At 44.4% G+C, this 60,948-nt stretch overlaps 1 pseudogene across 1 annotated transcript; it reads left to right on the top strand.

Moving 5' to 3' along the window:
• Positions 1 to 1,364: 1,364 nt before the first annotated feature.
• On the top strand, positions 1,365 to 36,657 carry LOC311606780 (ATP-dependent RNA helicase DDX18-like; annotated as a pseudogene). Its single transcript has 4 exons — positions 1,365 to 1,716; positions 1,816 to 3,325; positions 33,847 to 33,912; positions 36,445 to 36,657. The product of its transcript is annotated as an ATP-dependent RNA helicase DDX18-like (transcript).
• The last annotated feature ends 24,291 nt before the right edge of the window (positions 36,658 to 60,948 follow it).

Raw genomic sequence — 60,948 nt, 5'->3', positions numbered from 1 at the left:
ATTATCCACACATCAGTCAACACACACCTATGCTCTTTCCGTTTCCTGGCTTTGTGAACAGAGCAGTAATGAGCATGGCTCAATGTGCATGTCTAGTGGGATATAGAGTCACTTATGCCTAAGAATGGTATAGCTGGGTTCTATGGAGGATTTATTTTCAGCTTTTTTGAGGAACCTCCACACTGGTTTGTATAGTAGTTACACTGTTCACATGCTCACCAAAAGTGTTCTCCTTTCCTATGGCATCTGTTGCTATTTGCTGTTGTTTGTTTTTTGATGTTCACCATTCTCACCTGGATAAGATTAAATTTTAAAATAGTTTTAATTGTTATTTCCATGGTATCCAAGGTTTCAAAACGTTGTACCAAAAGTGTTTCTCAGTAGTTCATGTTTTGTCTTTTGAGAACTCTCTGTTTAGTACCATTGTCCCATTTTTTTAAGTTGGATTGCTTATTTTCTGGATGTTTAGGGTTTTGAGATCTTTGTATTTTCTAGATACTAACCTTATGGCAGATGTACAGCTGGTGAAGATTTTTTATTCTGTAGTATGCCTTCTTCACTCAAGTAGTGGTGTTCATGGCTGGGCAGAAGCTTTTTAGTTCCATGACACCCTGTTTGTCAGTTGTTGGTCTTACTGTCTGTGGTACCAAGGTCCTGTTCAGAAAGTCCTTTACTGTGCCCCTAAGTTCCAGCATATTATCTGTTTCCTTTTCCACAGCATTCAAGGAATTTGGTCTTTTGTTGAGGTCCTTGACCCATTTGGAGTTGAGTTTTGAGCACAGTGGTAGATACGGATCTTTTTACATTCTTCTGTATACAGCCATCCAGTCTGACCAGTGCCATTTGTTGAAGAGTCTGTCTTTTCTCCAACATGTATATTTGGCCTCTTTGTCAACAACCAGGTGTCTATTAGTTGTGTGGACTGTCTCTGTATCCTCCTTTCTGCTCCACTGTTTAATGTGTCTATTTTTATGCTGGTACTATAACTGTTTTATTACTATGGCTCTGTAGCACAACTTAAAGTCAGGGATGGTGATACTTGCAGCGCTTGTGTTGCTCAGGACTATTCTAGGTATCTGGGGAGCTTGTGCTTCCACATGAAAGTTAAGATTATCTTTCCAATTACTGTAAAGAATTGCATTGGGATTTTTCTAGGAACCTCTCTCAATCTGTAGACTGCTTTTGGTAGGCTGACTACTTCTCCAACACTAATCACACAGATTAATGAGCATAAGATATCCTTCCGATCTTCTGGTGTCTTCTTCAATGTCTTAAAATTTTTGTTGTACACACTTCCGAGTTCCAACTGTGCGTGTGCACCTGCTGCTCCGTGCAGACGGGCGGTGCGGCCCGGCAACAAGTTGGTGCACTTACAGGTGAAACTCCTGCACAAGACGATGGAGAAACAGAATTTGGCCAAGCTGCGGCAGCAGAACCTAACGCTGCAAGAAGCATCAGACACAGGCCTGTCACAGTCTCAAAATGGAGCTGTGTCTGAAGAAACAGTAAAAGTTAGGAAAGTTAAAAAAAAAAAAAAGAGTCCCTGAAGCATTCCGTGAACGTGGATTCAGCAGAAGCGCAAAGTGGAGGCATTTCTGAAGAGACAGTGCAAAACGCAAAAGTTAAAATACCACCCCCAAAACTTACCACTTTAACCAATGGAGAAGCAGCGTTGATGCCATCTCCTGATTCAGAACCAAAAAAGAAAAAGAAGAAGAGGAGGAGGAGGAGGAGGACAAGGAGGAGGAAGAGGAGGAAGAGAAGGAGGAAGAGAAGGACGAGGAGGAGGAAGAGGAGGAAGGGGAGGGGGAGGAGGAAAATGGTAGATGATGCTGGGCCTGGCATCAAAAAAGCAAAAACAGAAGAAAACACTAAGGCTCATGAAGAACCAGAAGATGGTATGGAGAGGCCAAATGACAGTGAGGTGCCCAGCCTGGCTCTCGGACTGATAGGTGGTTTTGAGGACACTTCATTTGCTTGCTTCCTTGTCTGATCCCATCAGTGAAAACACTCTGAAGGCTGCAGAAGAAATAGGCTTCAAGCCCGTGACTGAGATCAGGCATAAAATTATCAGGCCACTTCTGGAAGGCAGGGATCACCTGGCAGCTGCAAAGACAGGCAGCAGCAAGACCGTCGCCTTTCTCATCTCTGTGATCGAGTTCCTTATCATGGCCAGGAATGGAACAGGAAGCCCTGATTCTCTCTCTTACCCAGAGAGCTGGCCGTGCAGACGTTTGGTGTTCTCGAGGAACTGATGACGCACCACGTTCATACATATGAGCTGATCATGGGTGGCGGTAATAGGTCTACGGAAGCAAGCACAGACACTCATCAATGGGATCAACATAATCCTGACCGCCCCAGGCCGGCTGCTTGACCACATGCAGAATACTCCACGGTTTATGTACAAGAACCTACAGCATCTGGTTATTGATGAGGTTGATCGTATCTCGGATGTTGGGTTTGGAGAACAATTAAAGCAAATTATTAAACCTTTGCCAGCCCGCAGGCAAACCATGCTCTTTTCTGCCTCACAAACTCAAAAAGTCGAAGACTTGGCAAAAATTTCTCTGAAAGAAGAGCCATTGTGTGTAAGTGTTGATGACGATAAAGAGGTTGCCACTGTGGACCACCTTGAGCAAGGATATGTTGTTTGTCCCTCTGAGAGAAGATTCCTTCTGCTTTTCACATTCCTTAAGAAGAACCGGAAGAAGAAGAAAGTGATGGTTTTCTTTTCATCATGTATGTCTGTGAAATACCACTATGAGCTACTGAACTACACTGACCTGCCTGCCTTGGCCATCCATGGAAACCAAAAGTAAAGTAAGCGAACAATCCCTTTCTTTCAGTTCTGCAATGCAGATTCGGTAATATGCTGTGCACTGATACAGCAGCCAGAGGGCTGGACATCCCTGAAGTGGACGGGATAGTTCAATACGACCCTCCTGAGGACCCGACCTTGTCAGTAGAACGGCCAGGGGCCTGAATGGAAGAGGACACGCCCTGCTCATCCTGCGCCCTTGGGAGTTGGGTTTCCAACGTTTCTTGAAGCAATCCAAGGTTCTTTGAATCAGTTTGGCTTTTCCTGGACTGAAGTTTCTGATATTCAGTCTCAGCTGGAAAAGATGATTTAAAAAGAACCACTTCCTCCACAAGTCGGCCCAGGAAACGTACAAGTCCTACATCCGAGCCTCTGACTCGTACTCTCTCAAGCAGATGTTTAATGTGAACAACCTAAATTTGCCTCGGGGCGCTCAGTCTTTTGGTTTTTAAAGATGGTCCTTTCGTTGATCTAAACGTAAGCAGCCATGATGGCAAGCTTACAGTGGGCTGGAGAGATGGCTCAATGGTTAAGAGCACTGTCTGCTCATCCAAGGGGCGCGAGTTCAGTTCCCAGCAACCACATGGTGGCTCACAACCATCTATAATGAGATCTGGTGTCCTCTTCTGGTGTGCAGGTGTACATGAAGGCAGAACGCTATATACATAATAAATAAATCTTTAAGAAAAAAAAAAAAAGAGAGGCAGCAGCAGTGGAATAGGCTACCAGAAAACAGAAGATCTTTAAACACATCAGAAAAAAAAAATCAGCAAGAAGCCAGCAGCCTGCAGGCAGTTCTCTCACTGAGGGGAATAAATAGCCTTTCACCAGGACTGACTTTGCCCTAATTCCATCCCTCCCCCTTTAAAAAAGGAACTTTTATCACCTTTAAGATCTTTTTGTCTTTACTATGATGGTGATATTTTATTTTAAAATATTCTTATAAAACCAATTATCTCGTTGTTAAAAATGTTTTTAATTTTATGAGTCTTTCTCTTCCTTAGATTTTATTCTGTTATTTTTTGAGACTATAGTAAAATGTATTGTTTCCCTGGTTTGTTTATCAGCGTATTTTTTATTTGTATATAGGAAGGCTATAAAGTTCTTTGTGTTATTTTGTGGCCTTCTACTTTGCTGAAAGTGTTTTATTAGCTGTGGAAGTTTTCTGGTGGAGTCCTTAGAGTCTCTTATATGAAACCATATCATCTGTAAATAAGGAGACTTTGGCTTCTTCCTTTCCTACTTGTATTCCCTTGATCTCTTCCACTTATCCTATTGCTCCAGCTAAGACATGCAGCTAACTTGAATAGATATGAAGAGCGGAAATATCCTTGTCTTATTCCTGGTTTTAGTAAAAATGCTTTGAATTTCTCTCCATTTAGCATTGTGTTGGCTCATTGTAACTTGTCTTTATTATATTATGAGTTGTTCCTCACATTTTGAGATTCTCTGGGACTTTCATCATGAAAGGATATTGGAGTTTGTCAAAATAATCATGTGGTTTATGACCTCAAGTCTGTTTATGTGGTGGATTATGTTTATTGGTTAATAAATGTAATGGTTCAAGTGTGTGGAACCATCCCTGAATCTCTGGGATGGAGTCAATTTGCTCACAGTAGGTAATCTTTTTGTGTCCTTCAATTTAGTTTACAAGTCCTTTGTTGTAAACTTTTGTGTCTATATCCATCAGAGTTATGGGCCTATAGCTTTCTTTTCTTTTTGTTGGATCTTTGTTGCATTTGGTACTGATCCAGTTCTTCTTTGGAGGCCTGGTAGGATGCTGCATTCTATCCCTCTGTTCCTAGTTATTTGGGACATTTCAGGTTATTGTGTCTATTATAGCTCCATTTAGAGCACTAACCTCACCTTGATTTAATTTTGGTAGATCATATATATTTAGGAACCAATCCATTTCTCTTACGTCTTCTAGTTTAAGAGAATACCGATTTTTTTTTAGAATACTGATTTTTTTTTTTAGAATACCGATTTTTTTTATAGTATGTCCTTATAGTATGTCCTATAGTATGTCTGCTGAGCTTCTTTAGCATCTGTTGTAATGTTTTCCATTTTGTCTCTGATTTTAATAATTTGGATTCCTTCTCTCTTTCTTTTGGTTAGTTTGCTCTTAAGTTTGTCCATCTTGTTAATCCTTTCAAAGAACCACCTCTTCTTTTCATTGATTCTTTGTATTAGTTTTCATTTCTAATTAATTAAATTCAGTTCTGACTTTTATTATCTCTTCTCATGTAATCTTTTTGCCTGTTGTTAGTTCTTGTTTTTTCCAAGATCTTCAGGTATAATATTAAGTTATTATTGTGAGATCCTTCCAGGTTTTTAATGGAAGCATAAAGTGCTATAAATATAACCCTCATGGCCCCACAGTTAGTTTCTGTACAATCTCCAGAATTTGTGTAAGAAATCGTGCTTTGTTTTGTTTTAAGGTACCGTAATTTGAATGTACCCAGTTAAATTTAATCCTCTTTGTATTAAGACACTGGCATCTTAATATATATTATTTGGGCTTGGGGCGTCTTAGAGGCAATTAAGGTTAGCTGAAGCTAGGAGAAGGGAGAGAGGCTAATCCAATGGGCCTGTGGCTATAAGGACACCCTGCCTCACCTTGTGATAACCTGTTCTCCCTGTCCACCCTGGGCTACCCTCACTAACCTTGACCTTTTCAGCCTTCAGCATCTTGAGCAGATAAACCTTTCTTATTTATAAATTACTCAATCTGCAGTATATCAGTTATAGCTACAGTAATCATCCTAAGACAGTGAATACAACTATAAGAAGAAAAACAATAGAACTTCCCCTATACCCCTCAACCCCCCACCCCCCACCCCCTCACCCCCCCCCCCCCCGCAGTGCTGCTTCCCTTTTAGAGAAGTGAGCTATTTTAAACCCAAGCACCCACTTGGGGATTGGTGCTTTTAGGAAGCTGTCATCTCCCCTCACTGAGTGCTGCTGAAAGGAAATGTGAGAGAAGCCACCCCTCCCGTGCAGTGAGCTCTGGAGCTGAATGAATGAAAGAGCTGCTGTTCTGCCCTATACCTCCCATCCTGCAGTTAAGAAAAATGCCCCCCCCCCACCTTGAGTGTCTAACTAGACTGATTTAATAAAACAAGATAATTCTGGATACGAGTCTGTGCAAAACAGCAGAATATAAAAGAGCTAATGAGAGGCCCTTGAATGCATGTCATTGTCTTTCACAAAGCGCTGTTTTGTCTCACTGTTTTCATCTAGGACTTCTTGCAAAACAAGAGGCTTTGCCTGCTGCAGCACGGGCTGCTTAGCTCTTGGAGAACTGACAGATATCACACCTTCTCTTGCAGGGCTGGGCTAGCCTTCAATCACTCTTTTCCCCCCAGTTGCTGTGCAGTAAGTGTGACAATTAGAACAATTATTTGACTGTCCTACAGTGGGATTCAGTAGCAATCAAACGAATGAAAACTACATTGTAGCCAACAACAGAGTCTCCTGCCTCTAATGACCTTGGACTGAGCGTGGCAAGGAGAGGTCCTAGAATCTATCAAAATAGCGAGGCTGCATAAACCTGGGTGTGGTTTCCCTCATCTGGAAGCTCTTCTGAGGATACTGTGCATGAGACAAAACATGAGTCTAGTCTAAATATAGTTGGCGCACAAAAGCTACTTAATCGCATTTTTGCCTCATGAAAATATCATAATACATCTTGGAAGATACTTTCATCCTGTTACTGATTTGTATGCTCCCCACACTTTCTCATATTTAAAGCTCTGGTGATATAGACATTAAAGGGCATAACTATAAAAGTGGGGGATTCTTCCTGGATAATGTAGCTAGACAATGGAGGTCCCGGATCATGGTAGTTCCAAGTCCCTGCTTCCTGTCAATCTTCTTTATAGTTATTTTTTTTTTGGAGATCCCAAAATAGTAAAAAAACAAGGTGATGATGCTCTAATACATATGTGTGTGTTATATGATGCATTTTATACATGTATACACATATTAATACGAATGATGTAAGAGATTGGGAAGGAAGCCAAGTAGTCCTCAAATAGCTGTTTTCAGCATGTTATCATTTCAGAGTAGGTGAGTAGGTGAATGCTCAGAAACTGTTAGGTATCTATGATGCTCAATATTGATTGTCAACCTGATGGGATTTAGACTCACCATAGAAACAACCCTTTGGGCATGTCTGTGCAAAAGTGCCTATAGTGAGTTAACTGAAGTGAGAAGACCCACTCTAAACATACACAATACCATTCCACGGGCTAGGGCCCTTGTGCTGTGAGGTGTCCACGGAGGAGAATACTTGTATATTGGGTTTAAACCAATAGATAGTCTTTATTAGCTGTCTGGTGGCACAGTGGGTGTTCTGGATTCCAGTGCAGCCCCAGGCCTTTCTCAAGATGAGCTTTTAAGCACAAAATCACATTCTGGGTTGACAAGCTTTAGTTAACAAGAACAGCTAACCAGAAGCAGAACTACAGGAGCCAAGAAGCAAGGTGAGTTCAATCGGAGACTTTCCCAGAACTGTGGGCTTTGATGGAGCAGGTCTTTGTTTTTGTATTGACTGCTGGTGCCATCTGCGTGCTGTATGGCCTGAGTGGCAATTCCATCATGGAGTCATTCTTGCCAAGGCCTCTGAGCCCATTACGCTTGACTGAATAAACAGAGAGGGCTAGCAGATGCCAGCACTCATCCCTCTTTCCTTCTTACTGTGGATGCAATGTGGCCAGCCATCCTGAGTCCCTGACACCACGACTTGCCTGATGTGACAGATCATGTCTTTGAACTGTGAGCCAAAGCAAACCTTTTCTTAAGTTGTTTGTCAAGCATCACATGTCCTGGCAACAACAACAACAACAACAACAACAACAACAACAAAAGGCAGTGGGAGTGCACCTGCTGCTGTGAAAAGCCTGACCATGTGGTTCTCAGACCTTTGGGGCTGGTGTTACAGAGGATGTGGAGGGGAGATCCAACATGGTGGTGCCAATCCTGCATGTATTGGATCAGCAGAATAGCAGTGATTCCAGAACAACCACCAGGCCATGGCTTTCCACCCCAAAACTCCAGTCTGTGTTCCCAAGATGAAGGGAAAGCCCATGGTCAAGGAAACAGCAGGTCCAACCTCATGTCACCCAGCTAATCCTGGGGAAAGACCCTGGGTTCCACCAGAGTTTTTCTGAGTCTGGGTTACCTCAATCAGGATGATATTTCCATTTGCCTGTAAATTGCATGATATCTTTGTTTTTGATAACTGAGTAATACTCCACTGGGTAAATGTACACATTTTCTCTACCCAGTCTTCGGTTGAGGGACATCTAGATGGTTTCTGGCTATTATGAATAAAGCTGCTATGAACACAGTTGAACAAGTGTCATTGCGGTATGGTGGAGTATCTTTTGGGTAAACCGGGAGTGATATTGAGGTAGAATGATTCTTAATTTTCTGAGAAATTTCTAGATTGATTTCCAAAGTGGCTGTACAAGTTTTCACCCCTGCCAACAATGGAGGGGTATTCCTCTTGATCCACACCCTCACCAGCAGGTGCTGTCACTTAAGTTTTTGATCTTAGGCATTCTGATGGGTGTAAGATGGAATCTCAGAATCATTTTGATTTGCACTTCCCTACTGACTAAGGTCAAGATTCCTCAGTTGAGAATTCTCTGTTTAGCTCTGTACCCCATTTTAATTGGATTATTTGTTTGCTCATCTTCAATTTCTTGAATTCGTTATATATTTTGGATATTAGGCCTCTATCGGATGTACAGTTGATGAAGATCTTTTCCCATTCTGTAGGTTGCTGTTTTGTCCTCCTGATGGTGTCCTTTGCCTTGCAGAAGCTTTTCAGTTTCATGAGGTCCCACTTATTTTTTTGCTGATCTTAGTGCGTGAGCTGTTGGTGTGCTGTTCAGGACGTTGTCTCCTGTGCCAATGCATTCAAAGCTATTCCCCACTTTCTCTTCTAGCAGATTTAGTGTATCTGGTTTTATGTTGAAGTCTTCGATCCACTTGGACTTGAGTTTTGCACATGGTGACAGATATTGTATATATTTGCATTCTTCCTTTTGAAGTTGGATTGAATATATTTGCATTATGAAATGGCTTTGTACCTATGAAGACCAGGGTGGAAGATTATGGATTAAAAGTGATATTTCATTATCAAGTTAACAGGAGTTGGAGTGCTGATTGGTTAATCTTGATTGTCAACTTGGTGAGATTTAGAGCCACTGTGGGAAACAAATCGGAGCACGTCTGTGACAGAGATCCTAGGCTGGCCTGGAGGAAATGAGAGGATTCATCCTAACTGTGGGCAGCACCATGCTACCAGTTGACTTCCTGGACTGAATAAAACGAAGAGAGCAAGCTGACTGTGAGAATGCATCTCACTCTGACTCCTGACTATGGATGCAGTGTGACCAGCCACCTCAAGCGCCTGCCACCATGATTCACTCACCACGATGAACTGTCCCCCTTAAATGAGCCAGAAGAAGCCTTTCCTTCCTGTGGCTGCTGCTTGTCCAGTTATACTAAGTAACCAAGAGCCTTTCCTTATCATCATTGCTAATTGTAAGTAAGATGTATGGCTATTTTGTGTGTATATATATATATACACTTAGTGCTGTGTAAATGTGCACACTTGGTGCCCATATACATGTGTACACTCAGTGCCTGTGCACATGTGTACAGACTGTGCCATGGCACACAGACCTGACCTTAAGTGTTGAATCCTTGTCATTATTAGTAATTGTGCATACTGTTTTTACTTTTTAATAATATAATTATATGTTATAATATATTTATTGTACCATTTCCCCCTTTCCTCCCTTCAACCCCACTTATGTACCCCTCTTTCTTTCTTTCAAGTTCACGGCTTCTCTTTTCTTTTTCTTTCTTTTTAAAAACCGTTAATAGAAAATTCACACAGTATATTCTGATCATGGTTTCTTTTGCTCCATTTCCTCCCAGATCCTGTGCACCTCCTCACCCATCCAACTTCACAACTTCCCTCTCCTCTCTCTCTCTCTCTCTCTCTCTCTCTCTCTCTCTGAGTAGATGTTAGAAAACAGACCGATTAAAACAATAACAATGAAAAAGCACAAAGAACACGCACACACACAAGCATAAAAACACAAAATTGGAAGCCATAATATACAAGCAAAAGACTAGTAAGATTTTTTTTAAAGCCTAAACAAAGTACTGTAAGACAAAGCAATCTACAAAACCACCATTGAGTTCACTTTGTGTTGGCCATCTACTGCTGGTCTTGGGACCTGCCCTTAAGTGTGGTTTATATACCCAGTGAGATCACATTGGGGAAAATTATTTTTTCCTTTGTAGGCTATGGCCTCTTTTTTGGTTAATTGTTGTGTCATGCTTATATATATTGTGTGACCTGAACTAAGAGGCCTCATTATTACTATTTGTGTGTAGCACACACAACTGTTTCTTTTACACATGTACACTTGTGTTGCAACATGGTCCTGAATGAAGATTCTTAGGTGTCAAAATGTCTGGTCAAACTTATAGTTGAACCAATCTAAATTAAAGGAAAGGTTTTTTTTTTTCATTGTGGGGATATTCATTCAACATAAAAAATCTCTCTCTCTCTCTCTCTGTGTGTGTGTGTGTGTGCACGCGCGCGCGCGCGCTCGTGCGCCATGGTGTAAGTGGGATCAGAGGACAGGAAGGGTCTGGATCCCCTGGAGGTGGGTTACAGGAAGTTGTAAAGTGCCCGATGTGGGTTCTGGGAACTGAACTTAGTCCTCTGGAAGAGCAGCAACTGCTCTTAACCACAGACCCCCTCCCAGCCCCACTTGAACCACCTATTTCAGTGCCGTTAAGTGCATTCATATTGTTGGGCAACCTTTGGCGCTAAGGGTCTGCAGAACCCTCTCATTTTCATCTGAATCTTTGTACCCATTAGGCACTAATTCCTCCCTCCCTCCTTCCCTAGCCATTTGATGACCAGTTTAGCTTCTGTCTGTGAATCTGACTTCCTCCTGAATGTGGAATATTACATTTGGTCATACATTTGACCTATTTTGCCAAGCGTTTCTCTAAGGTTCATTTATGTGGCGGCAAGTGTCAGAATTGTAGTCCTTTTCAAGGCTGAATACAAAGCTTCATTAAAAGTAAGGTTTATGGGAGGGACCCTTGGCTGCAGCTCACAGACCCTCTCTTTGCCCTCCCTTGTCTTAATAAAATGTATGAATGTTTAATGAGACGTGTGGTCATGGCTCCCCAGTGCAGACCTTCTGGGATCATTTGCCCTTGAATTGAGGCATCAGGCAGCTGCATTAGTGCTTGTGTCTGCATTCTGCCACTCAGGAAGTTTACCATGGGCACACAGTCAAGCTAAACCATATGACACAGCCTGTATACGGCCTGGTTTGTTTTTTTTTTTAATGTACCCAAAGTGCAGTTTGATGTAGCTTCAGCTAGTTCTTTGCAGGTCTTCTCAGGTTTGTAAAATGTAGGCCAGTCACTGCCGAGGGCATGGGAAGCCAAACACAATGGATACCAGTCCCTGTTGTCGCACAGTCAGTGTCTGAGGCGAACAGTTGGCAAATGTGGGAGGGAAGTGCATGGCATGTTGGAAGATCAAAATGAAGACACTTTAGAGAAGAGACTGGGTGCCCCAACTCTAATAGCAAAAAAATTCAGTTCAACGTTGGAAGTCGCCATGGTCTTCAACTGCCCCAGCACTGCTGGCAAGTGTACCTTGCAGGTAGGAGAGTCAGGCAATCTCCTAACCTGAAGCAGAGCAAGGCTCCCTGAGCCCTTCCAGGCCCTCTCCACACCATCTCACCCTTCTCTTCTTCTCCCTGTCCCTCCACAGAGAGTCCTTTCCCTGTCACTACTGCCTTACCCCGTTGAATTAGCTTGTGTATATGTCTCTTCCAAGCTTCAGTAAGCCCAGGTCTCTCCTCAGAAATTGTCCTCACCCTGCTCACTGTGACAGCGCCTTCCTCTCACACTGCCGCTGTCTCTCTCATTCCCTTCGTCCCGCTTTTGAGATTTTCCACTTGATGTTGTATTGCTCGCTTATTCACTTGCTTGTTATTTATCCTCCTGGGCAGACCTTCCCTAACTTTAATGGACAGAGGAGCCCATGTACAGGAGGTTGGTTGAGCTTGTAAAAGACAGACTGTTTCTTTAGGTCTGCCGGGATCTGAGCAGGTGACAGTAAATTGCTGATACAAGAAACGCATTGCAAACCCAGTTTTTGAAAGCAGGCTGTATGAAAATGGCCATTTTACCTCCCTCATCGTCATTGAACGCCCTCCTTTGGTTTATACATGAGGTCATTTTATAATTAATTTCAAAGGGAGGACAGTCTCGTAGATGTTAATACAGGGTACATAGACTGCTTGAAGTGAAAGGAACATAAATACATCATAACCCAAAAGAAAGCCTTTTTAGGGTGGGTGGCTGCCAGTGCAGACCTCAGGTTGGGAGTTCCAGATAAAAATAATCCTGTTCAGTCCAGGGTCTCAGCCTGTGCTACCAATCCTGCTATCTTGGGCTTTACCAGTAGCTCACTCTCTGCTCTTCCAGGCACAGAGCTATAAGACCAAAGCATCGGCAAAACTGAGTACATAGTCATCTGAGCCAGGCCCGATGCAGCAGAAGACAGTGGAAACGTGCGGCTTGCTCAGCCTGTTTACTTATTCAGCCCAGGGTCAGTATTCCTAGGGGTGGCACTGCCCACAGTGGGAGGTGTCCTTCCACACCAGTCACTAATCAAGAAACTGCCACACAGACTTCTCTACAGGCCGATCAGATGGGGTCATTTCATCAATTGAGGTTCCCTGGTTCCAGATGATCCTAGCTTGAGTCAATTAGACAAAAAAAAAAACAAATAAATAAATAAATAAATCTAACCATCATAGAATGTTTTTCCTTTTGAATCAGAAATACTAGGCAGTATAAAAATTGGTGTTTTAAAATTTCACAATCTTGGGAAAGTAAGGCTTATATAAGCGGACAACATGACCAGTCCATGGTATGGTGAAGGGAATATTCATGCCTGAGACTGACAACTGGTCAAAAGCCCATAGCTGAGGCGGTCCCAGGCCCTAGGAAAGACCTGCTGTTGTTGTTTCCCTGAGTAGACACACACGTTGTCACACTGCCTCTAAATGCTTATGGCCATAGATTAGTGCTGTCTCTTAACACTGACTAAAGAAAATCTTTTTGCAGTAAGCAGCAGTTAATTCAAAGGTTGTTACTGGTCAAAGTGTTGAAGATAAGCGACTGTCAAGTGCCTAGCCCTAAACATGACACCTATGCAACCCTTTCAAGGAAGAGCAGGAAGAGAGACTGTCAGAGCTCCAAGAGTTGAAGAGGTGCTGGGAACCACTGTCTGGGGGACATGCCATGGCTTTTTACTCATGAACTCACAGCAGCTGTGGTTACCCACAGAAGAACTGCACAGCCCTGAGCCCATCACCATCCCGTCACGGGGCAGCCCTCGCCCTCCCTGGGGAGCTGTTGACAGCTGATGACTTCTGGGAGAAGAAAGAAAGAGCCATTTCTCTTTAGTTGTGTACCTGCTTATATGTTTTCATGCTTCAGTAAATAACCCCGTAGTCATGCTCATGTAAGCAATTAAACTAAGTGGAACACACATACATACACACTCATACATACACACACATACATACATACACACATACACACACATACATACACATACACACACACACACACCATAGAAGTTAGAGAGAGACTTCTTGGAAAGGAGGGTGGGTTCAGAGGGAGTGGGAGGGAGATGAAAGAAAGCAATGGGAGTGAATGTAATCAAAATACATCATATATATGTAATAAACTTGTTAAAAATTGGTCTTTTCCAAAGCCCTGATAACACTTGAGGGACTGTTATTTGGGGTTTCTTTTCTCAAACCTCATAAAAGGGAGAGTTAGGTTGACAAATTAGGCCATATTATCTCGTTCCCGCTGTGCTTGTCCCATCCCATGATACATGGGATTTAAATCAATGTACATCCAATTGTCCACAGGGATTCTCCCAAAATTTTGACTTGAGTACAATTTCTTCTTCATGTATACCCATCCCAAACAGTTCAGGCCAGATTGGCCTTTTTATTCTTTGTACCTGGATATATTGGGACTATGTTTAAACAGGACCTGTCTACATGTGAGTGTTGCCGGGAGGAGAGAGGAGAGCACTTGCAGGGGAGGGTGGCGGCAGGTCCTGAGGTTGCTTGGTGACAGGTGTGTGTGTGTGTAGTACGTGCAGATGAAGAAGCTGGGCTGCCATGAGCATTATTGGAAGAGGAAAGTGTGAGTAACCCAAACCAAGTGAAGGCCCAGACTGCTAAGGTCCCCCCAGTGCTTGCCTGCCTTAGCTCCGGCCTAGAGCGTCATGCATGTTAGACAAATGCTCTGCCTACTGAGCTACACTCCAGCCATCAGGGACAGATGCTCTATGTCTAGGCTTTTCTTTGAAGAGTGGAGCTGAATTAAATGTTTGTTTATGTTATAAAAATAAAAGAATGTTGAAGATTGAATATGCTAACCCTTAATTTTAGTGCTCAGGTTATTTTATAAAATGTTGGTGTCTATAGTTAGGGTTATCTGGTCCTGAAATCATTTTACCTGGGAGTTTCCTATCCGCTTCTTATTCCAAAAAACCAAAAATGACAACAGGTAATACCAAAGCTTTCTAGGCCATTTAAAATGTCTATCCTTAGCAGGACCTATAATCCTAGCCACTTGAGATGCTGAAGCAGGAAAATTAGGAGTTCAAGGCCAGCCTGGGCTACAAGATAAGTTCAAAGCTCCCCTGGGTCACTTACCAAGATACTGTATCAAAAATATTTTTTAAAGGGGAGGTGTGGCAGAGAACAGCAGTAGAACGTTTGCCTGGCAAGTGTAAGGCCTAGGTGGGGGTTCAAAAGAGAAGCCCAGGAGGCAGAGTGGAGGTGCCTTACAGTTTCAGAGGAAGAGAGTCTGTGCCACATGGTTGATGCACAATCCATACCACGCACTGGTAGCCTGCTGTCTGGTTCCTGGGCAACAGGGGAAGGGGACAGTGTGCTGGAAGCAAGGAGGAGAGGCCCATTTTGTTGATGGGTATCTATCATGTGTGGGCCACGTCACCGTCACCAGTATCTCTGGAGTCTGTTAGCCTGGGAGCTGCACAGAAAACCACTACTGAGGGCGGGGTGCTGGAGGCCGGTCTGATGTATTTGGATGCTAATTACTGCTTGCAGTCTTTGTGCCCCAAGTATTGCTATGTAACCTTGCTTTAAAACTTAATCCTATTTGATCAATAAAAAGCCGACACACCTGGGCAGGCAAATGGGATGGGTGTGGCTAAGGTTCCCCGGCTCTAGAAGACGAAGGGAATCTTGGGAAAGAGAAAGGAGACAGGGATGGAACAGAGGAAGAGGAAGGAGGAGAACGGCTGCCATGAGCTAGAAGAAGACACACATGGGTCCAGACAGGGAGCCCTGAAGCCAAAATGAAAAACAATAGCACGTATTTGGGGGTTATGGATGGGAAGTAGCACAAATAGAAATTATTAGAAGCAGATGGAATGGGATGGAGACTGGGAATTTAGGAGGGTAGCTTAGGAGGTAATATCTGCCTTGCCCCGTTATTCTAATATACATCAGGTTTCTGTGTTTTCATTGATTGATAGTGGGTTAGAAAATACCAATGTAATCATAACTAGCCTAATAATAAATATTTATAAGGCATACTTATAATTAACTGCAACGGGGTGGGTGGGGGTGGGGGTAGAAATGTAGATATGGGTGGGTAGGACCTTAACAGGTCTGGTTTAGGTTCTAACATGTCCAGCCCCTTGTGTTCTATAAAAACAAGTGAGGGGTGACTTTATGGGAGATGAGCCAGAGGGGGACGCTTACTTTGGATACTGGCATTATATTTTGATGTCTGGCTTCTTCCTGCTGAAAATTCGATGCAGTGGGGTCAGGAGGCCTCCAAATCCTGGGGCACCTGGGTCAGAAGCTAGTATCCATACTCGACGATTTGCAAGACGCTAACCTGCACTTCCTGTTTACTCAGGTAGCTAATTTTATTCCTTCTCAAGTCCCTGATGGGGTTGAAGACCAGATAGTTTAGTTTCACAATTAAGCTTAGTTGTTTAGGGGTTAAGATGTTTTCAGGTCTAGATACATGTTTTAAGTTGATAGAGATGAGATATGATAGATACTGATTTACATTCAGAATTTTAGACTCATCAACATAGGAAAGATATTTTCTTCAAGGCTGCCAAATACAAATAGCCAAAACACTATGAGTGTAACATTTATATAATTCCTGATTGTTTCATGGTTCTTGCTCTATATAGTTTATGTTATATATGTGTAATGATATAAATGTATATGTAAAAAATAAAAATATTATTTAAAAAAAAAAGAGGATGGCATCCTCGTGAGTCTCTGTGGCATGCTACATGGTGAATTAATAGATCAACTAGAGGAAGGCCTATGGCGAGACTTGAGATGGTTATTAACAGAATGATGTAAGGTGTGTCAAGAGGTCCGGGAAGAGTTTTGAAATTGTTTTGAGTTGGATGTGTTGACAAGAGGGTGGAGTTTGTAATAAAAGAGTTAATGACAAAGCAGGGACCATCATCAGATGTTACAGGAGGTTGTGGGGAAGACGTCAGAGAGTAAAGGTAAGCTTCGTGAGGGTTCTGGTAAGTGTCCTTTAACTAATTCCATTACATTCTTTCTGCATTTTGGTCACACAGTGTTGAAGAAGCTGCATGCAACAGACTGGCTATCATTTTTTAAAGGCTAAGCTACAGTTTGAGATACACTTCTGACTTTAGACCTGCAGCGTTCTAGCTTGCTGCACTCATTCTCTGCAGCTTTGGCGGCAGAGGTGCGGCTTGCTGATCTTCTGCAGCACAGGTGCAGGTCCCCTCCCGCCCCCACCCCCACCCTCACTCCCATCCCTGCCCCCCCACCCTCCCCACCCCACCCCACCCCCTGGGGACCTGCCCCTAGAGCTCCCCTGTGGGCCAAGCATCACATTTCATGCATGTGGCAAATACCATCTCATGTCCCATGTTGCTAGGAAATGTAATCCGAGGATCTGATAAAGATGAGGCTAGGTGGGTAGAAAAGCAGGGCTTCAGGAGAGACAAAGGACTAGCCAGGGGACTCCTGAATCACAGTAATTGATTAGCCATCATGATCTGGCTTGCTTTAAAAAAAATCTTCTGTATGTAACATAACATCTACATGTGACATGTGATAGGAGTATTCTACTTAAAATAATCTGCTCCAACGTTATAGAGAGTGTTGGGTGACTGTCCAGGCAGTAAACTGTCTCAGTCCTTTTTTTATTTTGGAAGCTGCTAACCTGCACTCCAGGTTCATTCATGTATTTAAGTTTTATCCCTTTCTCAAGTCTCTGATGGGTTTGAAGACCAGATAGTTTAGTCTTTCAATTAAGCTTAGTAGGTTAGGGCTTAAGACATTTTTAGATCAAGAGAGATGTTTTAAGTTCATAGAGATGAGATATGATAGATATTAATCTCCACTCAGAAATTTAGACCCAACAAGTTAGGAAAGATGTTTACTTCAAGTTTGCCAAACACAAATAGTCAAATCACTATAAATGTAACATTTATATAATTCCTGATTGTCTCGTGCTTCTTCCTGCTGTATGTAGTTTATTTTACCCATGTGTAATAATATAAATGTATATGTTTAAAAAAGAAACATAACAAAAAATAAAATATTCAAGAATATAGTTGCCTCAATGAAGCAAAGTTAACAGATGAGGAAAATGGAGATTACAAACAATCAGAATTCACATTTTTAATTTAATTAATTTTTCTCTAAAATTTATATTTTAAAATCTTCACTGACTATATGTTTCCCCTACATCTACTGTTATTTGCACTCTGTGAACTATTTACTTTAAAATTAGAGTATTTTTAAAAATCTATTATGTTTTAATTTTAGTTTTTTTCCTCTGGCCAGCTTAGTCTTACATCCATAACATCAATGTGAAATGTGCAGCTTCAATTCTTAGGAAAGATTAATAATAGTATATAAATTATTATAGTTTTATTTGTGGGCACTAATTTGATCTGCTCTATTATCATGGCACTATTCTGGATTTTAGTCTGAGGAAGAAATCAGACAACAGAATATCCCTTTATATTTATTTTCAACATTATTGTCTTTCTCTCATGTGCCAAATATTATTTATTAATAACAGTGATAGAAACAAAGGTGAGGTCTATTAGAAATCAGAATTGTATAGCCTTGCAGACATCACCACATATTTTATTATTTTCAGCAGTCAGAAAAGCAAACAAAACATTAAAAGTCACTGTGATACTGCCCATTATCCTTAGAAAGTGCAAACAAAATATGAATAACATATAATTAACATCTTAACCTCAGCTAGTTGTACTGTAGGACACTTTATATTCTCACTTAATCAAGAAACATTGGCTTGTAGAGTGTAAGACATCAGCATTATTATTAGAGCTTGGATAGAAGAATAGGCTGAACCACTTCTGTCTCTACAGAAGATGGAGTTAAAGCTGTTTAAAGTTTGTCAGGCATCTGAGTGTGGTACTCGATCTTTAAGATCATTTAATTTACTTTATGTTGACGTTTTAATAACAATAGAAACGCAGTAATTCAATTGATTAAACCCAGTTCAATTTTTTTTTTCAGTTTTTCTTAGTAGGAAAAAAACGGGTTTGGCTCTAAGAGTGTGGATTTAACTTAGCTATAAGATGTCTCCCAGATGGAGTAAATGTTTTGGGAAAATCTAAGGTAAATTATTTCATTAGCTTAGAACTAGATGTCTTCTATCAAAATTATACTGAGTAATGAAAAATTCTTTTATAAAAATAGTAAAAAGGGGCCAGGTATGGTGGCGCACGCCTTTAATCCCAGCACTTGGGAGGCAGAGGCAGGTGGATTGCTGTGAGTTTGAGGCTAGCCTGCTCTACAAAGTGAGTCTAGGACAGCCAAGGCTACACAGAGAAACTCTGTCTCAAAAAAAAAAAAAAAAAGACATCAGTCTTTAACATGGAAATGTCAACTTGGCTTGGCAGCAGTAGGGTCCAGGTGCACAGTCACAGAAACGCCCTCAACTTCTCATTCTGTCATCTCGATACAGTCACGATTAGCATCACGCCACCAGAGAGCGATTGCCTGGAACAATACCAGTTAAACAGTACAGGCGTGAAGAAACATCACAGCTCAGCCCTCTCTGTGTGAGCTAGGAGGGTCGTCTTCCACTTAGCGAAATCATCAGCTTGTGTTCACTTCCGGGAGCTTGCTGGGGGGAAAAACCTCAAAATTCATTCCAAGTGGTTGCTTGCTTGATCATCAGTCTAGAGGGCACACTGGAATTCTGTACAACAGGCAAAAGTTATAAACAGGTCTAAGTGTTTACTCGGCAGGCGTTCTCAGGCAGGACCGACTCTTTATAATGGAACTTTTCCTGCTGTTAAACGCAGTGTACCAGGCTCACCGCTGCTCCTCACTTTCCTCCTGCTCCTCCAGGCTTGTCTGCACCTCACCCTCACCCCAGTCTCATCCTCAGCTCTGTAGTAGAACACTTGCTGCTGTCTTTCTTTCCTCATTGACACCATCCCCAACCGATTTCAGGCTCTTCTCCTCCAACTTTCCCTCCCCCAATGTATCCCAGTATCCCAGCCTCACACCAGCAAACGTTCCCTGGGAACACTGAGCAGGCCAGGCAAACGGGTAAGCCGACTGAAGACCTTCACCACTCCTACCTCCCCTCTAAATCCAGTCCTGCAGTCTCATCCTTAGCTCTTCTGGCAACATAATCCCAGCTGCAGTCCCCACCCCCAACCTCATGTGGATCCCACAGACCATGCCCTCTTAACGCACTTCTCCCATTCATTGCTTTACCCCAGCCAGCAACTCCAGCGGGTGCGCCATGCTAACCCACAGGCTACGCTGCCTGCCACATAAATCAGGTAGGCTCTGCAGATCTTCACCTCTCCCTCTGTTCTACCAGTTCTAATTCCCCAGTCTCATGCTCAGCTCTACAGCAGACCACCTGTGGCAGCCTGCCTTGCCCCCCACACCCACCGGTTTGAAGAAAAATGGCCCCATAGGCTCAAAGGGACTGACACTATTGGAAGGTGTGGCCTCATTGGAGGGAGTGTGACAGGAGGGCAGGCTTTGAGGTCTCAGATGCTCAAGCCAGGTCCAGTGTGGCCTTCTCTTCCTGCTGCCTACCTATCTGGATATAGACACATTGAGATGTAATAAGAATAAATTAATAAAATAAAATTAAAAAGTTAAAAAAAAAAAAGCAGACTGAGCTACATGACATCTTGCCCTGAAAAAAAAAAAAAAGCAGATAGGGAGGGAAAAAGGAGGAGGAGGAGGAAGAAGAAGAGGAGGAGGAGAAAGTGGTGGTGGAGGAGGAGGAGGAGGAGAAAGTTTCTATTATCAAATAAATGTGATCAACTATTTCCAAGCATAGCATTGGGTACTCATGGGCCTTTGAGCCTGGCTTTATTTGAAAAGATGAAACTTCTCAAGGCATCACCTTTAAGAACATTAGACAACTGTCCTAGTAGCGGGAAGAGAATACCAACCCACCCATAAAACCTTCAACCCAAAATCTGCCCTGCCTGTAAGACGTGCAGGGATAAAGATAGATCAGACAGAACAGAGATTGAGGGAATGAGCAACCAGTGCCTGGCCCAGCCCAAAACCCACCTCATGGAAGAGAGCCTACTTTTGACACTGTTAATGATACTCTGCCATGTTTGCAGGTGGGAGCCTAGCAGAGGTGTCCTCTGAGAGGCTCCACCCAGCAGCTGTTTGAAACAGATGCTGAGATACACAGCCTAATATTAGGTGAAGTATCGGGAGTCTTTCGGGAAAGTGTGGGGAAGGAGAAAAGAACCTGGGGGTGACAGGAGCTCCACAGGAAGACCAATAGAATCAACTCACCAGGCCCCAGCGGGGCTTGTGAAGACTGAAGCACTAAGCATGGACCATACACACGCTGGATCTAGGTCCTCTACGTAGGTGTAGCCCATGGGCAGCCCAGGCTTCATGTGGGTCCTCTAGAAAGGGGAGCAGGGGCTGTCTCTGTCATGGACTCTGTGCTTGCTTTTTTGATCACTTCCCTCTGGCAGGACTGCCTCGCCAGGCCACAGGGGAAGAAGACATGCTTAGTCTTGATGGGACTTGATGAGCTAGGGTGGGGGGGGTCCCCTTTTCTGAGGAATACAGGAAGAGGAAGAGGAAGAGGGAGGGACTGGGAGGAAAAGAGGGAGGGGCCTATGACAGGGATGTAAAGTGAATAAATAGATTAATAAAATAAAAATTGGAATTTTGGAGGAAATAACACTGCAGAATGCTTTGAGATACTGCATGACACTGGGAGGGCCTAAAAGCAAGTGGAAAACTTGGTTCAATCTCAATAGAAACATCTTCCTGCGTGATTCCTGTCCTTTCCTTACTGCTAGACCAGGATGAAGTCAGTGCTGGAAGCAGTTACGTTTTAAGTCTTAAGCTTTTTCTCTTTGGTCCCTTGGTGTCATGTTAACCAGAGGCTCATGGGAAATATCACATCTGCTGCTGGTTTGCACACAGAAGAGCTATGATTGATCCCCACACAGGGGTGGGGGGTTACTGGTAAATGCTATAATTGCATTGTATGGCTCATTAGTTACTAAAACAACACTTAAGTCTGTTTCTTCAGCCATTCAGAACTAAGATCCAGACTGTGTGGACAGAGAAGGCAAGAGGACGAGAAAAAATGAGGAATAAGAACTAACTGCTATGAGTAAGTGTGTTTTCTCCCCCATAAAATTTACTTAGCTTCATCTTATAGTTCATGTTTTAGTGTTAAATTACAGCTAAACAGCCATTTGAAAGCGTTTAGTGTGTAGCACGTGTCCTGGCTAGTTGTCAAGTTGACACAAGCTAGAATTATCTAGGAAGAAAAACCTCAACCATCAGATGGCCTGTGGGCAAGACTTTGGGGCATTTTCTTGATTAATGACTAGTGTGGGAGGACTCAGCCCACGGTGGTCAGTGGCACCCTTGGGTAGGTGATCCTTGATTGTATAAGGAAGCAGGCTGAGCAGGCCATGGGGAGCAAGCCAGTAAGCAACACCTCTCCAAGGTCTCCGCTTGAGTTCTTGCTTTGAGTTCTACGCTGATTTCCCTTCTTGGTAGACAATAAGCCCTAAGGCTTTTTGTCATGATCCACAGTGTAGAAACCAAATGACAATAGCATAGTTCATTCAAGATGGCAGAATTAAACAATTTGAACACAAATTCCTACAGCTGTATATAACCACAACAAACGCGAGACATTCAGTGGACCCTTGGAAGATGGAACTCAGAAAAAAAAATGGCAGAGTCCTAAGAGGCAGTACCAAAACTGCCTCCTCTAGTGAGCCAGTTATTGCTGGGCAAGAGAGAAGGATGCAAATTAAGTCTTCACTTCATAAAAAAGTACTTTGGGACAATTAAACACAAAAGAGAAAGGAAAGCAGGGGCTAGGGGGATATTTCTACATGTTTTTAAAAGTATTCACTTAATTTTCTGGAAAGAAATACCCACTAGTGAATTGATCTAGTTTAATATTGACCTCAAGGTACACTTTTATTATATTAGCTTTCTTACAGGTTCACAATTCTCAGGGGAAAATAAATGAACATTTAAAAAAACTTTTTGAATATTAGTGGCCATGTTAATTTTTCATCAGTGTGTGTGTGTGATAAAGAAAGCAAATGCAAGTGAAAAGACTCATGTGTGGGCAGAGGTGGGAGCCAAGTAACTTAAGAAAAAGTTTTAGTGAGTTTACTTGGGTTTGTGTAGGTCATAATTTATATCACATATATTAACTTCAGATGATAGAGAAACCACCAGTCTCCCACCTCCCTGAAACAACTGCTATTGTTTCCTCCTCCTACTTCTTGCCCTCCTCCTCTGTTCTTGTCTTCTTCCTCCTCCTCCTTTCCCTCCGCCTCTTCCTTCTTCCTGATTTACTTCCTGATGCATGTTGGTAAAGGCCAGCAGACTGTCTTCTCACTATGAACAGCCCATGTGGCTTCTGTGAACTGAACTCAGGTCCCCTGAAAGGGCATTGGGTGCTCTTAACAGCTGAGCCATCTCTCTAGCCCATCTGGTTTCTTCTTACAGAAGCCTTTGCAAGCCTTTACTCTTAAAAAACAATAGTGGCCTCTCTTGTCTATAGTCACCTGTGTAAAGCACCTAGTCCCTTGTGCGTAGGAACAGCTGGTTCTAGGGATGTGGAAGGGGACACTCCATTTCATCTTTTGAATATCCCTTTGCCAAAGTAATAGCAGGGAAATCTCTATGTGGTTGCATGTGTCCAAAGTTTCCTTCTTTTCAGTCAATTTTAGGGTGACCAGCCTCACTAGGGGTGACAGGAACAAGGTTCGTTTGGTGGACAGTTACTCTATGTGGGGGGTGTAGCAGCTTTCTGCCTGGTGGACTGTTATTCAGTGTATATATAAAGGAGTGAAAGACAATGCCTAATTGGCTGTTACTGTGTGCGTGCGTGTGTGTGTGTGTGTGTGTGTGTGTATGTGTGTGTGTGTGTGTAGGACAATGATCTGCCAAGCAGGCTATTAATCCACAACAATGTGCAGAATTGAAGGACATTACTTAGTGTGTATGACAGTGATCTACCTAATAAGGCTATTTTTCACTGCCTGTGGAGAACAGTAGTCTATCTGATGGGTTGTTACTCACAGCAGATAAATGGAGAAGAGTGGTTGGTTAATCTGGTGGACTGTTACTCATTATTTCTAAATGAAGAACAGTGGTCAGTCTGGTGGACAGTTTCATATATATATATGGTATGGTATATAGTGGTCTGTCTGTAGACTGTTATTGGGGTTTAGATTTAACCAATATATGGCTGGCTTGGACTTTCTTAAGCTTGAAGGTAAGCATGGTAATAATAAGTGGTTCTTAATATCTCCATATAATTAATAAAACTCTTACATGACCTCAATCTGTTGCTGTCACTACTAGCATCATTCTGAACAGTGTGGGACTCCAGGTGAGGAAGCTTGTAAATTCTAATTGCATTCTGGAAAGATACATTTGATCTTCCTTGAAATGTCTAAGTCAACAAAACACTTCCCTCTGCTTCAGCATAGGTTATTCTGCTTGCTGACGGGCTTCGGAAGCTGGGCAAAATTAAGCATGGGAGTAGTTAAGCGAAGAGCTCTCGGCTCCGTCCAGCTTCAAGGCTCACCTTCACCACCTGTTTCGGGCAAGGCCAGCCTCTCTAACTCCGGCTTCTATCTGGCAAACCAGGACTCTTCTGTAATAAAACAGCATAACCAAAAACAATTTGAGGAGGGAATGACTTATTTCAGCTTACAGGTGTCGATCATCACGGAGGAAAGTCAAGGCAGAAATTTGAGACAGGACCTAAAGACAAAAACTTGAGCTAAAGCAACGGGGCGGGAGGTGGGGGTGGGCGGGAGGGGGCACTGCATACTGGCTTTGCTCAGCCTTCTTTCTTATACCACTCAGCACCACCTGCTGAGGGCTGGGTACACCAACAGTGGGCTGGACCCTCTCACATCAAGCATTAACTACAAAAAATAAATGCCCAACAAACTTGCCTATAGGCCAGTCTTCTGGAAGCATTTTCTCAATTAAGATTTTTCTCTTTCTAGCTATGTCTGGGTTTGTGTCAAGTTGGCAAAACCAACCGGATAGCATCTAAATGTAGTCTTCTTTAAACCCAGAGGATCCTAAGCACTATTCTAATTTTACGAACTCTATTTCCCACTCACTGCATCTGATCTCTGCAGTGAATTATTCTAAGTGTGTGTATTTCTTTTCATGAGCATGTTCTTTAGGAATTAAAGCTTCGTTATGTGCATCACACCGCTCCTTGCTGGCTGGCTGAATATAACACGTGGGGCTGTTTACAGCTCTCTTCTAATCAATGGAAAGGACCTAAAAGCCAGTGTATTTTAGGCTGAGGAATATGTCTAGCCAGGTTCAATCAAGGTAGGAAAGAAAGCATGATGAGGGGTGAAGAATTAGAGCTAGGTAGGGAGGAATCAAATTGCATAGAGCAGTTGTGGGGTGCAACCCCTTTCGTAGGGGTCACCTAAGACCATTGGAAAACAGATATTTATATTGTATTCATATCACAGATATTTAGATCACAATTCATAATAGTAGCAAAATTACAACTATGAGGCAGCAATGGAAATAATTTTATGGTCGGGGCTCACCACAACATGAGGAACTGTATTAAAGGGCCTGCATCAGGAAGGTTGAGAACCTCTGACAAGGAGCTTCCCAGGCCACAAGAGAGCTGGCTTTTTACTGAAGCAGTTGAAATTATTTCGGTGTTTAGTTATCAAATGGTACCTTATGCGTTCACTGCATTATCCAAGTCTTACCATTGCTAGGCATGCTCTAAAAATGTATTAACACGTGCGCACTGGCTGTAGGGGGCTATAATTATTACTTCTGCTTTTCTAGATGTATATAAGCTTGGGCTTAGGATAGCGATGAAGTTTCTCAAGATCACCTAGGTGATAATTATAACAAGCAAGTCACCATCATGCTGCAAGACCTCAGCAGCCCCCTTCTACCCAGGACTTCAGAGTGGGCTTGTTAACTCCACAGTTGTTGCTGATGGATGTGGTGGCAGGAAGCTGCTGGTCATGCTGCCACCGCACAGCAGAAGCTGCGGATGTCAATGTAGCACAGATGGGACTGGGCTCCGAAATAAACAGAACACAAGCATCTTTTCTCCTGGACCCCCTCAGTCTGCCGCCATGGCACTGAGCTGAGTGTGCATGCATCCCAGTGCTCTTCTTCATGCCTGGGTCCTCCCTTCCCTCGGACCACTGTGTCAGTGGGTATGACTGCTCCTTCTGCCCAGATGTGCCTCTGAGTTGCATCCCTTATTGTGTTGTGGGGGGGGGGAGGTAACGGGACCCCACAAGCTGTAGCCAACAGGACCAACCTCTTAGGACTCAGGGGCTCTGGGACAGACTCATGTTTACATCAGCTCGCATTCTTCAGCTCTCTCAGGAGAAGCTATCCCCCTTCGTGTGGGTTAACAGGAAGAGGCAACATTCCTGAACATTTGGGAATGATTTTTAAAGGGTGTTTTGCTGACAGGCCTCCTGGAGCACATGCAGTGGCCATAGGTGTCTGCGTCATGCATGCGTCAGTGCAAGAGTCTCTTTTGCGGAACAAAGTCCAGGGTTTCTCCAGTGCTCACGAATGGCACCAACACAGGGAACCATGGAAAGAGGTTAGGGGCCGTGGAGGTGGGGCACCAGATTTTCTGGTCCTGGGGGCCCCATACTTCATTCACAGAGTTGAAAGAACCACTCCTAAATGCAAAGTAACACAACTGCCACAGAGATGACGGATGGCGGAAACCACACTTGGACTTGGCAGGGGACAGACAGCAAGATCAAACTTCCCTCTGGTCCCTCGCTTACAGCAACCATTGCTGCTGTGTGGCTCCAAGGAATTGCCACAGGAGGCCATTTCAACACTGCCTTCAAAACACCGAGGGTAAAAAATTATGGCTGCTTATTGCCTCCTTGCCACTTAGGAGACACAAGCCTCATTCTGGGAAGTGCAACACCATACAATGCCTGCCGTCTTCTTAATAATTGCCTTGCTCCCCACGGGTCCAAGTGGGAAAGAACCTTAATGAGTTTTGGCTTCCCAGAAAAGGAACAAAAACAAAGTATCTATTGTTCTTAATACAACCAGGATGCTCTCCAGAACCAAGACCCTTGCAGTCATCCAGGACTGAGCAACGTGACTAGTGAGAGGAAGGCTCTCCAACACCAGAGATTGGTTTCAAAATGGAAAGAATTTCAGCATCATCAAAGCACATGACAATCATTTCATTCAGCAAATGTGCTTAGGTGTGGTCTAGGGGCCTGTGATTGTCCAGAAGGAGAAGCTGTAGCTGTGTCTGACAAGCTACACACTATCATGGGCTTGCACTAAAGCAGGCGCATAAGATATAAAAACGGGGCAGAAATTAGACCGGTGGTAAGTACTCTGCATAGGAGGACAAGGGAGTTGGATGGGGGAGGGGCAGGGAGTGGTCCAGAGATGGTCTGATGTGAAGGTGAGCATCAAGCTAACAGCTCAGCGTCAAGGAAGAGCCAAGCATGCTAGGCTGAGTGACGAAAAGGGCATTTTTGGTGAAGACATGTCATTAGTCCCTAGAGTAAACGCAATGTGGCTCAGCCACAGGAAACATCTGGCTGAATCAAGCAGGTAGTCATGCCAGCCTGAGGCTTGGGCAGCACGCAGTGGTGGCCATCAGCGATGCAGAAGGGCAGATATATCGGCAGCTGAGGAGGAGCACAAAGAAAAGAAAAATCACAGGAACAGATGAGCGTAGTGCTCCAGAAAGTTCTTACTGTCTGTCTCAGACGTCAAACTTTCAAAAAATTTATAGGAACAGTGAAAGGAGACTGTGAGTTACCAAGTACTGATTTTCTCCTACTTTGCTGTCTCCGTTTCTTTATGTGTTCACGAATGCGCGTGCACACGCGCACACGCACACACACACATGCATACATGTGCACACACACACAAGCATACACACTCAATCTATTTTTGAAAACATTTGAAAAGAAAAGGGAAACTTTATACCTCTTTAATACTAAATACTTCAAACATGCATCTTTATAGCAACAAAAGCACTCTTTATTCATTTATTTGACACCGGGTCTTGCTATGTAGTCCTGGCTAGCCTGGAACCAGCTCTGTAGACCATGCTAGGTCAAACTCTGAGCTGCCTCTGCCTCCCAAGCACTGTTTGCTACCATATCTAGGATCACAAAAACATTCTTATACACTTTAAATAATGTAATAAAATAAAATATTCAGTATGTTTACATGATTCTATCTACTATTGGTTTATAATTATAGTTCACATTGAAGTCTATGAATATCCCAGCAGTGTCCTCTACAATGACTCGAGTCTCCAGGCCCACTAGGATACAGGATCGAATATCCATAGGATCCAGGATCAGACGTCACATGTCTTTCAATCTCTTTCAGTTTAGAATGATTCTTTTCTTTTTCTGTCTTTCCTGACCTTGATTTAAGAAGTGGGGATGGCAAAGACCAATTATTTTGTAAAATGTCCCTAGGTTTGGGGTTGTCTGATATTTTATCCGTGCCTATATTCAGATTGTAGGGTGCTTTGTTTATTTTGCTTTAACTTTATTATTTAATGTGTAAAGGTGTTTGCCTACATGTATGTCTGTGCACCATTTGCATGCCTGGTGCGCTTGGAGACTGGAAGAGGATGTCAGATCCCCTGGAACTGGAGTAACAGGCAGTTGTTGGCTACCATGTGGGTGCTGGGCATCAAACTCACGTCTTCTGGGAGAGCAGCCATTGCTCTCCAGGCCCTCAGGTTGCTTTTTGGGCAGGATCTGAGAACTGCTACATCTACCTCAGATGTGGTATCAGGAAGCATCTGACTGGCCTTGTCCCGGGTTTGGTGATGCTAGCTGTGGTCAGTGGACTGTGATAATGTCCCCCAGGTTTCTCTTTCATTTGCTTTTCGCTTTGTACTGAACATGCAATTTATGTGGAGCCTCTTTGTGTAGGTAAACATCTTGTTAAATATTTAGATATTGACTTTGTAACAGACACATTTCTAAACCCTTTATTATTCCGTCTGTTCTTGCTATTTGGAACTCAACTATAAGGAAGCGTTTCCTGTTCTGTTTATCACAAGAAGGACGGTGGAACTGGAGGAGAGCTCCATGGTTAAGAGACCACAGTGACCTTGCAGAGGACCTGAGTTTGGTTCCCAGCACCCACGCTGGGTGGCTCACATCTGCTTGTTATTCCAGTTCCAGAGCTGGTGGGGCTGGTTTCTGAGGGCACCTGTGTACTGGAGCAATGAGCAGCCAAGCTTCACCCAAGCTAAGGACAGAATGGGCTGTCCTGGATCTTTGGGTTTTTAATCTGAAACGCTCATGTCACATAAAACAATGGTCAACTAAGCTTACGGTTTGCTCAGCAACCTCCCTTTTGTTATATATGTACCAAGGGAAAGTGTATTATTCTTCCCCATAGTACACTTATTGAGTCAGAGAACACCCTGAGTTTAGACTGTAAGTTTGTAATATTTGCATGACCATCCATGTGTTAAAGGGCCCAAGGTGTTGGTGCAAAGGAGAGGGGATGACAGGTATGCATGTGATATTGGAAACTGCATCACTGTCCCGACGTCCTTTGGAAATGAACTGGGATGTGGAAGTATGAACCTAATAAACCCTGTCCTCCCCGAGGGCTTTGTTCATGGTGCGTCATCATCACAGTGGTAGTAAGCCTGATGAAGGGCTCCAGGAACAACGCGGCCCCCAAAGCCTGCACTCATCCTGTCTCTCCAGCCACAGGAGTAACCCACCAGCAAGGACAGCACAGACGGCAAGCAGAGCTGAGCCCCAAAGCCGTCTCTGCATCCTACAGAGGATGCTGTACAGAACGTAGCTGATAGTGACTCATGAGTGGCTAACTATGGCTACAAAGATTCTCACACCGTGCCTCAGAGAAAAGTATGGCTGACAAACGTGGATGATAAATGGAGCTAACAGGGGATCCTGACTAAGAGGTTGAATGTTGGAATGAGCAATACATTCAAAATTTGTCCCTGCTAGAAGTTTCTGAGATTAAGTTTATTCATCTATAAAATGGCCATGGTAACAGCACCTTTCTTGTAGCTTGCATGGGGAGTGAACAAAGTGACACACAGAAGGCCTAGTAAGGTACGGATCTTACAGATTTGGGATCATTTAAAGGCATGCCGCTATCATTCCTAATGTAGAGTGAAGACCATTTAAAGCCATGCCATTATCATTCTGATTGTAGATTTGGGAGCATTTGAAGGCATTCCGTTTGTGTTTACTAGCAAAACCTAAAATTTCCATGTGAGGTCACATTGCCATAAACTGGTATGGGTTTATAGTGCAAAATCCAGCTTTATTTTTTACAAACATGAGTTGGTAAAGCAGTTAACACAGTACTCCTAGTATGAACCTGAGAAGACAGTTTAGCAATGAAAAACTAAAAAACTTTGCATTATCTGGCACTGCTGGCTTAGAAGCGTAATTGATAAAACAAGCAATATAAAAATTCTTGGTATACTTGTGTGCACTCAGTTTATGAGCATAAATATCTCCTTTAACATCTGTATTGGAAATACAAGTCAGGATGTAAGTAACACTAACTGAAACTTCAGATACTGTGACGTTAAGTAAGGGCTGGAAAGATTGTTCAGCAGTTAAGATCACTGGCCACTTTTCCAGAGGCCCTGGGTCTGCTTCCCAGCCTCTACATGGCAGCTTACAACAAGCCTTGAGTTCCAGGGACTCCAGCAGCCTTTTCAGGCACCAGGCATGCATGTGTTGCACAAATATACATGCAAGCAAAACAGCTCCTACAAGCTAAGGTTCAGAGAGTGTCACGGGAGAGGGCGTGCAAAGCTCTTCAGAGCTGAAAGAGCAGCACTTCGGCTGCGAAGCTGTGTCTTCTGCACATGAAAGGGAAACCACACCCATGAACTCTCAATAACACATCTGCCAAAAGACCTGAACAATGATGCCCCCAGCTGAGGCGGATGTCTCACAGGACCCTACCTTTACACAAGAAGCTACAAGCAATTAATGACTGTGGAGAGAGGGAGAATTAGTCTTCCCCCAGGGTTGAGTCCCTTAATTGGTTACCCGATATCAAGTGTTCATCCATAAAAATACATACATATAAACAACACTAAACAGACTCACCAGATTGCACTTTATTTATTTATTAATATGCAACAGTAATAATTAAAGAAAAAGAAGTAATGAATTTGGGAGAAAGGACCACGTGGAAGGAGTTGGTGGAAGGAGATGAATTACACATTTATAATTTATATAATTATAAATTACATAATTATATTTTAATTTAAGAACATTTAAAGCCAGGTGTGGTGGTGCACACCTTTGATCCCAGCACTCAAGAGGCAGAGGCAGGCAGATCTTTGTAAGTTTGAGGCCAGCCTGGCCTACAGAGTGAGTTCCAGGACAGCCAAGGTCACACAAAGAAACCCTGTCTCAAAACAAAACAAAACAAAACAAAAAAACAAAAATAAACCAGGCGTGGTGGTGCATGCCTTTAATCCCAGCACTTGGGAAGCAGAGGCAGGTAGATCACTGTGAGTTCGAGGCCAGCCTGGTCTACAAAGCAAGTCTAGGACAGCCAAGGCTACACAGAGAAACCTTGTCTTGAAAAAACAAAACAAATCAAACAAACAAAAAAATGTTTTTAATGAGAAAACATCTAGGGCCTAAAAAGATGGTTTAGCTGGTAAAATGCTTGCCACACAAGCAGGGGGTCCTGAGTTTGGATTTCCACATACATGTGAAAACTGACTATGGCAGCATGGATCTGTCATCCCAGTGTGCTCACTGGTCGGTCAGCCTAAACAAATCGGTCAGCACTCGGTTCAGTGAGAGACTTGTCTCTAAAAATAATGGATAAAAGAGTATAATGTGGGAAGATATAACCAAAATACATTTTACACACACACACACACACACACACACACACACACACACACACTGTGAGGGGTAAAAAAAATCTTGCTATGAACATAAACTACATTAAAGGAAAGCATGTTGGGTCAGCACCATGACTAATTTTTGCATTACCACATCACGAGGGACTCGCACATCAGAGCAGCGTTTCAAGCTGCCCTGTTGTCATGAGAGCCCCCAGTCCACCCACATGTGAGTGTGCTGAGCTTAGCCGGTGGGCTTCGTACTATCATGCTGAGTTTTTGTCATGATTCTCTGAGTGAACTAAATAAAACAATGCCAGAGAAGTGCTGGTGTTTCTGGTCCCTACAACAAGTTGAACAATGTTAATCCAGGTCATGTGCTGTACAAAATTAAAGTGGAAGCTTACAGAAGTTATAGTAGAGTGGGTTATGGATAAATTTTGCATTTTATAGGGTTAGTGTTTTCTGACCCCATAGGCACAGCGGCTTATTTCTTCCTGGCTACAATACAGCTGTGTCAGCCCCACAAATCATTCTGAAAGGGAAGACACATGGCTGAGCCAAGTCATTATCAAGTAAAGTCCCTGTCCCCGTCTCTGTGCCTTACATAACCCACTGATGCCAATGAGGCTGGTAAATGACTTGTTATTTTTCTCTCTGTGATGGAAAGTTGAGCATGAAGGAAAGTGTGAGGAAGAGCTGCCAACACTGACAACTTTATGTTGCTGATATCTATGCCTAACCTATGAACTTGCTTCTCTATGGCACTGAGGAAAATATCTTAATACATCCCTTTAAATCATTCTTTTTTTTTTCCTTGTTACTTTTACTGACACAAGTTTTTGTTAAGTGTCAATAGAAGCTACAAACACCATAATGGGCCTTTTGCTATAAGCCAAGCATTATGTTAGCTGAAATTTTCTACAATTATAGTAATCCTCCAGGAAGGTGAAAAATCACTCTCCCCATTTCTCAAATAAAGAAGCTGAGGCTTAGGGTGCACGTGAGCTATAAATCAAGAAATGTAAGAGGTCCGACTTAAACTCAAGTCTCCAACGTTCTAGAGCCTGTTTCTTCCCAGCCTGGTAAAAGCCCAAAGCAGCTGGAGGAAATGATTTAGAAGGGACAGTGCTTCCTGCCCAGGAGTGAGGACCAGCGTTCAAGTTCCCAGCACCCAGGTAAAAGATGGATAAGTGTGGTGGTCACCTAGTAATTCCAATCTTTGGGGGATGGGGAAGGCAGAGACAAGATAAGTCCTGGGCAAGCTGCCTAGAGGCAAGCCAGAATCAACAAGCCAGTCATTGACAGGTCCTGCCTCAATACACAAGAGAGTAATCAACAAAGACACTTGACAACAACTTGTGTGACCACACACATTCAAGTGCACACACATGCCCACACACTTGTCACATATACATGGGAAGGAAAATGGCCTTGAGAGAGCAAGTGAACGTTGTTTTCATAATTCCTGTATGTTCTTTTTATAGCAGACTCTCAATATTATTTAATTGCTACTTTCCTACAACCCCTTGATGTCATTCAAGGGAGAAGCAAATGTCATTTGGTGCTAGCCCCATCTCCCTGGTGATGTCAGGATCCCCCTGGACCCAGCCTCTGCCCTGGCAGTACTGGGTCCCCTGTACTGCCTGCTTTATATTTACTCCAAGACGGATGCACTGCTTGGTGGGTTCCTTTTTATTGCTGTCCTCTTGGGAGCTCAGAAAGGTCTGGGAAATATAAGTCACGTGCTTCAAAAAGAAAGGGCCAAGGTTGTTTCGTCTCTTTGGTATAAATACATTTTACAATGACAAAAGTAAGCCCAAAACCCCAGAAGGAAGCCCTCAACCTGGCAAAAGTGCTCTGTAAAAATAATGTGGGCAGGGGTGGCTCAGTAAAGAAAGGCACTTGCTACCAGGCCTGATCCCATGAGTTCAATTCTCAGAATCTACGAGATGGAAGGAGAGAAGCCACAATGTAAATAAATGTAATAAAAAATCAATGGGATTTTAGAGTTTTCGCATATAGGCAGTCTTGGGGCAGAGAGAATATTTCGCTCAATAAGCAGTATAACTATATTTTGTAATGATGAAGGTGTATGTACCACGTGACTCTGCAGCAACCTTTTGGTCCATCACGAGTAGGCACAGGGACTGGGCCTATCATAAGCTTGTTGAAGTCATGTCCCTGTAATATGTGTCAAAAAAGACCCTCTAGCGGCTCCTTAGGCGGAACACCTGTATCTGTGAGGCTCGTCACCCCTCTACCCATCTCACCCTACCCCCCACCTCTCCTGCTCAAACACACACACACACACACACACACACACACACACACGGACATTTTTCTACTGTGTTTACCAAGCCAAGATGTTCTATCTTTACAGACTAGGCTCTCATGGCCTCGGGATTCTCCGAGACGCTTTTGAGGTCCCCTCTGTGTGGTCCTTACAGTCAGAGGCGAGCGTGGGCGAGGCGGTCTCTGAAGGAGCTATTGCAAACCATGAAAGAGAAGTGCAGGTAATTACAGCGAGATCTGCAGGCTAGTCGGCACTGGAATTCTCTTGAGACTCGAAGGCAAATCAGAAAACATTTTCCCGGCTGTGACTCTTGCAGACCCTCAGGTTTACTTGTGATTATGCATTGCTTGCAAGAGAAGGCCGGTGATCAGAGGAGACCCGGGGACCAAGCTCGCCTGCCCACTGACCCAGGGACCAAGCTCTCCTGCCCACTGACCCGGGGACCAAGCTCTCCTGCCCACTGAGAAGTACCCTATACCATCTGCCTCCTTTATATTGGTGCAGGCCACACTGGGACTTTCTGAGAATCTATTTATTCACCAGGCTTAGATGGCTTTGACAGTCCCCATCAAAAGATCCCAGTAACTGAGAGCCCTAAATACATACAGATTCTTCTCCCTGCCACGACCAATGAAGCTTTATTTCCTGTCTGCCCTATCTGTGCTACCTATGTCTCTGCCTAATGCCATCCACATGCTCCCTACCCATCGGGGCTTCTGTCCCCACCAGCCACAGAGCTGGCCCAGTGGGTAATAGGCAAGTTCCTGGACTCGGAGCTCAGCCTAGACCTCATTGTGTTCTCACAGTTCCAGAGAAACTGACGGAAACTCCAGAACATTCCTTCATTGCTATTCTCGTCACAGGGGTCAGTACTCCTAAAGTTATGCATTTGTAAACACTGGTGTCTCCTTTGTTAATGTTAGCAAGCTAGGCAAGGTGGTGAGGTCACAAGGCGCAAGTCTTCTAGGCTCAGAATCCCAGGCTTCCTTTGGTACGCAGCAGAGGACTCCGCGTTTGTTAAATTTCCCAATATTTTTTTTTAAATACTGGTGGTTTTGTTTTAATAGGAGTTGAGAAGGGGTGGGATGAAGGAATGAAGCCGGGTCATTAGGAAGGTGGAGACATCTAGAAGGAGCTTGAGAGGAGGATGAATACGATCAAAACACGTTGTATAGAATTCTCAAAGAATTAATGAAAAAAATTTAAGTGTGTGTGTGTGTGTGTGTGTGCGCACACACGCGCGTGCATGCACATCTGTCTGTCTCTGTCTGTCTGTGCCTGTGTTGGTTTGCCCAACCCCAAGAACTTGGTGTATGCGTTCACATCCGAGGATGAGCTGTGGAGTCCAGTCTCTCTTTTCTCTATGGTGGGTTTCAGGGATCATAGGCTGTTAGGCTTAGTGGCCTGAGCCATTTCACTGGCCCAATCTCATTTCTATTTTTGTTTCCCTCAGAAAGAAAGAAATGGAAGCTCCCTGGCCTCCGCCTTTTGTATCATCTCCCATGCCTCATGCACTGTGTGCCCTCATGAGTCCTCCATTGTCTGTGATGTTTCATTCTGTCAATAAAATATTTCAGGTGGAGACGAGAAGTCAGTGTGCTCATCCTACAATGGGCAGCTCGTCTTCCAGCAGCAGGGACAGTCTGTGGGTTTGATTGTGGCATGCCTGGGGCCGAAGCAAGCCTGCTGGCCAGGTTGTGGTCCCCTGGAGACAGGAACAAGCTGTGGGCTGGGATGTGTCCACCAGAGATAAGAGCAAAGTGTGGGCTGGGATGATTGTGCCCAAGGCAGGAACAAGTCTGAAGTGAAATATAGGACATCATTTTCAGTCACTCTGAGTCAATTCGTGTTAAGTAAGTTTCTTCCCAATACTGCCATTGCTGCTTCTTTCGTCTGCAATTTGACAGAAATTAGCAGCACACCTTCCCATGAACCTGGCCTGATTGGGGGGTTGGGGTTGCGTGTGTACAAACACGTGTGTGTGCATGTGTGCATTTATGTGCATGTGCACAGGCGCAAGTATGTGTGTGTGTGTGTGTGTGTGTGTGTGTGTGTGTGTAGGGGTCCTATGTGAAGACTGATCATTTGGAATATGACTTAAAACTAAAACAAAATCAATTATCAGTCTTCGGGGACACTGGTGGCAAAAACAGTCCAGGTGACCGAGGTCTTTTCAGCCTTTTCTCCAGGACTGGCCCTGGCCTTCCTAACCCACCTGCTGGACTGGGCTGGAGCAGTTACACAGCTTTTCTGTGTCTTGTAATGCAGTCCTCGGTCCTGTCCTAGTAACAAGTTAGAGGCAAGCAAGGCAGGGAGCGCTCTCAGGACACAGCCCATCTGAACCTCGTGGCGTTCATAAGGTCTCAGAATAAGCTGTCTCCACCCTGGATGTCCAAGAGCTTACATTCTAGTGGGCACTATGTGGAGAAGGCCAAGGAACTAGGAGAGGAAAGCAACCAGATGAGGAAGCAGGGAAGTCAGGGTGCTGGTCTCAGAAGCTTTGGCTTTTACCTGGACAGATACAGAAAGCTGCCTTTGGGCTAGGAAGTTTTACATTGAAATCCCTAACATTGGAACGATCCCCTTTTGCTGTTCCAGAGCCATCTAGGGGCTGTGGGAGGCAAGGCAAGCTGGAATCCCAGTAAGGAGCTTCAGAGGGGAGGCTCTAAACAGAGGGGCATGCCACTGGGGATGTGGCAGTGCCCATTGACGCTGACACCTCAGATATAAGAGGTCCCACTCTCCAAAACAGGAACGTGTGTCTCCTGTGAGCACCGCACTGTTGGAGCAGTGGGGCGGTCGACCTACCACAACCCGTTGTGCCCCTAGTCTGTCCCTTATCACCAGCCTTCTGCTTCTGCAGGATGTCATCAATGCTCTTCTGCAGGGTGAGCCTGGACAGTCTCCACACCCTGAGCAAGGCTGCAAACTCTTCCCCTTTGAGTCCACCAGGGCTGCTGGCTGAGGAGAAGACTTGGTGCTCCCAGTGACGGGACTGGGAAAGCTGTACACGTGACTGGAACGGGGGCTGGATTTGGAGTTTGCTGAATTGCTTTATAACTTTATCTAAAAGTTGCTGATCAATTAAGGACCACTCAGCTGGGTATCCAATAACCTAGAAAGTAAGGCTGGTGGCAGGCACGTCTTCTAGAAGTGGGAACATGACAGTTGGGCCAGTTCACTTCCTGCCAATAGAGTCCCCTTGGTGAGATTCAGGGTAGGAAGGTCTGCCCTTTTAGCCTCTCCCAGAACACGTGCTTTCATATATGCTCTCTTTACCATACATGGATGGGGGCCAATATATAGATTTATTTCCAGACGGAGTCTCTTAACCTCTAACTAAAACTCCTGTAATGGTGAGAAGAAAGAACAGTGTGAGGCAGAATGCATGGGCTGTTGGGTGGGAGAGCTCAATTCCCACAGAAAGAAATGGGAGCCCAGGGACATGGGGTGGGCAAGCAAGCTGAAACAACAGAATCACAGATGATAGCAGGAAGGTGATGCAAACCCATCACAGCCATTGGAGGGTCTTGGAGGATGTATAACCCAGCTCTTTGCAGTTAAGGAAATGTACTGAGAGATTCTAAACAGAGAAAAATCACCACGTGGCAGCTTAGCTGGACCCACGAGTTTGCCTGCGTTCATCTACAGGCAATGAGTTACCAAAAGTCAGAGAAGTAAGCAGGAATGTGTTCCTTTGGGATAATGGGACATACTGTATGTTTCCAGAGAAGATGGTCAGGTCGTTAAGACTCCTAGTTCCCTTTCTGAACCAAGGAATAATTCACCTCCATCCCGAGGTGTGTGGGGAAAGTAGGTTGTGGTCACACCCGGCTCCCTGCATCAGTCACGAAGACGGCTTCAGTTTGAAAGTGACATTCTTGTTAATGCAACAGTACTAGAAAGGCCCAAGGGGGCAACTGGCCTTAAACAAGGTCCTCTGAAACACGTTGAAGGGTTAATAACATGCTGGCACACCAGTCTTGCCAAAGCTTACAAAATACAAGCCGATTGAGTCAATAGTTCTTTCGGAACTTTTTTTTTTTTTTTGAGATAGGGTCTCTCTAGGTAGCCCTGGCTGTCCTGAAATGTCCTGTGTGTACCGGGCTTGCCTTGAACTTAGAGGGATCCACCTGCTTCTGCCTCCCAAGTTCTGGGATTCGAGGTATGTGCTATTTATGCCTGGCTTGCATAACCACTTAAAAATAATTTAACGTGGTCATTTTCTTAGTTTGGAATCATCTCAAGAGACTCTTAACTGAATTCGGAACAGAGCTGATTTTCAGTAAAGGTTGAACTAAAGGGAGGTTAGCAAAGCCTAAATACACGTTTCTGGTGAAATAGAGCAAGCACTATTGTCTTGTAAATAACCTCCCAGCCCGGAGCACATGGAGCTCATATTAAGCTGATGTGCACTGAAGACATAGGCTATCAATCATCTGAAGTGAGTGCTCTGACATACTGAAAAGCACCGCGCCCTCGAATAATAATTAAAAGACTGCTTCACCTTCACCATCAAAAGCAGCTACATAGCCGTTACTAAGAGATTTAATTCCTAGAGACCGACAGGCAAGTGGGATTATGACAAACCCCGAAGCTTTCTCCCGGCGTTTGGAAACATTTTATTGGGAGCTTTCCTACACTATTAGACACCCTGGCTTCCCAAATAGTGGGAAATATAAAATGCATGTCTCTCTCTCTCTCTCTCTCTCTTTCTCTCTCTCTCTCTCTCTCTCTCTCTCTCTCTCTCTCTCTCTCTCTCTCTTTCCTAAAGAAAAGTGTTTAAATCCTCTTGGAAAATAACAAAGGAAGCTATGCCTCACCCACACATAAAGGAGAGTTGACCCCACATCTGTGGCATCTGCCCGTGCAGGTCCAGCCAGCTGCAGGTTGAAAATGCGTGTGCATGTAGTAGGATGTAGATGTCGGAACGTAGGGCAGGCTTTTATCTCGTCAGCATTCCCTCCCTAAGCAACACGGGGCAGAGCGTCTAGCCTGTCTTCACATTGTTTAAGGCATTGCCTGCTATCTAGAGCTGATTTAAATGAGGAGACTTGCATGGATTCCCCGTTAACTGTTATTTCAAGAAAAGGACTTGAGCATTCACACATCCTGATGCTCAGGAGAAGGGACTTCCCAGAATCAATTCTCCATGCCTGTGGAGGGCAGACTGTTCTGTGAAGGGCAGGATGCCCCCGGTAAACAGTGAGATGAGAAAAATGGTCAATCTATGCTTCGGGTGTACAGATAATGCTCCAGTCTCTCTCCATGTGCAGAAGAATCGCCAGCTTTGCATTGTGCGGTCCCTCCTCCTCCTCTCGTCTCCTGATTTCCCCTGTGACCCATAACGTCCCCGGCAAAGGAGATGCGCAGTGCATGTGGCTGCGAACCATATCTTGGTGAAGCCAGGCGCGCCTCAGAGGCCTCTCTCCTTGGCGTTGTCCCCCATTGTCACCTTTGCCTAAAAATGCTGTGTTCTGTTTGAATATTGTTTTAAAAATAATTTGCTCTTGAAAGGACACTGGCCTTTTTCGACAGCTGCTTCTGGCACAGACCGAGCTGTTTTGTGATCTAAGCTCTTTGAGAGAGCGGGCGGGCGGGTGGGCTGCGTATCTCAGAAAGCCAGCAGTAAAAGCGATGGTTGCTAAGGGAACAATTGAATTGCTGACACAGGGCCGTGTGATGTGACTGAAAACTCTTTTCTTCTCCCGCCACGTGGAAAAGAAAGCAGATGAGTCAGAGGCAGTAGTGGACGGTCCATTCTGACTGCTAAGAAAGTGAAGGACAAAACAACCCCAGCCCCAAAGAGGAATAGTCCTGTGGTGGTTAAACCTGAATCGGGGGCTAGAGCAATGGCTCCGGGTTAAGAGTACAGTCATGCATAGCTCCAGTTCCAGGGGACGCGATATCTTTTTCTGACCTTCATGGGCCCTGGGCATGCCTGTGGAACACATACACACATGTAGGCAAAACATTCACAGACATAAAATAAACATAAATACACATCATTTTTTTTAATTGAGAGAATCCGAGGCAGCCTGGAAAGCTGAGGAAAGTTGAGCGTGACAGGCAGCTGTGAGATGGCTGACTGTCGAGTCCAACAGAGTCAAACCCAGAAGGCACTGAACAATCGCCACGTCTTTCTTGTGAACACCACCCTTAATACTTGGAAATATTTCTTAATTCACCGGATCACTCATGTACCATTACCATTTCGGAGAGAGACTATTAGTTTTTATGCACCCTTTTAATGTATAATTTATATACTTTAACATTCATTACAACTATACATTTTAGTGTGCTGGGGTTGGCTTTACAGAGGCCCTTAGTAGTTCCTCTAATTTTAGAATATATCGACCTCATCAGAAAGCCCCCTTTTGCCCACTCAGCCGTTCCTTCCAGCCCTAGGCAAACACTAATCTGCTTTGGAACTTGCTCATTAGCCTTTTATAGACGCTTCATCTGAAAGATACCGGAGAACCTGCCGGTCTTTTGTATCTGGCTTACTTTCTTTTGTATCATGTTTGACATCCACCTCTATTGTACTGTGTTTCCACTCGTTTCTTTAAAACTGAATCATATTCCATTGTACCAACATATAACACTAGGCGTTCACCTGAAGAGAACATTTTTTTCCCTCTGGTTTGGGAGAATTGTGAAAGATGCTCCCATGAGCACTCATGTACAAATCTTTGCATAAGGAAGCTTTTCATTCCTTTGGGGGTATGTACCCGTGATTAGAATTCCCGAAACGGGGGTAGGTATGTTTAACTTTTTAGGAAGTCACCTAAAGCCAGCAAAGGGCTCAGCAGGTGAGAGAGACACTTGCCACCAAGCCTGGTAACCTGAGATCCCGCACGGTGGAAATGGTCAACTCATGTAACTTACTCATGTCAGTTGTCCCCTGGCTTCTGTACAAGTGCTGGGCACATGTTTACACACACACACACACACACACACACACACACACATATGCACACGTGCAAGCAAGCGCGCGCACACACATGCAGTAAAATAAATGTAATTAAAATTTTTCTAACATGGCTTTTATGCTTTGATTTTACTTCTCACCAGCCTATGAAGTCTATTTGTTCTATATCATTTAACTCCTTTATTTCTTTTCTTGTTTTTATGTTTTGTTTTTCTCAAGCAAATAAAAATCAAGACACATTATATACATATATGATCAGGTGACTTAAGTCTATCCCAGTTCCCCTTTCCCCAACCACTTATCTACTTTACCGTCATTTCCTACTAATTTTATTCTTTCTTTTTTTTTAAGGAACCCACTGTACACACTAAATCATGCCTATATATGCATGAATATATGACCATTTATTAGATTGTAGACAGCCTCTCAAAGGCTGCACTTGAAGAAAATTTACTCTCCCTTTCTCAGAAGCCATCAATTGTCAGTAGCTTCTCGGCTAAGGGTGGAACTTCACGGCCACCTCTTACCCTCCATTCTGAAAGACTGTCTGGTTTGATCTTATAATAGGTTTTGTATCTACTGTCACAACCGCTGTGACCTCAATTGCCCTGCTGGGTCCAGAAACCAGTTTTACTGTAGCCACCCACTGCCTCTGGCCTTTACAATTTTCCTGCCCCTTCTTCCATAATGATCTCTGAGCCTTGGAAAGAGATAGTGTGACATGAACATCTGATTTAGGGCTGAGAACTATATGGTCTCTTCTTCTCTGTGTGTTGACCAGCATGGGTATCTGTGTTAATCTACTGCAAACAAGCAAACAAAAACGTCTCTGATGAGTTTTGAGAGATGCCTTAATCTATTAATCTATGAGTGTAGTACGTCATTATAAGTTGGTTTAATCCATGTCCATTTAGCAGAATAGTAATAGTAGGTTCACCCATAGGGCCTATGACCGTGAGTTCTTGGCTGAATGAGGCAACACAGACCCAAAAAGACAAATATGATGTGTTCTTTCTTATGTGTGGATGATAGCTTTGACTCTAAATATTTGTATTGAAATTGGAGTACCCATAGATGTCAGAACTAAGCATGAGTCTTGGCTTGTGGGGTAGGTCTTAAATCTAATTTTAAACCAGAAAGTGGTTGGTTACTCACATAGCATTCATGTTGAATGCTTATTAATATTTAATATTGATTTCTAATTTTACTATAATAAGTAATTACTCCTTAACCAGCTTTATACCCAAATAACTACACAGAGAGACTAGGATATATTTAATTAGCCTAGAGCACAATCCTGAGCAATAATTACTCCATTCTAAACCTCCAGGCTAATACAGCTTCCACCCATTCAGAGTTGCCACATTATACTTGTTTTTTACTCATCTCCTAGGTACGACTTATTTCTCCTGGTGTTTCCCCAGTCCTCTCCACATACCCCCTCCAGTCCTTCCTGTTCTTTCTCCTCCCCACCCTATTCTCTGTCTTGCTCAGCATTGGCTAGTCGGCGGCTTTTATTGGAAATACAGAAACAAATGGTGACATATTTACACAAACTTGAGACAGGAGATACTTAGAGTAAACTCACAATGCAATGTCCGGATTGAAACCAAGGAGTGGGGTAGATAAATGAGCATTTGAATGAACAAGGGTACATTGTACACAGTCCACAAGAGCATCACGCCAACACATTCATACGACTGTTGTGCCAGTGGGGGTGTTTTGCCAGGCTAGTTGTTCACAGCAGTTCACAGCTTTTTAAGACTAGTGATTAGTTTACTTTCCCATACCACTTCCAGCATTATTGGGATAAAGTTCCCAAATCAATGTCAGCTTGATTTCTCCATATTTTATGACTCAAGTGTGCAGTGTCTTCAGCAATAGTGTCAGAACAGTAACCTAGATCAATAGTAAATAGCTGGTAATATTTAGGTGTCTATGGAGTCCCATTGATCAATGACTCCAAAAACAAAATAAAACAAATACGCTTTTTAAATAGATGGATATGTAGATATTTTAGGAAGTTTCTACAGCAGTAAATTTCCATGAAGATTTTTTAAAGGTCTTAAATATTAGAGGTTTCCTAACCTCTGTAGTTATTCCAATTTAAACACATGTATCCATAATCAAAGCTAGCATCCACATATGAGAGACAATGTTATGACTATCTCTGTCAGAATTTTTTTAAAAATATATATTTACTTTTATTTTAAGCATATTATGTTTTGCCTGCAGAAATGTCTGTGCCCCACATGCCCAGCGCCCATGGAGTCCGGAAGAAGGCATTGCATCTCTTGGAACTGGAGTTAAAGATGGCTGTAAGCTGCCAAAAGGGTGCTAGAAGACAAATCATGGACCTCTGGAAGAGCAGCCGGGGCTATCAGCCACAGAACTGTATTTCTAGTCCTTCACTTAAAATCACTGTTTCCAGATCTACCCTCTCACTTGCCAATATCATTTACTTCATAGCTGAATAATATTCCACTGTGAGTAACATACCCACATTTAGGCTTTTTCCCACATCCTGGTTACTGTGAATAGAGCAGCAATTAACATGGGTCAGCACGTATGTCTGTAGTAGGATGCCTATGGGCGTATGCTCAAGAGTGGCATAGATGGAGCATGTGCAAGACCTCTTTGCTTCTTGAGGAACTGCCATCCTGATTTTCACAATGGCTGCACCAGTTTGCATCACTCCCGCCAGCAATGAATACATGTTTCCCCTCTCCCACATCTAAACCAAACCAAAGTTGATGTTGTTTTTGTCTTAGCCATTGTGCCTGGGGTTAGATGAAATCGCAAACTGGTTTTTGTTGTTTTATGCATATGAGTATTTTGCCCGTGTGTGTCTGTGAACCGCTTTTATTCCTGGTACCCATGTAGGTCAGAGGACGGCATCAGATGCCCTGGAACTGGAGTTACAGATGGTGAGGGGCACCATCCAGGTGCTGAGAATTGAGCCCAAGTCCTTCATAAGAGCAGCTGGTGCTTTTAACCATCGGGCCGTCTCTTTAGCTTTTCACATGATTTTCATTGCATTTCTCTCTGTTGGCTAAGGATAATAATCATTTAAAAGTATTTATTAGTCATTTTTATTTCTTTTGAGAACTGTACTTACATGCTCCAATTTTTAATTGCGTTGTTTGTTTCCTTGATGTTTTAGCTTTCGAGTTCTTCAAGACACTACCTGTCTGTCAAATGCACAGCTGGAGAAGAGTTTGTCCTAGTCTGTAGGCTGACTCCTCACTCGAATGATGGTGTCCTTTGCCTCTTAGTTTCAGGTCCCATTTATTAACTCTTGGAGTGTGCTACTGGGATTCTGTTCAGAGAGTCCTTTCCTGTTCCCATGAGTTCAAGCCTATTCCTTGGTTCCTCTGCTACCAGAATCAGGGTATCAGGTCTTATGCTGAGGTCCTATTAGGAGTTGAGTTTCTACAGGTAGCTAAACAGCTTAGCCAGAAACATGGGTTGATGTCTCTATTTATTTGTTGTCAGAAAGGCCTCCGGGTTAGTGAGAGTAGAGTATGGAAGTTACCTACTACAGTGGTGCTGCAGGTTATTTGTGACTTTGTAGCTAACCACTTTTGTTTTATGGAATTGGATGCATCTGCTCTCGGGCCATGATTTGTAATGCTATCTTGGGTGACGGCTCTTGTAATCAGCATGAGGTGGCCTTCTCTGACTCTTGGCTTGACGTTTACTGTGTCAGATATTACACAGTTTCACCTGCTTGTCTCTTAGGTCCATTTACCTGAACTGTCTCTTTCTATCTTTTTACCCTGAGGCTGTATCTATCTTTTGTGGTGAGATGCGTGCTTTGGAGGCAGCAAGAGGAAGGTTCCTGTTTGTTTGTTTGTTTTTTGTTTGTTTTAATACAACTCCCTGGCCTGTATCTTCCTAAGAGGATTGGGGGTTTTAATATTCAAAGTTACTATAAAAGGTATGCATTGATTCCTGTCACTTTGCTACTTTTTGTAGTTTGGTTTGTTTTCTCCGTGTCACCTCTTAGGTGTGTTTATCTTTCTTTTTAATCTCAAATATTCCTCCTGGTCTCCTTTTAGGAATGGCTTCATGATCATACATTCCTTTAGCCTGCTCTTGCCATGGGAAGATTTCCTCCCTCCTTCAGTTGTGATAGACAATTGTCAGGTGTGAGGTTTCAGCTGTAATCTTGCAGAATCTGTACTATAGCTTTCATGGCTTTCCTGATTTTTTTTTCCACTGAAGGATCAGCAATTGTGCCTGCCTTTATGTGTGATGTGGCCTTTTTCTCTTACAGCCTCCAATGCCCTTTCTTTGTTCTGGATCTCTAGTGTGACTACGTTATAATGTGGGTGCTTCCTCTTCTGCCCCTAATTGATGTTCTGTGGACCTTACATACATCACTGGGTATCTTTCCCCTTGGTATTGGAAGCTTTTCTTCTATGGTTTTATTGAAAATGTTTTCTATTTCTTTGGCATAACTTTTCTCCTTTTTGTAATTTTCCCTTTTCATAAGCGTCTCCCAAGGTTTGCATGTTCTGTTGAGATACTTTAAATATTTTTATCGTTAGTCTTGACAGAGCAGTCCAGCTCTCTATCTTATGCTAACTTTTCTATGGCTCACTCTACTGTTGAGGCTTTCCACTGAGCTTTTTATTTGACCAGTTGTATCTTCCATTTCCATCATCCTTTCAGTTTGATTTTCCTTCAGTATTTCTCCATTGAATCCTACTTTTGCATACTGATTTAATTGCCTTACTTATCTTCAAGCTGCCTGTGTTCTCTTGGAATGTAGTCATTTCTTTGTTTGAGTTATTTTAATATATTTATAAGCATTCTTCTCAATTGTGTATTTGGAGTTTCATCTGTATCACTTTTATTTTTGTGAACTGCTAATCTTGGAAGAGACGATTATTTTATCATTAATTACATTTTATTCATTTAATGTATGTGCATATGTGCAAATGTGTATGATCATGGGCCATGGTGTGTGTGTGTGTGAAGATCTCAGGACAACTTTTGGAAGTTGAAAGTTCAGCAAACAAATCACTTTTCACAGAAAATCAACAGATCTTGAAATTAACAGGTACTGCTCTACGCACATTTATAAGCACCATTGCTGTTGCTTGCCTCTTACTCCTGCAAAGAACAAAGTCCAAAATGTGAAAGCATCTCCAAGCCTTGGGAGGAGGCCTCACCTGAAAAAGACTTAAATTTTAAGGTAGCACAGTTTCTGCTCCACCAGGAAATGGAAAGAAAGCTGGTAGGAAAAGGTTAAAAAGGACTTAAAGTGGAGGTTGATGGAAACTTGGAATCTTACCAAGAAATTGCTTTCCTTCTCATGTAAGGTCAGTCAAATGAATCTTCCTGTGTGTGGTTCAGATCAGTTTAAGTACATTAGGACACACACCAAACACACACACACACACACACACACACACACACACACACACACACACCAGGCATACATACACACCGGGCATACACACACACCAGATATACACACACACCAAGCACACATATACACCAAGTACATACACCAAGTACACACACCAAGCACACACACAAACACACCAAGCATGCACACACTCCTCTGGCTGGCAGGTCTATGTGAACGGACTGTGGGTGGCATCTCTGCAGGCATCCATTACTGTGCAGCTCACCATCTCTCCAGGGAAAATGATCCCCATGCCCAACAAAGGAACAGAATGCTGACTCCACCCACGCTGTTTGTGGCTTATTTCCCTACTAGGCTACTAAGAGGCATTGTGAAGTAGAATTGCTTTGGCAGAGCCCAGGACTACAAATGTTTATGGAATTACTAGGCACAAATTACTTGGCACTGCAAATTGGAACAATCAACAAGCCTTGTGACGAAAGTATGCTGGACATGAAACAACTTGAGGACGGAGTAAACTGGCCCAGTTACGCTTTGTAATTAAGTGCCCATAATACATTCAATTTGCTTTAGCCAAACTGTATATTTATGTATACATCTTGAGAGCTAGGGTGGGGACTCATTAGCACAGCCTTGGCTCTGACCAACTGTGAAATGAAAAAACAAGCCGTTCTTCAGAAGGCAGCCTTTCCATCCCAGATTGGACGGCAAGTCACATCATATTACAGTACCATCCATGTGGTGTTTACAATGACCAGGGGTTTTTGTAGAAATTAATGGCAGATACAGGACTTCTGAAATAATACCATTTAGCAAAATGACTTTCCCCCTCACCCCCACCATTTGGGGAGGGGGGGAGACAGGGTCTCTCTATGTAGCTCTGCCTGTCCTAGAACTCTCTACATAGACCAGGCTGGTCTTAAACTCAGAGACTCACCTGCCTCTGCCTCCAAAATGCTGGAATTAAAAGTGTGTGCCACCATGCCTGGAAATTTTCTCCCCCTTTTTTTTTGATAAGTCCAATTTGTGGACATTCCTTATATTTACCCAGATGAGAAACTAGACTTGTTGGTTAGCAGTAAGCTAAATATTGTCACATAATTACAATCTCTGTTCCACTAATAAAACTATCAAGTAATCTGTTAATAGAGCTACATTTTCAAAAGATTATTCCTTGATAAAGGCTTGCCTCTATGCTATCAGAAGCATGGCCTCTATTTGCCCCTCACTGGCACTTACCCCAGCCAGTGATGTAAGAGGCCCTTGGAGGATGGAAGGGCTGTGGCAGTTACCTGGGCCTCTCACCCTTGTCTTTAGGCCGGGCAGCCCTTTCAGCCCCTGTCTCGTGTCTAGTCACCTCAGGTCATTCAGTCACAGAGCTTGCAGAAAGCTGGCTTTTGAAAGCTGAGGGTGGTTGTCTCATCTGATCTAGCATGCGTTCTCTCCTGTCCCCTCCCTCCCCTCCTCACCCAGGGCTGCACATGGCCTTTCCTTGCTTGTCATCCTCTGCTCCTACTTTCTTGACTTCCGAGAGTCACCTTCCTGTAGCACAGATACCCAGTTGCACACATCCTTCAAGTAAATGCTACTGATTCTGCTGATTCTTGGCATTTATATTTATAAAGCTGATTCTCCTTCACCTTTGTTTGTTTCTTGTTTTTGTGTGTGACACGATAGCTAAACGCAGAGCCTTCTGTGTGCTGGAAAAGTGTGCTACCACTAAGCAAGCCACCTTCTGCTTCAATTTTGCACATATTCACTATTAAAAGTCTTTTTATTATTCATTTTATACTTTAGAAATTATAAACCTTATAATAATTTTAGAATTACTAAAAAGCTGAAATAATAATAAAACCAGTTCTCATAGATCTTTCACTCGGATTCTCCAATAGTTGCTATCTCCCCACATTTGTTCTGTCATTTCCTGTGTGTGTATGTGTGTGTGTTTGGGGGGTTACATACGTGGGTGTGTGGGTGTGTGTACATTTGTCTCAGTTATTTCCAAGTAAGGTATAGCATGGTTCCCCTTTGCCCTAACATATTTCAGGGTGAAATCTCACTCTAGCAGCACTGTTTTTCAGTGCTGAAGAAAGAAAATACAGATAAGGAAAAAAGAAGGTAATTAAATTCCATCTGGGAATCTCACCACCCAGAAATAAGCATCTTGCTCCACAGTCTTCCAGTTCTGTTCTAAGCCTATATTCAACTTCTTAAAATACAAATGTGCTGTTTTCCATACAGTTCCGAGCCACGCTGTGAGAGGCAGGCTAGTACGGCGGTAGACTTGCCTGGGTACAGATCTGGGGTGGGGTGCTTTTTCTTCGTGCAGCTTCTATATCTAACCACTGTAAGCAAGGCAGCTGAGAACAACAAGATTTGTTTTTCCATAGTACATGAGTCAGGAGTCTGATACCAAAGTGTTGACGGGTCAGTAATTTCTGAAGGCCCTCGGGGAGAATCTGTGCCTGCTGCTCTCTGGCATCCCATGGCTTTCAGACAAGGACTCTATCAGCTGCTTCCCAGCCACATTTACCCCAAATCACACCAGCCGTTGGTCACACACCACTGTAGGTCAAGAGCGACACCTTCTCATAACCACATTTGCAAAGACTGTCTTTCCAAATGAGGCTATGTCCTGAAGTCCAAGGTGCACATGAAGGGAGGTGTCACTGTTCCTGCAGGGGCTACACTTCCTGAGTTTAAGGATTTTATTTTTGAGGATTAAATGTAATACACAAAAAGGGGGTATTCAATCATTCTTGCTATTGAGTGAAGCAAGAATATGGTTATAACAGAATTTGTTCAACCAAAAACCTATTATATATGAGGGTTTTTATATATGTTTTATTAGCTTGTGTGTGTGTGTCTAATAAACATCTGTTGCAGTTTCTGAAAATTGTACATGATCATTCCTTACTGTAAGTGTTTAAGTGTGATTTCCAAAATTCTAAAGGTTTTGATTTGACAAGTTTCTTTCTTCCGGGCTGCTTTTATTGCTCATTCCGTAGTCTTCAGACTGTTGGCTTTTGGCTGTTGTGTGTGCCTTGTGTGTTGCGAGCTTGGTCTCCAATGTGATGACGGGAGCTGTAAGTGGTGGGGTCTAGTGAAAAACCCTAACATCCTCAAGCCATGCCCTCAGACCAGGTGAAAGCAGTTCTCCTGGGACTCCTTGAAAGTCCCCCAGAGGGCTGTTATCTAGGATAAAAGTGTCCCTTATGGGAGAGCCTTTGTCTAGCATGTATCTAGGCCTCTTGATAAATCCCCAGGACCACTAAATTAACAAAATTTAGGCAAAGTTGGGAGTATTGGTTTTAATAACTAGAGCTTAGCCACATCCATTGCCTGGGCCTCCAGGTTTGAGATGTGTCCTGTGTTTTGGGGGCGGGGGGTGAAGGAGAAGGGGATACTTTTCGTCACACATGTAGTCTGTGCTATGCAGTTTGGACTTTAGTTTCCAACATGATGACATAATGAGGCTCTAGTTTATAGGTACCTGCCTCAGGTGTTTCATTATGGCACAAAAGGTTGACCAACACAGGGTCCATTGTTCACCCAAATTACCGTCCTTGGAAACACACTCTGCTAAAGGACTGAAGTTGATACCACTCCCTGGGCAATCTTTCTCCCGGCGGTAATTCACGTGGCAGACACACAGTGAGCTGGGAGAAGCACGGCAGTGTGCTATGGGAGTGGCACGGGGGCCAGTGGAGAGATGCTCACCTAAAAGCAAATCCCTGCTTCTCTAAAGCAGTGGGGAACACTTGGGTCCACAGTAACTCTGCGACAATGCTACTAGGGCACTGCTCAGCAATCTAAATCGGTGTGTCCACGTCCCTCTGCTCCTATAGAGGGACCTGAAAGGACTGAACGGCCTTCAGACTCAGTGTTCAAGTGATTCCAAGAGGCACTTCTGGGGCCTTCAGGAGAAGGAAGCCTCTCCTTCTGACTTCTAACAGCTGAGGTGGGATAAACAGAAAAGGCAAAGCTAGGCATGACCGCACACAGCTGGAACTCTAGCTCTCCAGCGACATTGGTGGGAAGATCACTTCCACTTTGGGTCATCCTGGTCTATATAGTGGTTCCAAGCTATCTAGAACTACATAATCACACACACACACACACACACACACACACACACACACACACACACACGCCCCAGTGTTCCCTGCGACGGCAAGAAGATATTAGTTTCTAGTGTTAACATGCTTCTCAGTACAGCACTGTTACAGGGCAGAGGCTCACACAAACATACCACCAAGGCAGGCCAAGCATGCTGACAAACTCCCAGGCCCACCAGGTATGTGGCAGCTCAGAGTCATAGAACAAACCTGAGCCTTTACTAGGCTGCCTCTGACCACTACTGCAGTAGAGAAGGTCCCCAGGGCTGGTGACCACGGTGGTGTTTTTGAGACTTTGTGAAGGTTGGAGCAGGCAAAGCAACCAAAATGGCCCCCACACTTACATACTGAGCCTGTGTTCCACCTCCCACACAAACTGGTTTTCTTTCATTCTTGTTTAAAATGGTTCAAAAAGGACATGAGTTTGGGGGCAAGCTGGCCATCTTCAGTCCAGCCTGCATTCAGTTCTGCAGTGAGTTTGGGAACTTTTGTTTTGGTGTTTGAGTGCTGTGGGTTTGCGTCCTTGGAGTTAAAGTGTTGACTTTTAGCATGAAATGAGTTTCAAAATAAAACTCATCCAGATATCAAAATCGCTCCCACGTTTTAATTTTTGAAGATGGGGGAGGTTGTCTGATCGCATAGGTTTTTGTCTGTTCTTCAGGACTGAATCCTGGAAGCTGCTGAGTCAACTGCTGCCAGGAAAGTGTGGCCTCAGGCAGGCAGGAGAGCCAAGCAGCCTTGCTATGAATGTGCTGCTCTCACCCTTCCCTGTTTCCGCACAGAATCTCACTGGGAGTTACTTTTAATGCATCTATTAGGCACAGACATTCAGTAAGCCGCAGCTCTGTGCAGATTGGGTCTGTTTTGTTTTGCTGCTGTAACGAGCTCTACCTGTGGCTCTAAGCACAACACACACCCATTATCCTAGATCCCTGGAAGATAGAAGTTCAAGAGAGTCGTGCTGGACAACATGGAGGTGTGCAAGAGAGTATGTTCCTCCTCGAGGCTCTGAGGAGAGTGTTTGCTTGCTTCTCTAGCTTTCACAGGCTGCCCCAGCTTTGGCCTGGTCTCACGTGTCTTGGTGCTCCTGCCTTCCTTTGTAATCACTCAGGCTCCTTAGACAACCCATGGAATCTCCCCATTGCGGGATCCTAACTTTATCACACTGGCCATGTATGGTGACACATTCACAGATTCCATGGGGTGGGTGGGATGTAGACACTTTTGGGAGGGCCTGTGCGTTCAATCTGTGGCAAGTTATAAAAGCAGAGAGTCGGGGTGCCTCACTGACCTCAGTAGAACTTGATTAAAACATAAAGCAGGAGCAGGGCATGGTGGCTCATGCCTGTAATCCCAGCAATTGGGGAGGCAGAGAAGGAGGTGGATCTCCATGAGTTTGAGGCCAGCCTGGTCCACAAAACGAGTCCAGGACAGCCAAGGCTACACAGAGACACCCTGTCTTGAAAAACCAACCAACCAACCAACCAACCAACCAACCAACCAACCAAGGAAAACAAAACAGAAACCCATAAAGCATGAATGGAAGAAAGTGGTCACACCTGACCTCACAGTTTAGTTAATCAGGTGTTTATTGAACATCCTTGTTCCCCCAAAGGTGTGGGGCAGACTGGAGGTGCACTGTCTGCTGAGTCATCAAGGACATCTTGGGAACACTAAAGGTCAGCCCCAGATACCCAGGGCCCCGGCAACTCCTCTATTTGCCCTAGGACTTTCGCTGCCTTCTCTGGCATTCCCCCGGCAAATGTAACTAATTATAGTTAGGCCCATTTGTTTCTGGCTTTTTTCCTCTGCCAGGTGCTGTTCTGATGTGCTAAGGGTCTCTTTGAGAATCATTAGATGGAAGGGATTCCTGTAGAACCTACCCATTCTCACCCTGCCCTGAGTCAAGAGGTGCTCAGCTGGTTCACAGCCGTGACAACCACAACCAGGAAGCAGGCTAAATGGAGTTTCTGCTCTGGCCTGGGACCAAGAGCTGCTCCTCAGTGCTAAGTGTAGGCGTGTATTTCCAAACAGCACTGAGGTGCCTGTCCTACCAGAACTCTCTGTCGGCTGGTTATAGAACCCCCTGTTTGTGCACCAGCACCCTGAAACTGGGCTTCTGTGCGCTGGTCCAGGATGACTCCAGTGACTTAGAGGGCACCATGGGACTAATGGTCTCTCTCTGTGTGGCCTGTGGGTTCCAAGGGATGGCTATTTGTGGTTCTTCCGAGGAGCCTATCAGCTGCCTCCTGTCCACCTCTGCCTGGCCTGGGGCAGCTTGCATTCTCTCCTCTTTGCTTCCCTCTCCTTCCCACCCCGCCCCCCTTTGCATTCAGAAACCATTGTCTGCTTTGTTTAGTAAGATGCAAGTCAGCCTGGAGGAGGAAGAAATTACTGGAAGGCTGAGTGGAGAGAGCCCGGAGTCTGCAGCACCCACGGAGGGAGGACAGAGACAGGTCCTAGATGGCGGGTGACAGACCTTGTTTGCAAGAAGGTCATTTAAAAAGGCAAAGTGTAGCTGGGCGTGGTGGCACACGCCTTTAATCCTAGACTTGGGAGGCAGAGGCAGGTGGATCACTGTGAGTTCGAGGCCAGCCTGGTCTACAAAGAGTGTCCAGCACAGCCAAGGCTAACACAGAGAGACCAGGTCTTGGGGTCAGGGGTGGGGTGGGGGTGGAGAAGGCAATGTGTGCCTGAGATTTGCAAGCCTCCTTTTAAAAACAACTCTGTCAAGCCTCCCAGGCTCTGGAAACTGATGGGACAGCTCAGAGAGAGAGAGAGATGTCTTCTGTCCTGGGCTCACAAACTTGGTGGGTTCCAGTGCAGTCTGAAGACTCTGCCATCACAAAGCCTCCTGCTTGACTGACCGCATGTGTCTGTGTGCCCTTTCTGTGGAGGATATTGGAAAAAAACAAGTGCTAAGTCTATACATTTGCTTTCATTTCATCCCACATGGGTTTAGAACAGGTTATTTCACTCCAAATATTTCTAGAAACATTTTAAAACTGGAATCTTTTAATGATAACTCATTTCGGCTGTTGGCAGCTGAGTACCTTACAGTGTGCGTACACATGCACACATACACCTTCACATGTGTACACTCACACATCCCTCCACATACATACATACACACACACACACACACACACACACACACACAGTCCAACATTTGTAGTCTCAAAAAGTCAACGAGCGTGAGCTACGATGACCACTAGATGGCAGTCTACAAGCCACTCACAGACACCACTGTGCAGATTCAGAGGTAAGGGGTAAGATTCTTGCACCTTTTTTTTTTTTAAACCTGTAAAATTAGAAAAGAAAAAAAAGAAAGCTAAAAAAAAATGAAGAAATGAAAAGAAAGAGAAAAAAGACAAGAAAGGAGGCTGGGAACGCAGCTGGTACAGTACTTGCCTACCACGCTGAGACCATATAAACCAAGTCGTTTGCTGCAATCCCAGCACTAAGGAGGTGAAGGCAAAAGGATGGGGGTTGGGGGTTGGGAAGGGGTTAGAAGGGAGGGGAGGAAAAGATCAACCTACACTTGCCAAATGCATGCTTTTCCAGGGAATGGCATTAGACACTAAACAAGCTTTCAGGTACCGTGAGAAGTACTTAACTCAGGAACGACACAGCCTCGGAAGAAGGGGTGTTCTTCTAAATTCCACATTTCTCTCTCCTCGTTTTGATACAGACGAGCGAAAGCAAGTCGTGAGCAGACACTTGGGAACTAAACCTAGAGGAAGATTTGCAATTTTGGAGTCCGCGTTTCCACTAGTGGGATTTGCATCTGCAGGCTTGGGCTAGCTGAACTCCAAAGCGATTCTAAGACGGAAGCAAGCAGGGCTCAATGCAGAGGCACCGCGAGAAGGAGTGCCACTCCCCGGAGGAGAGCCAGAGTTGACAGAACTGAGCGCAGAGCCCAGCGGTTCTCAGCCTTTCTCTTCATCTGTGCACAGCACAGCACCCTGCCCCCCCCCCTTTGGTTGGGATCAGAGTGCAGCCTTCGCTGAGTTGTTTTGGTCTTCAGGATGGGCTCATCTGGCCAAACTTCCTATGGGCTAGGCCACTCGATGTCTAGAAGGCTCCAGTCTGGTAGATGTGGCTAGGCTTGCGTGCATTTGACCAAAGAATTCTGAACCAGAACCCAGGGATAGGTAGGCACAAGGGTCAGGAATCTGTCCCGGGATGTTTTAACTATGTACGCACCACCGAGACAAACAGCAGTTTTCAATCAGGCAGGCCTGGTTTCAGATCCTAGTGCTTGGAACAAGTTCTTGTTGAATGAGTGAGGTCGCCTTCATAGTGAGCACAGCACAGCACTTACTGTTTATCTAGTAGGTACTAACTAATTATAACCCTGCGCAGGGGACTCCCCGAGAGCAGGCAGGCTCAGTTGCCCTCAGATGCTCTTCTCTGGGATGAGGACTCAGAGTCCAGTTGGGGGGAAATTTTTATCCTATCAAGAGATGGTTCATTGATGAGGAGTGCTCGATACTCTTGGAGGGAATTCTACTCCTCCAAAGGATTCTAATTTAGTTTCCAGCACCCACGCCCCACTGCTCAAAACCCCCTGTAATTCCAACTCTAGAGAAGCTAATGTCCTCTTTTGATATCCATGGGCACCCACACACCAGTGGCATACCTACACATAAACACATTTTGAAAATTGCTCCCAGTAAATTGCCTGCTTCTGAATCTCAGTGTCACAACGGGGACATGGTTAGGATGATAGTGACCTGGATGGAGCACACCTGTCCATAGAGCCATAAGTCAAGGTTTTCTCTCAAGTCACTATAGTCAATTTCCCAGAAGGCTCCACGGTGGTATCACCCCAGCAAAACAACAAAGCATCTGGAGAGGCTGAAAGTGCGGAGAAAACTCCAGGTGGCCAGAAACGTCGAATCCGACACCAGTAATCTGAAGTTATGGAAGGCAAAAAAAGAAACAAAAACACAAAGCCGGCTGTCACCACCCTGTCAAATAAAAGGCATTTGGAAGGCTGTGCTTGTACTGCCATCTAGTGGCTGGAGAAGGCGAGGCTGGAGCTCGTAACGTCCTGGGCCATGCTGTGCGAAGAAATTTCAAGAGGAACATCTTGCTCCTGAAGAATTTATGGATAGGCATATTATCGAAAGCGTTTCATGATCATTCTCTAATTTTGTGTCATAATGTCCTCAAATCTCTGACAGGTTTTTGAGAGTTAGAGAAGAGGGCAGCATACGCATCTGGTGGCTCAATTGGTACCTTGCTGGCATTGTCCTCGGGGAGGTGGTAAAAGCCTGTTTTCTCTTAGAGCAAGCAGATCCCAGAAGCAATGGTGGGTGGTAGGTACCTCAGCAGCGCAGTGCTGGCCTAGAGTGAGGGAGACTGGGCTGTGGGGCTGAAGGTGCGGTCACTCATCGTCCTGTGTAACATTCTTGTGTCCTCAGCCCTGCGTTCTTTAACTTCCAAATGCGTGCCCCCTGCTTTCCTAACAACCACATGAGCTAGGCTCCACACTCCTGAGACACAGTGTTAATGGTCTACAACTTATAATTATATTTACTGATTTAAAACAATTTAAGCCTGAGGCCATCTAAATGGCTTACTGGTAAAGTACTTGTTCTGCAAGCCTGATACCTGAGTTTGATCCCTAGGAGAAGAGAGAATAAACTCAGCAAGTTGTCCTCTGGCGTTCTCTCTCTTTCTCCCTCTCCTTCCCTGCCCCCCCTACATACATACACACATATACAATTGATTCATTACTTTGAGAAAGCCAAGTATAACGCTGTGTCACTGTAGGCCAGCACGAGGGAGGCAGAGATGCGAGGATCCTCCGGGCTTGCTGGCCAGCCAGTTGAGCTGAGCTGGTGAATTCCAGGTTTTGTGCAGAGACTGTGTCTCAGAAAACGAGATGGAGATGGGATGATGGCTCCGTGCTCGCTGGTCACGCAGGAGGATCTGAATTCGGACCCTCAGAACCTACATAAAGGCCAGACCCTCAGGGCTGCTAGGCAATACAGCTGAAATGACAAGGTCCAGGCTCATTTATATATATATATATATATTCCAAACTGGAAGTCTGTGCACTGCTCCCTCTTCCCACCAGATGTGCCCACCCCACTCCTCCACCACATCCCCTCCTCGCCCCACTGGGAGACACACCCCTTTGAATACCCAGGCACAGGCTTCTCAGTGGCCTGCTAGTGCACAGTGGCACACATTATTAGCTGGGACCCATGGCGCCAGGTTGTCCAGTGTGGAGAGCCAGGAGAGTGACAGTATACAGGGCCCGCTGTTGTCTAGCATATGGACCAGGGGAGTCCAGGACGTCTGCCTGTTTTACACTCAAATCTTTGTTCCTAGAGACTGGACCAGATGGAGCTGAAACTCTACTACACCAGAGGAAACAGACAGAGCAGTGATCACAGAAGGTGCAGGGTACTAAGAAATGGACCATCATGTCCACTAGAAAACCTTCAGGAGATGTCTGTTTCTTTATGCTCTATTATTGGAAGGCTTGACACCGTTCTAGAGATGTCAAACTCTGCCTTAGTTCCTGGGCTACTTAGCAATTTTACTTGTTTGTTTGTTTGTTTATTGCCAACTTGACACAAGCTACAGTCATCTGGAAAGAGGGAGCCTTAACTGAGCAATAACTCCATCAGACCGGCCTGTGGGCAAGGCTATGGGGCATCTTCTTGATTGACAATTAAAGTGCAAGGGCCTGGGTCACTGTGCTGGGGCAGGGGGGGGGGCCTGGGGGGTGGGGAGGGTACCTTTTCTGGGCCATGGGGAACAAGGGAGGAAGCATGGCTCCTCCATGGCCTCTTTGGTTTTTGCCTTAGTTGTGCCTTCACTTTCCTCAGTGAAGGACTGCGGCCTGTCAGATGAAATAAACTCTTTCCTTTGCAAGCGGCTTTTGGTCATGGTGTTTTATCATGGCAACAGAAACCCTAACCAAGACAGTTCCCGTTGTAATCTATTGGTACCAAACTGAAGGAGCGATAAACATGTTTTTTTATTTAGATCACAAGTGGGGGATGAGAAAAGGACTTGTGAGAGAGCAGGTGATGCTTATCCTCTTAGAAATTGAGCCACCATGTAGGGGAAATTGGTTGTTAACCAGCTGAAAAACATCCTTGAACAAATTCTGAGAGGAGGTATAAATGTGAGCCAAAAACAAGAGGCGGGGCCTTTGGAGACTGGGGATAGTTTTGGCTGTTCGTGGCTCCACTTGAGATGCTCCTGGAGAGAACCACTCAAGGGGAGGCTTCCGAGTGCTGGGCTCCTGCTGAGGTTCCGGGTTCTGGTTGCTCCAGGTTCCAGCAGAAGAAATCCTGCTGATTACGCCAGGAGAATCGCTCATTTCCTGTTGTTTAGGTTAGTCGTGTTATAAGTGAGGTACTCTTGGTTAATAAGTTCGTAATGAAATATATTTAAGAAACTTGAGCCTACACTGAACTTCAAACTAATGTGCAACATGGGCTAAGGTTCCTCTTGTTTCTGTTAGCTGCGGGGCGGCGGGGTGGCAGGCGGCTGTAGATGGAGCAGACGCAGGAAAACAGCACAGAGACCTTGGGAAAACCACCAGGGTCTTTAACCCTGGGTACCCCCCCCCCCCACTTACCATCAGCACCCTCAGGTGAGAAACAGGATTTCCAGTATCAGAGGTTTACAGAGAAGGATGTGTCCTGCCCCGGGCTGGAGGCATTTAAATAGTTGATGGATCCACCTAATATCCCTGTGTGAAGATGATCTAGTCACAGCCTCTGTGGTTTTGTGAGGCAGCAAAGAATAGTTTAATGCTTCAATTAGCTCCTTGAGGAGAGACGTGGTGCTTGAGATATGCCAAATAAGCAGCAGGAAGCCTCTGTGGGAGAAAAGGAGTCAGCGACTTCTGCTGAAGACACCACTTCCTGCAGAGCCAGATGTGGTCTGCATTTTCTTACCGCCTTTTCCCAATGGCAGTGCTCAGGGGGGATAAACTTTACTTAACCTAATTAATTTTAATCACAGCTTTCAAATCTCATACTGTGAAAAGAATTACAAATTGGAATACATTAATAGAAGCCATAGTTTATGCTGCAAGCTAATCATGAAATGTGCATTTACATTTTCTGCATGAGTTTGCAATTATCATTAAAATAAAAATCTGTTATGTCCTTTTAAATTACCAAAATGTGAACAGCAGATTGAGCAAGCTCGATGTGTGTGTGTGTGTGTGTGTGTGTGTGTGTGTGTGTGTGTGTGTATACTAAATTACTAGAAGAACGTCTAAATTTCCGAGAAGTAGATATCTGCTTCCATGTGTGTTACTGTGAGAGATGATTGACAGTCCTCTGCTCCAGGGGATCTCTGCTTTTAAATAACCTTTAAAACTGATGTTGCGGAAGTTTTGCCTGCTCTAGCAAGTAGTCCTCTGAGTTTGGCCCATGTTTAGTCCATATATATTTTTTCATTCTCCCCCCTCAATAATACCATACACATGTAATTTTGGTTTGGGGTTCTGTGTAAAGTTCTGCATTATCAATATAAGAAAAAAAATAATCTAACTGGCTCCTCAAAGGATTAGGGATAGTTTAAAGGAAATACAAACAAAATTTTAATTAAAAAAAATAGTTTAGGGGTTGGGTGGTGGTGGTACTCGCCTTTAATTCCAGCACTTGGGAGGCAGAGGCAGGCAATGTGAGTTCGAGGCCAGCCTGGTCTACATAGTGAATTCCAGGGCAGCCAGGGCTACACAGAGAAACCTTGAAAACACAAACAAAACAAACAAGTTGATAGCTGGAAATATAGCTTAGTTGGCAAGTGCGGGCCTTACATGCACAAAAGGCATTAGATTTGGTCCCCAGCCGCACATGAAACTGGCTGTGATGGCGCATACCTGTTATCAAAGCACTAGGGAGGTAGAGGCAGGAGGCCCAGAAGTTCGAGGTCATCCTCGGCTATATAGTGAGTTGAAGGCCAGCCTGAGCTACATGCGACCCGGCCTCAAGAAAACAATTAGTTCCCAAATTGGCCTGGAAGGGTAACCCAGCTGCAGAGTGATGCTCAGGGCCCCGAGCCTGTGTGCTTGGTTCTACCCTCCCAACACACAAGCTAGGTCCTCAGAGGAGCGGTGCTGGGATTAGAGCACACTGCGGCTGTCCCAGCTTCACAGAAAGGAGACCTAGAGAGTTGCCATGACCCACAGAGCTTGGGTCTAGAAACCTGACTAGGGTGGTAAAGAAGTGAAAAAAAAGAACAGAAAGGCCGGCCAGGTGGATTCTGTGCTCTGGTGGGGTGTCATAAACTGCTACAGCAACCAGGAAGCGGCCTGTTCATTTCTGTTTAACACAGGGGGAAGGTCACCTCCCCCCCACCTCCCTGCTCCTCCCTGTAGGGGGTTTTTACAGGGGAGCAGTCTGCTCACAAGAAGGAGAAAGCTGCTGTTGCTAGTTTTGCACTCACTGATCAATCATAAACACATGTACTTGCACACACTGTTGACACTTGGCACACTCAGACCAGAGGAAGGCTTTGTCTATTTCCCAGGGGTCCGAGGCCTTGATCTTTGGCACGGCTGCATCCACATCAGACAATACACATCCACTCAGGGCTGCCTCTGTGCCCCACAGTGAGAGTGTGTTAGTGTTCTGCTTCAGTCCGCCTACTTGTGATGTCATCGCTTACCTGCCAAGGAGGCGTGGCCCTGTCCAGGGCCATATAAAAGACAGGCTTCAGTGACACCAGAGTCAGCGCCTCCAGGCTTTCACCGATCACTCTCCTGAAAACATTCAAGTTTTCAGTGCCATATTGAGACTGCTGAGGCACCCAGCTTCAAGGACAAGCATCTGTTAGATTTTCAAACTCTGGTATGATTCAGCTGTTGTCACTATTTGAAAAGTTGGACTTAATATATTCATATATATATATATACACACACACACACATACACATACATCACATATGTGTGTGTGCGTGTGTTTGTGTGTATCCATATATCCAGTTGGTTTTGTTCGTCTAGAGACTACTTCTACATGTGGCCTCTAGGTGAAGCAGGGACGCAGCTTTTAGCACATAGTCAACATTCAATGCCCTGGCTCGGATGCCTGGGCCCTTTTCTTGCCCTTTCCTCAGATCACCCTTAACTTCTGCTGAAGAGATCCAAGCCTGTTTGCTGAGCACCTGCCCATTCCACAGTTCCTACTCCCTTCTCTCCACTCTTCCAGTCAGGTCTTAGCAACCCTCCCTGATGAGACTCCACAGATGGAAGCCTGCCCTTCAGGGACTGGGAGGCTCAGGGCATGGTCCACCAGCAGCCCAGCACTAAAGCAGTAAGTCCCTAGTGGTGTGTGTGTGTGTGTGTGTGTGTGTGTGTGTGTGTGTGTGTGTGTGTGTGTGTGCGCGCGTGCGTGTGCATGTATGAGCACATGAGTGTAGAAGGAGAGATAGTAATACCTGGGTCCTCACAGTGTGGCCAGCAGCACAGACCCCACCATGGAACGTGTTAGAAATGCAGACAGTTGAGCTGTGGACTCAGAGTGTGCGAGCCCTGTGCACATGGAAACTTGGAAAGCAGGGGCAGGGCTCCTGGAATGCAAAGGCTTGCCAGCCATTGCCTAGAACTTCCAGAGACCCTGGCTCTCCCATCCAGGCCCTTGTTGGGTTTCAGACCCTGCACAAGCTGCTGAGGTGTCTATTTAACATACCAAAGCCAAAGCCGACTTGGCCTCCAGGTTCTCCTGGCATCCTTCAGTCCCTACCTGTTCCAGGGCATACCTGACATTCTGCACCCTCTAGGTTGAACTTTCCAGCCCAGGGAAAACTGTCAGCCCAGAAGAAGCCTCCACCTGGCTCCCACAA

This window comes from Acomys minous (assembly GCF_964271855.1).
Source record: "Acomys minous genome assembly, chromosome: 1".
In the NCBI taxonomy this organism is placed as follows: Eukaryota; Metazoa; Chordata; class Mammalia; order Rodentia; family Muridae; genus Acomys; species Acomys minous.
The sequence above is the reverse complement of the archived record's forward strand: the minus strand, read 5'-3'. Positions and strand labels throughout refer to the sequence as shown.